The following is a 54,090-nucleotide window of genomic DNA, read 5'->3' as shown; positions in this document are numbered from 1 at the left end:
CCCTTTCTGCAGCCACGAAGATGCCAAGGGTAATGGCTGAAGCACAGAAGCAAAAACAAGCTTCACTTCCAGTCAAGCTGATACAGGGTTTTGAGCCTAAACGAGGTGCTCCACTCTCTTTGGGTTATTTAGCCTCATCTTTTAATCTGTTTCTTCCTTTGTTTTTAATGTCATCTTTCTGTTATTTAATTACAGGAAGTTTAAAAAGAATAGTAGGAGGTTTTCTTTGAAGCTGTCGGAACAAAACTGTAGGCATTTCAAAAAACAGTTTCCCTTCAAAAAAGGGAAATGTTCTGACATCTAAAAAAAAAAAAATCATCCCGTGATCTCTTGATCAAAACTCCGTTTTGAAAAACCCTTTTACTGTTGGTGGGAAAACGTTCCCCAGCCCACGCTCAGAAGAAAGCTCAGCGCAGGCCGGCCGGAGCAGCGGGGTCCTCGGGGCAGCAGGAGGATGCTCGGGGTGCGGGGCTCGACCCCAACACCCGCAGCTGGCTGGCACCCTCCGTGCTCATCCTCCCCAGCCGCTGCCCCTCGCCAAGCGGAGGGATTTCTCTCCGTCCTCCCCTCGCTGGCTGGAACAGCCTGGGAGATGCTCGACATGCCGGTCCCACTGTCCCACCCGCGTTCGCTGGGGCAGGGCTGGGTGCTCTCATACAACAAAGCAGCTTACGAAAGAGGAAAGCAGAGCCACCGTAAAAGCCGGGGCAGCTGTTTGCCTTCAGGGCTTTGGTTTCGCATTTACGTGGGCCAAAGTAAACCCTCGCCCCGCAGTCCCAGACCTCCCGTATTTCTGTTGTGCAAGCAGAAGGCGGGTGAGAGCGGGGTGGCCTGCTGTCAGAGCAAACCCCGCGAAGGCCAACACAGATTGAGGGGCTGCCGCGCAGGAGGAGCTGGCACCACTCAGAGCCGTGCTCGGCCAGGCATCACCGGCCCGGGGCCAGGCTCCGGCCGCGGGGCTCTGCCAGGTGCCCGCGCAGCGTCCCTTCCTGCCAGCAGCCACTGCAAAGGATGGGCCACACGTCCCAGCCACCGCGGGGGGAACCAGCGGGGTGAGAGGAGCTGCTCGGTGCCCCCGACCCCTCCACGACAGCCCTGGGCCCCGGCTGGGTGCCAAAACCACATTGGTGCCCTTGCAGATGGGGCTCGCAGGGGTCTGAGCCGTCCCAGAGTCCCCCACCCTCCCACACCGTGGCCAGGCAATGCCAGCAGCAGGGACGTCCCCTGTGGCACCATTTTACATTAATATTGGTGTGTCAAACCGGGGCGGGCTGGAGAGGAGGGTGCTGCTGCCGGCTCCGCAGGGCTCGTGGTGGCCAGTGGCCACCCACCCCTGGCTCTGCGGGAGCGGAGGTGGGAACCACCCCGATGGCACCACGCCACCTGGAAGGATTTGCTTTTTGGCATTTTGATTCTAGGATTACTGAGGAAATCTTTATACCTGTCTTTGCAATTATTCACAGCCAGTGAGCCTGAGTCGGGAATTGGCACTTTCTTTCATCCTGCTCCTTCTGTTTCCTTAGGAATTGGAAACCGAACGCGCCCAACGAGGCGTTACGTATTCGGCAGCTTGGGCCAAGGCAATGCCGTCCATCCATGTCCCTCCCCTTGCAGCTCCACTGCTGCCATCGAAGGACACCCGGCCTTCTGCTCTTCACCCTTGTGCTGCTGAGCGCACGCAGCTCGTTGGCATAAGGCTCAATTTCCCGGAGTCCCCCGCGCATCGGTGCTCGTTGCAGCTGGAGCGAGAGGCAGGAGGGACGCGATGGCTGCAGCTCGCTGGTGCCTGATGTCCCCGTCTCGACAGCGTCGTTACCTCTGCATTTAATTGGCAGGGTGGGGGTGGCATCCTGCCCCGCCGAGGTCGGGCTGCTCGGGGCTTTGCTCGCTTGCAGGCGCCGCAGCCAGGTAAGAGGAGCGAGCAGCAGCAGGAGAGGCTGGGCTGGAGACCCTGGGCATTGGCGGCCCCTCGGTCACCCCATCGACTTGGGAAAAGGGCAGCGGGAAACTCCGAGGGGTTTAGAGAAACATTTAGGCTGCTGAATGCTCGGCCACGGTGTGCAGGAGCTGTAGATTAGGCTACAGGAAAATGATCTTTCCCCAATGAAAGTTTTGTTCTTTCATAAAAAAAAAAAAAAAAAAAGAAAAGTGAAAGCTTTTGCTCACGAGTCAAATAATTCTATGGGGAACTTGAGCTGAAATACCTGATTTTTGGACCAGCTGCACAGGAGCTCTTCACTCCTCCAGTTGAGCCTTTCCTCCCCAGAGCCGCTGCTGCCTGGCAGAGCCGTGGTTTCTGCATAGAGCCAATTTAATACAAAAAACCCCACTTTCTGTCAGAATCGGTTCAGGTGTGAAGTTTCGGACCAGCACTAGTGCCGGCCGCAGGGGCCGGGACGTGCCGACCCATGGCTCTTTGGCAGCCCTGGATGGGGTGGGATCAGATCGGTGCTTTGGGGGCAAGGAGACAGCACAGGTCTGGGGGGAGCAGGGGGGATGGGACGAGCCACAGCCGAGGAACGGCGGTGTGGGCTGGGGTCTGCACTGGAAATGCTCGCCCTGAGCTGGCACCACGGCTCCCGGCTGCACGCGCTGCGCTTTCTGGCTACCAGCTGCCGGCACCCACCATTTCTCACTTACCAACCTCTTCAGCCGTTCTGCTTCTCTTCAACTTTTCTTTTGACCACACTTCTTTAGGAATAGGTGACACCCGCAGCCGGGGCTGGGGCAGGCAGCGGCGCGGCGGCGCGCTGCTGGCAGCAGACACGTTACCGGCTGGAACAGCAAACTGCAAAGTCGAGCGTAAATGTCCAGTGAGAAGCAGGTGCCGTCCTCTGGCCGAGGCACCGAGACGTGAGCAGGAGCCCTGGCGCCGGGGGCACTGGGGAAGATGCTGTCTGTGCCCCTGGGACGGGGCTCTGGGGCCGTGGGCAGGAGCAGAGGGACCCTAATGGGCAGAGGCAGAGGAGGGTGTTGGTGCATCCCAGCAGAGCCAACGTGGGTGCTGGGAAGCAGCTGGCGGCACACGGTGCCCTGCCAGCGGCTCTGGAGGCTGCAGGGCTCAGGGATCTGGCACCGGCCCCAGCAGCTCTCCCGGTGCCGCCGTTCTGCGCAGGGGCTGTGGCACAGCCCCCCCAGGACGCATTTCGATGCGGGGAGCAGCCAGCAAGGCCCCACGGCTGGGAGCGAGCTCCTCCTGCGCCCGGGAGCTCGCCGGCCATCGCCGCCCGCTCACCCCCGGGGTCCTGGCCCCAGCCTGGGGGGGGCTGCCCCACCGGGCCACCAGGGACGTGTTTGTGCGTGTCCAACAGTTCCCAGCTCGCTGGCAACAAGCAGGGAGCAGGAACAGAGAATAAAAGAACCAGCAGCTCAGGGACAAGGGCAGAATAAATCTGCATAAATACAAATGAGGGGAATACTTATTTCTCACATTGACTACATTTCTGTAGCTACTGTAAATTGTGAGAGAGGCGCGGGTCCGTCAGGGCTGGGCAGGGCTTAGGCTCGGCTCCGGGGCTGCGCTCATCGTGGTTCCCCACCTTTCCAGCAGACTTGGCTGCTAAATATTCTTTGCATGTGAGTTGCTCCTGTAGCTGATAGGAGAGATAAATAACAAAACCCTTGCAAATGCAAAAATCCTTCGGCAGTTTGGAAAGTAACCAAGTCACGTGCTGAATGCAGATGAAGAAAAATCCTTTTTATTGTAAGGAGTAACAGAAGGGACGTGAATCCGCCTCACCCAGAATGCAACACATCCAAATCCACTTGGAGATTACAAGACAGGATAGTATTTAGTCTGATCAGTTCAAAGCATAACTGTTAGGGAACAAATCAGCTAAGTACACGTCTGGATTAGACTGTAGGCCTTTTTTGCCTTCTTTTTAACACTATGAAATCACTGGAAACAGCAAAATTTCTTTTTGAAACGGTAAACTAATCAAGAAGCAGAAGGAGAGCAAAGACAAAGCATTTACATTTCATCAGCGTTTGTCCCTTTTCTTTCTTCCCTTCATGGGAATTTGGTGCGGTTGGTGCAAACTCACAAAATTCCCTTGGGGCGGCTGCACAGGGACCAAACAGGGACCTTGGGGCTGTCTTGGTCCAGCACCAGGGAAGTCTCCTCTGTGCCGCGCAGTGACCTGGCCCAAAGCACAGCCCCCGAAAGGCGGGAGCGCGCGGGGAAGGGCTGGGGGCCGGGGCAGGACCGTCATCAGGGATCGCTGTAACGAGTGGCGGGTGGCCGTGCCAGCCGGGAGGGCCTGTGGGCATGACCTGGGGCTCCTGCCTCTGGCTCCGCTGCCAGCAGTGCCATCGGCACGGCTAACCGTCGGCCCGGCTAACCATCGGCACAGATAACCATTGGCATGGTTAACCATTGGCACTGCTAACCATCAGCATGGCTAACTATCAGCACGGCTAACCATCGGCACAGATAACCATCGGCACAGAAAACCATCGGCACGGCTAACCATCGGCACGGCTAACCATCGGCATGGCTAACCATCGGCACAGATAACCATTGGCACTGCTAACCATCGGCGCAGAAAACCATCAGCATGGCTAACCATCGGCATGGCTAACCCTGGGCTGGACAGAGACACCAAAGTCTGATAAGGCTGCAATGCAATGTGGAAGAAATAGTGTATTTTCATTGTTGGGTTTCTCCATTTTCACGTCTATTCTCCATGTATCGAGTCATCTTCCTCCCTTCCCTCTTCCTCCTCGGGGCGGAGTGGTGGGAATCGCCCGCGGAGGCACCTGGGGGGACACCGGAGCTGAGGTTTCGGGCAGTGTGGGAGCCTGGAGTGGCAGCCCCGTGCTCCCCCGTCACCTCCCGTTGCCAGGCGGCAGGGTCAGCCCTGGTCGGCTCGTCTCACCAAGCCCAGGCACTGGCACCAGCACTGGCACCGGCACTGGCACCAGCACCGGCACCAGCGCCAGCGCCGGCACTGGCATGTCCTGCAGCAGAGCTCTGAGCCAGGTCCCCAGCCAGCAAATCGTCCTTACCCCATGGCACGGCCGGCCCCGTGGCTACGGAATGCTCCCAGGATTGACTCCTGTGGCTGGGGGAGAGGGACCCAGGTCAGCGCGCTCCGGCCCCCAGCCCCCCGAGCCCCGGCAGCCCCCACCCGCGGGGCTGGGCTCCGCAGTGCCCGATGCGCTGGCAGCCTGAGAGCCCCCAGCTTTATGGGCAGAGATGATTTAGTGCTCTGAGGAATACACTTTTGGGGAAGCTGGGACAGCTTCCAACTCTTCCTTCCCTCCTCTATATATTAGCTTTGCATGCATATGAAGCTGAAAGCTCTTCCAATCACCTCTGCAAATATTAATTAATCCTCACAGCATTCTGAGGACCATTATTCACTCCTATTAAGTAAATATTATTAAATCCTTTTATGAGAGGTGAAATGACTTTTCCAGGGCTGTGCAGGGCATCAGTAGGAGCGCACAGACTTTGTCTTGCAACCACACGCCTGGAGCCACCGAGCATGGCAAAGCAGCCGCTGCTCAGGGGTAAACCTGCCTGTGCCTGAGCCGGGGATGCGTCTGAGGACCAGGGACCCCGACCGCCCCACAGCACTGCTGTGCCGTGTGGGGTGGAAGCGCTTCGTGGGACCACGCCAAGGTGCATCAGCACCCTTGGCTTTGGCTGCAGCCTGTGGCCATGGGCACCCGCTCCCCGCTCTTGGCCACCACCCCGTGCCAGGGCTGCATCCCCTCGTGCATCCCACTGATGTGGCTGCTGCCCCTTTCTGGCTCACGGACACCAGTGGGGATCCCCCTCATGGCATCGGGGCCAGACTTACTCTGCAGGAGCCAGTCGATGAAGGCACTTGGGAATGGGGAATTCTGCAAAAAACAAGGAGGTGTTAAAGTGCGCGACGGCAGAGGCCACGGCGGGCGGGAGGGCAGGCAGCACGGGGGGGACCAGGGACGGGACACAGCTGTACCTGCAAATCCAGCTCCATGGACTGCTCGGACATCACCGGCAAATTGGAGAGGACAGAGTGGATTTTCCCCAGGAGCCCAAAGGAGACGACACCTGGGGAGAGGGAGAGGCCATCAGGGCTGGGCAGAGCCGGCTGCCCGTTCGGGAGCCTCCCGGGGTGCTCTGCCTGCCCGGAGCCGCGCTGGCATGGGGAGCACCTGGCAGAGGCTGGGAGAGCAAAGTCCCTGCCCGGCGACGTCCCCAGCACCAGAGGAGGAAAAACCCCTCAGCCTTCCCGCGGGTCTCAAACCTCCCGCGGTTCAAAGGCTCCCATGAAAGCCACTGCCCTGGTGCTACCTGCTGCACGTCTCCTCACGCGGGAAGTGTTTTGGGTAAACGGGGACAACAGCACATGCAATGAAGCAGCAATTGCCTCTGTGCGGGACTCAGTGAGCAGAGACGGCGAGGGAAAACCCCCGGCTCTGCGGGGCTGCAAACCGGGGGGTCCCAGCAGAGCTGCCTCTCTTGGCCGCAGCTCAGGTCTGGCCCCAGTTAGAGAAACAACCACGAGGACGGCAGGATCGTGGTGCTTTTGTGGTGTCAGGCAGCGGTGGGGTGAGCCAGGACTGTGCCACCCACAGCAGCTTTGCCGGCGGAGCGGAGCTGCTCCTGCTCCGGCAGACCAGCTCCTTCTGCCGCGGCTCCAGCTCTCCTGAGACACCCGCTGCCTGCGGAGATGGCTAGACACGCAAAACTCAAGTGTCACGCTAAAAATTAATATAGAAGAGAAAATTTAACAACTTACGGTTGAGGAATTGTAGCTTAATATTGATGATGCTGACCCAAATATTCACTAATGGGCAGAGCTGCAACGGTAACAAGTGGCACAGCCTCGGTGAGAATATCGGGGGTGTAGCAACACGCTCCCCTAACATCGTTTGAGTTTCACAGACTTTAAATCAAGACGGAGCAATCGGCTCCTACAGCACAGTTTCCTCCATGGAAAAAGAGCAGTATAAATTGTTCGGCCTGCTTCTCAGGATGGCACAGATTCTATTTAACAGAATAAAAGATTTTCTAACAAGCACCTTTTTTCTAAGTGAGGCTGTCACTTCTGCTTACTGCACCGTCTCGGTACCAGAAGGTGTCTCAGAAAGCAATTGGTTACAAATTATCCTGTAACATTGCATGATGGAATTTGAATTATGTCTAACAAATAAATCCTGGCTGCAAGAAAGATCAAGGAAGTTTGCAGAATTCACGTATGGGATGTGGGCGTGGGCGTGTGTCTGTGCCTGCACACACACACACACATATATATATATATATGTGCGCATATGTAAATCTGCTAGGCAATTATGGCAAGAGCAGTAATTCCTGTTCAAGTGCAGCTTCTTACAGCGAAGGACTTTCAGGCACTCACCAGCGCCGGTACAAGAGACTGAAGAGACTGGTTCAGCACCCTGCTCACCAGATTGGTGAGGAAGCTGGAAAGGGAAAAAGGCAGACAAAAATTACCGGGGACGTTGTCAAAACCCGGTGCTCGGCATTGAGGCGAATCTGAACTCTGCTGGTCTGCAACGCTGTGAGCACCGCAGAGGAGCACCCGTTGTCTTCTCTTCTCTCTGATCTTAAAAGATGCTGCAAGCCCAGAGCTCCCCCAGGCTTTAGCAGGAATTACAGATGCTCAGGACTTTGTTATCTGCTTCTCAAAGTCTGATTGGTAATGTGTAAATCTGTGCCCAGATTTGAGACTGAAATTTTGCCTCACCGCAAACATGCACAGAGCTGACCCATGGCCAGGCCTGCCCATTATTTTAGCTGTTTCCCTGTGCCCATACCAATAGCCCATCCCCTTGCAGGTTTCTCAAAAAAATTGGCTTTTCTATGAGGAAAACCCATGGGCTCCTCGTGGCTGGACAACAGTGAAGGCTCCCACACTCACCCCTTCCGCAGGTTGATGCTGAAGCCACCGAGCAGGTTGCTGCAATCCTTAATAACTAACTTGAGGTCACCGGGGGTCTCCTGGGTCAGTGCGATATGTGACGTGATGTTCGTTTCTACCGAGGATCCACTCAGAAACTGGAAAATCCTGAAAAATAAGGAAGTGGCTTGGAGGATTATGGAGGAGACCAAAGCAGCCCAGAAGAGCAGCATCTGTGGCTGAATTGCGAGCTTGGGCTCAGCTGGGACAATGTTTTGGTCTCAGGACTTCCATCAGGCTCCTGGCCCTGTTAGCAGATCATTGAAGCCCCAGTGTGCAAACAGGCGCGGAGGGGTTTCCAGGACACTTCTGACTTCAGGCGGAGGAAGGACAAGTTGACATGAAGGAGCACAGAGCCTTCTTGGCACTTTGCTTCCAACACCTTGTCCACAGGAGGATCTCTGCCTCTGCCGGCTGCCAAAGACTGAGACTGTGCCTTTGGAGTGAGGACAGCTGGAAATGTCCCCAGGGAGAGGCAGCAGCACAGCACAGAGCTTTCCTCACCAGCCCCTTGCTCAGCGTTTCAGGACGTTTTTCCAGCACCTGGGAATGTTCCGTCCTCCCCAGCACCCTCAGGCCCCCATGGCCTCGCTCCACTGTCTTGCCCATCAGCCCTGCTCACCCTGGAAAGCGCAGCACCAGCTTCGAGTACAGGTTCAGCATGAGCTCACCCCCGCGAAAGAGCTTCCATGACACTCGGACGTTCTCGAGGTTCAGTACCTTCAGCCTGGGGGTCGACACCAAAGCAAACCCACCTTGAGATGGCAGAATCAGCAGGACCAGACCCTACGGTCCCCTATCTTCCTGTTCACCATTTGATCTGTTCCCTGTGTGGATATTCCCAGTTAAACATGTAGGTGGGGAAGGCCCAGCCCCCGCTCCAAGAAGATCCAAGTTCAAAGCAGGGTCAGGTTGCTCAAGGCTGTGTCCCACTGAGTCTCAACCATCTCCAAGGGTGGAGATTCCCCCAGCTCTCGGGATGCCTGTCACAGTGTCACATCATTCCCATGTTCCCATCTGTGGCTGGAATTCTCCCTGCGGCAGCTCCTCACATGAGCTGCGAGTCCAGGACTGGTGGTTTGTATAACAGGGAGGATCTGGTCCCCTGGAGCACCCCTTTAGGGGAACCTCTCCTCTGAACGTTATTTGTTACCCTGCAGCAAGCACCACCGCTGTGCTGCTGCTCTGACTTACCAGGCAAAGCGTGTTGACTTGTGAGGGACTCCATCACCCAGCAGTCCTCCTTCACCCAGCAGTCCTCCATCACCCAGCAGTCCTCCTTCACCCAGCAGTCCTCCTTCACCCAGAAGACCATCAAGACCAAGTAGACTTCCATTGCCCAGGAGACCTCCATTTCCAAGCAGCCCTGTGCCAAGCAGACCTTTCGCTCCAAGAAGGCTTTTATTGCCAAGGAGGCCATTGCTGAGGAGACCATTGCCGAGGAGACCATTGCCAAGGCCTTCCCCACCAAGGATGCCTGTGCCGAGCAGACCACTGCTTCCAGGTTGCCCTCCTGCAACAATCAGATGTCCATTACTGTTCTGGTTTTCATTGCCAAGAAGCCCTCCTCTCCCAAGCGCACCCATGCCAAGCCGACCTTCCTCACCTAAAAGGCCTGTGCCAAGGACCCCAGATCTGCTGGATTCATTTTCTGCAGCAAGGGGACCTCTGCTTTCTTCTCCACTCGGACTTCCTCTGCCAAGGAGGCCAGTACCAAGTAGCCCACCTTCACCAAGAAGGCCTGTGCCAAGCAATCCATCTTTTCTGCTGATGAGACCCTCACTGCCGAGAAGACCAGTACCAAGCAGACCTGCACCAAGGAAGCCCCAGTTACTAATCAGACTTTCACTGTTGGAAAGATTTCATTGACAAGAAAGGTTGGTTCAGCTACATTAGGCTGACCTTCGTGAGGTTTCACGGGGACCCCTGAGCATCCTTGCTCAAAGTTGGGTACCCCGTGGAGCCGAGCCTGCCAGAAGGCAGGTCCCTGATGAGCAGAGGGACGCTCCACAAGCCCGACATGGCACAGGACACACCAGGACCGAGGCAGGCACAGCTGCCTGTGCCACAACATTCCCTGAGAAACACGGAAAACCTCCGAGCTCACCGTCTTTGGGTTGCGCTGGGCTCAGCCCAAGGATACTGCCCAGGTTGAGGAGGCCCTGGGAGGGGGGCAGGAAGCTCCCAAGGAGGACGAGACACCAGAAATGCAGCATCTCTGGTCCCAGCACCTGTGGAGAGACCCACATCAGCCCAAGCACCAGCCCCACCGTGCGGGAATCAGCAGCCTGGACACCGGTCCGGCTCTCCATCCTTCATGTGTGCTGCCCCGCGGTACCCCTGGACACGCAGCCCCCAGGCACTGTCCCCCAGCCCCAAGGGACCAGCTGGGACCCACAGCACCCTTTTCCCACCCAGAAAGGTCAAACTGCTTCTGGTTATCAGGGATCAACTGGAGCACGGCCACGTGTTCCTCCCGAGTCATTGGTGTCTCCATGCCCGGCTGGGCTACCCCGCTGCAGAGCTGGGTGCCTGACATTGCAGGGAAGCTTGGAGGGAGAAAATGCCGCTTTAAAGAGAGCAAGAGTGATGGCGATGAGGCAGGAGGACCTTGTACCGAGCGAGACAGATGGCTTCCAACCACTCCGAAATGGCCCTGAAAGAAGAACACTCAAAGGGGCACAGCCGGATAAAAAATGGTGTGTGTCAAAGTCGTGTCCTTCTCCCCGTTATGAAGAACACCTTGCGTTATTAAAGCTCAAAGCGCAGCCAAAATCAGACTCACTTTTCTGTGGGCAGATTGTTTGTTTTTCTCATCTTGCTCCATTCAGGCTATGAAGAGAGTCCACTTTCCCTGTATTTGATCTGCCTCTGGTCAAAAGAAAGTGGCTTCAAGGACGTCGTGTTTCCGTGTGAGCTGGACTTCTTGGGGTTGCAGCCGACATTGTGGAGTGTTTGTTTATGCACAAAAAGGTGTTTGCAAAGAAATGAAAAAAGGCACCCGCGGAAGCACTGCCGTGGTCCCAGTTTAAGGGAGCCCGCGCCTGCACAGCCCGCGTCCTGGGCCGGGCACCCCGGCTTGTCTCTTCTGAGAAAAACAGTGTACGGGCTGCAGATTTGAGGTTCAGCACTGAGATACAACGTTATTTAGGTCAGGCTGAACAACTTTATCTGTTCCAGATACTTTAAAAAAAATCCCTCTATGACAGTTCTTGGCACAATTAAATTAGACTTTAATTCACTAGACTGTCTTTTACATTTTCCCTTTGATCAGCATGTAATGATGCACAGCTCCTGTAGCTGTGATTATTGAACAGGAGAGAAAGATAGAGGCTTGAGCAGCTCCCATTGAAAATCGTGTCAAATAAAATCAGTGGGATTTGTTGGAGGGTCTCTGCAAGACGTGCGCAGCATTGCAAAAGGGTGCCAAAATGGTTTTCAGGTCTTTTAGAAGAGCTCTTAGGGAGGATACGTGACAAAGTAGACAACTGTCTCTGCAGTCATTCACGGTATCTATCGGGTTGATACCTCCTTGGTCACACATGTTTAAGTGAGCTGAACATCTTGTAGATGCAAAACGCATGGCTTTGCTTATTTTATACCAGCTGAGATGAGATATTGTAAGCTGAAAATCGTTCTGAATTCTGGTCACCAAGATCATAAAAAATATCCTACTCATTTCTGCTAGCTTAGTCATTATAACAAACCTAACAACAACAAAAATAAATGTGGAATTTGACAAGCAAGAGCTCTACTAGCTTTAAAAATTAATTTTCATAAATTATTAAATGCTGCTACAGAAATCAAAGGAAAACATCATTAAAATTCTTGCTTTTAAAGCCGAGTTACACTTTGCTGTAGGTCGTCTAATGGGACCGGGAGCTCTGTGGCCACGGTGCCTTAACGCCACTTACCTGGAGCCCTTTGATGTCGCGGCGCAGCTGCCCACGGCCTCGCAGTGGCGGCCGGCGGGAGCAGCTCTTATATACCCGCGCTGCAGGAACAGGGGAAGTCCAGGGAAGGATGAAGCAGGAATAGTTCCTCTTCGCCGGCTGTGAAGTGTGAACCCTGCACCAGCATGACCCCGAACGCTCACGTAGCAGCGTCGGACCGCGGCCAGCAGCACCCACCAAGCCCGGTGGCTCGGCTCCTTGCCCTCGGGCTGGGTGCGGTGCCCTGCCTGGCCGGGGCACGCTGCCACCCCGCTCCCCGGGGCTTGTCCCCTCCAGCCCGGGTGACAGCACACGCCTGGGAGGAGGGACCAGCAGGGCAGCCCCCCGCAGCCCCTGGGTGCTGGGGCAGGGGCTCACAGCCCCGGGCAGGGGATGCTCTGGATCAGGTCCCATCCAGCCCGGCACCATGCAGCTCCTTGCACATGGCCCAGCGTGGCTGGCCATGGCTGTGGTAGGGACATGGGCTGTGGCATGGGTGGCTGCTGCTGCTCACATCTACTCGGTGTCTCTCTCGCCTTGCTCTCCCAGAGCGGCCCAGAGCGGAGCAGGAGGGTGCTGGCACCCGACAGCCCCTGGCTGCAAATCCTCCCTGCGCACCCGGCCCCGCTGGAAGCCCCAGACCCCACCATGATGGCAGTCACCAGAACCGTGTGTGCCGCAGGCGCCCGGCGGCTCCGGTGCAGATGGTGCTGTGCTTTGCAGGCAACAGCGGGTACCAGCTCGCAGCTCCGGCAGCAGCAGCGTCCAGCCCAGGGCAGCCCTTGCTGCCAAGGCAGAGAGGTGGAAGTCTGTGATCCCTCCCTCGCCTCCCTCTCGCCTCTGCATCTCCGAATTTCCATGGGCCACACAGACCCCAGGCCATCCCCTGAGCATCGCGGTTCCTATGAGACAGCCTCGGAGCAGCCACGGCGAAGGGGGATGCCACGGGGGCTGGGGATGCTCCCGGGCCTCTGGCTGAGCAGAGGGTCCCAGGGACAGTTTGGGGCAGCTCCTCTCCAGGGGATGCTCCGTCATATTCAGCAGGGCACAAGGGTCTGAGGACAGTGAGAGGAGAGCAATTACCTCCCAACGAGGTAATGATGTACAGAAACAGCACAAGGCTGATTAAAGAAAAATTATCACAAACTGAAGAGTGTGTGGGTTTATGGCATACCAGCTGCACCGTGAAAACTGCCTGTCACCCTGAGGGACACAGGAGCTGGCTTGTGCCTCCCAGAAAGATCTTGGCAGTTTAAAGGAGGCTTGAGAGACAACAAATAAAAGAAAATGAGCAAATAAATACAGAGGAGAAGGGGAAAGGAGCATGAAAGATGACAGAAGAACCTGAATCTGAGGTTCCAGGGGGTTTTCAGGGCAGATCTGGACTGGACAGGGGCAGGACAGTCTCAAAGGCAGCAACATTACAGGCGTCCCAGCTATTCCCTTTCACCCCAGGAGCAATCGATGGCTTTAGAGCCTTAAATTAGCAAAAGCTTCATTGCTTCAACAGGCACCTGAACCGCAGGGAAGAGCCCGTGCATAAATAAACTGTGTGGTTCATGCCGAGTTCACAGGCATTGATGGGTGAGTTATCCCGGCCATGCGGCACGACCGCTCATGGGCCAGGGGAGCTCGTCGGGCTTCCCAGGTGCGCCCAGGACAAAGCTCTGGTAAAGCCCGGGGCAGGTAATGGTGTGAGGGGTCCTCAGGATAAACAAGAGACTCCACAGCTTTGGGTCCAGGCCCTGAAGAGAGGCTGACATCTCTGGGTTTGCCAGCAGACCGCTCTCTGCCCACCCTGAGCTGGGTGCCGGGTGGGCACAGCCAGGGCTGGGCAAGCGGGCAGGGGGCTGCAGCCCTCCCACCCACCGCAGCCAGGGTGCCCAGCACAGCAGGGTCTGTCCTGAGTCCCCGGGGTTCGCCAGAGCCAGCCACCCCCACAGGCTCGAGCACCCGCTGCGGCTGCAGAGAGGGCTGGACTTTATTAAACCCAAGCATGAGAATGCAAAATACACCCACGTCCTTCCCAGCATCCACAAAAGAGTCCAAAACACAACGTTTGGAGGCAAAAACCACCTGCGTTCCTTCTGTTCCAAGCCATGTAGGCAGGATGCAACACTTGCAAGGAAAAGACCAAGCTGCTGCTTTGCTGTGTTAGGTACAAAGAGAAATGCGGTGGAGCATTGTTCGGGCAGGCTGGGCTCCAGTCCCTCAGGAGGCAGATGGGGAAAACCAGGGCTGTCCCCTCCCAGCCCGCGTCCCCAGCTCACACCGACAGCACGATGAGGTCCTGGTGAAGCAAAGGGGTCACCTTCCCTCTCTGAGCATCCTCTGCACAAGTGACGGGCGCTGCCTTTGCTCCAGAGCGGAGCTGAGGTGCTGGCAGGGGAACCTCAGGGCACGGCCCGGGCACTTACTTCAATGATGTCAACGTCCGCGCTGGTGAAGTCGACGTTCAGCAGCCTGGGGAGGGGAACCCCCGCTCCCAGCACGCCTGTGGGTCACAAGCCAGCCCAGCTCAGTGCCGCGGGATGGGGGGTCGCTGCCGAGCTTCTGCCCGGGGCTTGGTCCCCAGCTCCATCCTCCCGGCATGCAAAGCCCTCCCTCCGCGAGTGCAAGACTCTCCAGAAAGGCTTTGTGTCATACTACACCTGCATAAATTCAGCGTCTAGGGTACGGCCTAGCACAAACGAATATGTGAACAAGGTATAAGAGCTTCCTTACTGTTCAGTGCAGGCAAGAAGGCAACATCAAAAATCTGGCCAACGAGCATCTCCAGGGACGAGACCTGCAACGGGGAGAGGGGTGGCTTGGTGCCACTGCTGGTCCAGGTCCCGTGGTCAGCCCAGCTCGCCCTGTCCTCAGGCACGTGGGGATGCTCCGCTCACACCAGCTAAACCCAGCCTGAAGCCTTGGTGCTCCAGCTCCACACCCACTTAATGCAAGCTCCCAGTTTCACAGAAGTTGGACTTTAAGCATTCTATGGTCAATTTTCAGTCCCAAAATAATGCCATTCCACAGGCCCCTTCCCCCTGGCATTAAAGCTGCCTGCAGTAACCACCCCTGGAAACCAAACGTGCTCTGTCTGCAGGTGTCCTGCGATAGGAGAGCCCAGGATTCCTCCCAGCTTTTGCCGTTGTCCCCAGTGAGGCACAGGGACGAGCCTCCCCAGGCACATCCCAAGGGGACGTCGTGGGCATGTGCGAGACGTCCTGTGGTTCCCTGAGGACCCAAAACCTCTCCCTCTCAGTGAGGATTTTTTCTGAAAATTGCTCATGGATCATCCATAAAAAAAATCCATCTCCAGAGGTGAAAGAAAGGTGCTATTAAAAATACGACACAACCGTTAGACCATAATTGGCCCTTATTTCTCCCGAGGCAATATCTATCAGCACTCTGCTTTCTGCAATGGATTTTGAGTGTTGCTGAGGCTGCTTGTTTTCTTACATCAAAACCACCGATGGATGACGACACCAAGGAGAGATCAGCCCTGCAGGAGAAAGCAGAGGTGAGTAAAATTGGAGCAGTTCCTCTGACAACCCAGTCCTGTCAATGCCCTCATCGTTGCGCAGCCCAGGAGGTCCCACATCCATGGCCACCCTGGCCACCTCACAGATGAAGACCAGTGTCCTACTTCTCCAGGCTGACGCCGATCTTCAGTTTGTTGTCCTTGACCGAAAACTGGGCCAGCAAGGAGGTGTCCTGCGGTGAAACAGAGAGGTCAGGGCACGGGTGGCTCTTCCAGCCCTTGCCCAAGCCCAAGCCTGCAGCCCAGCCGTGTCATGCCGGGTGCAGGTCCCATCTACCGGCACCCCTGCACCCACTGTGCAGGGAGGGGGAACCGCAGGAGGGATGTCTGCATGGGTTGCTCCTTCATACATACAATATTCAGAAGGCAGAGAGACCTCTGGACATCATCTGGGTGGATCACCACCACCTCTGCGGTAGCCGTGAGCTGGATCACACCTTTATTTTTCTTTAAGGTCACCACAGGTGCTTCAGGGACTGCAATTTTCAGCAGCAATTCACATGACTCGGGGTACACCTCGAAAACCTGTCAACATCCAAAGGTGGAAAGTTTCTGTGGGCAGGAGCACAGAGAGTGCTGAGACTGGACCAGGCAGAGCAAATGAGTAACCAGGAGCCAGAGGGCAGGCTGCCTGCTCCGGCAGCATTTGCAGAGTGCTGCTCCCGGGGGCAGATCTGGCCCTGAATTGCTCCAGTCCAACAAGTTTGCATCTCAGCTGGCTGAAGTGAAGCCAAGCTAGCTGTGTGCTCAGCCCATGGATGCCCTGGGTCTCGCTGAGAGCATCTCATCCCGGTCGGAGGCCCACAGACAGCCCCGCATCCAGGCGGAGGGGGCAGCTGCAAGGCTCATCCGTGACCCGAGAGGGATGCAGAGGACAGGGTGACAAACCGGGCTCTGGCCTGCCGTGGCTTCCAGTTTTGGACCTAAGTCAGCTCGTTCAAGTCCATGGGACATCGGAGATGATGCCTCTGAGGAGGAAGAGACAGGGAGACCTCCCCTGCCCGGGACACTGCTGCTCTGACCGGGTTACTTGCAGTGCAAGGGGGAACCAGGACTCACCGCAGGAACCAGGGCTCCCAGGGTCGATGTTGTTAGCGGCGGGAGCTCAGGAAACTGTGACAGAGAAGAGAGAAACGCTGCATGCCTGTGTGGTGGTTTTCAGCAGACTCTGCCTCCACCAGCAGCGTGCCTGAGGGGGTCAGGCTCATGGCCTCTCACTCACTTTTTTCATCTAAGATGGCAGAGACCCTGATAAATGGCACAGAGGTGCTAAGGCATTGCGCGGTGGGACCAGTTTGCGTGGCTGCCAACCCTGAGTCCTTCCAAACCCAGAGCTAGGCAGTGGTCCCCGCTCACCATGCCGGTGGAGATGTCCAGGTCCAGGGCACCCTCCTTCTGCAGGGCCGACAGCACCGAGCTGAGGAAGTTCACAGAGAGGCCCAGCTGGGAGGAGCTGGTGTCCGCCATCGGTGGCAGGGGAGGCACGGGGACCCGTGGTGGTGTGGGGACAGCTTCTGGCTTTCCCAGCGGATAGTCCACCAGACCTCCTGCCACTCGCCTGACAGCAGTCTGGAGTTACAGGGGAAGGAAGCACAGGCCAAAATGTTTGCAATATTTGCCTTTACGGTTCACTTCATGTTCCTTCAGCATGAAATTGCTGCACGCACGACCATGCCAAGTCAGGCCCTGTGACACGTCCTTCTCCAGAGGTTCATGAAATGTAAACCCTGCTGCGTTCTCCCGTGACAGCGGCAGCAGCAAGAGCAGGGCACCGAGCCGGGACCTCCCCAAGCTTTTCACAGCCACCTCGGAGCCCGCTGCTCGGGCGCAGGTGGCCCCAGGGACAGCCCGAGGAGCCCTTCTCAAACCCAAGTGAAATAGCACACCCCCTGTACGTGGATGGAAGGAGAAGATGCAGGACTTACGTTCAAGTCTACCTCGAGGAACTGGCTGGTTACCAGGGGAAGGCTGGACACGGTGTACTGGATACCACCCAGCAAACCCAGGGGCACCAGTGCTGGGGGGAGAGGAAGGGACTCAGCGATTCCCCGCTGGGCTCGGGTGCCAGGACCCCTCCCCTGCCCAGCAGCTCTTTTTTTCCAGAAGAGCCCTGGCTCGCAGGTGGGCTCAGGAGAGCCGCTTGGCTCCGGCCCCCAGTGCGCTGTGCTCAGCGGTAACGCCGCAGGAGACGTCGTTTCCCTAACGAGCAGTGCGTACTACTGCTGCAGTGGAGGGGACAGCTCACAGCTCACCCCACCGATGCCACCCTTATGCACCCAGGGGTCCTTCTGTCCGTGATTAGAGACAGAGAAAGGGGAGACGTGGGGAGGGGACAGCATCCCTGCGGGCACGCTGGGGCACTGCTCCCTGGCTGCTGCCCGGGGGTGGCAGGGAGCTGCCCGGGGGCACCGCTCCCTGCGCAGGGCAAAGCTGGGGTCCGTGGGGCGAAGCGGGGGGGTGCTTTTCCTGCCTGGGGTGCAGCAGGGGGGATAGTGTCACAGTCCTCGCACGGCCAGAGCGGAGGTGACACGAGGGGGAAGGCAGAGAAAGGCGTGGGACCCACCAAGTACTCACAGTTCACAAGACCCAGCTTGTCATTGACGAGTCCCAGGGCGATGTCAACCACCGGGCAGAGCTGCAAGAGTCGGGGAGGGATGGTGAGTAACCTGCGTTCAGAGCCGTACAAGGACATGCAGCCCAGCTCGGCTCTGCCGCACTTTCCCTGGGAAGGGGAGCACCAGGTGCATGGGATGGCAGTCCCCGCTGCTGACTCCATGGTGCTGCTGAGGCTGCACCAGCTCTGGATCTGGCCCTGGGCCCTTTGTCAGAGAAGTGGGGTTAGGACTGGGTCCCGGGAGCCCATGTGGGGTGGCTGGAGAGACCCTGGGGCTTTCAGGAGGGAGGAGAGATGCAATTAGCCCATGACACAGTCCAGAGCATCGTCAGAAACTCCCAGGCACTTGGGCAGACCTGCGCTGGGCTTGCTGACCTGGCATTTGGAAGGAGGGAGCAGCTTCTCCCAAGCAGATGGAGACATGGCACCGTCCCCTGCTAATCCCAAAGCACCGGGCAGGCGGGTGGATGCAGCAGCCCTGGGACAGCGGCCATGCTCCCGCTCTGGGACAGGAGCGATGCCGCAGGGAGCTGCACTGCAGCCTTTCGGACTCATTGCTCCTTTCCAGGGTGGAGGTTTTTTCCAACTTACCACATTAGGAAGAAGTCTGTTCAGGACACTTGCCAATAAATTATCCACAACTGGGAGCAGGCTGTGGAAAAATAAAGGAGCAGCATGAAAAAAACTATTGCAAAGTAAATGGGTCTTGTTAAACAATTCCCTGTGAACAGTGCGGAGCGCAGACCTCCCGGAGCAAGGCAAATGCAGCAGCAAAGTGCATCATGTATGCTTGGATTTTGCATGAGATAAGTGTAATTTGCATCCCAAAATAGCCAGTGGGAAATTATTGCTGCCTTTTATCTACTAGTGTATAGTCTCCTTAAATGAGCAGAAGCAACCTCAGCCCGCGTGGTTTCTATGATTTACATACTATGTGCTTATGTCTTAGAAGCCCCCATGCGATGTCAGTTAAAACGGCCCATGAATGCGGCACTTGGGACAGAAATGTTCCCCCCCCCAGGACCGCCACGGGGTTGTGCAGCCCTCTGGGACAACACGTCCATTTGTCGCAACTGGGCAAGGGGCACACGGGGACCACCACCACCAGCAGCCCTTTCCTCAGCCCCGTGATATGGCTGGTGAGCGACTGTCACCTGCAGGGACGGCGGCTGCCGGTGTCGCAGTTGCCTGTGGGACTCGGACGCGCAATAGGAAATGCCCTCGAGCATTCGCCGTTCTGTGGGCATGGGCTGGGGGCCGGCAAAGCCCGGTGGCGAGGTAGCTCACGCTGGCAGAGGACACCTCCATCACTCACCCTCTCAGGAGTCTGACTTTAATGCCACCAAGGAGGGTATCACATCTTTCTGTCACCAGTTTGGGGCAGCCCATGCCATCCATGGTTAGCCTGACCCTTGATGTGATGTTCACTTCCACTGCGATGTCGAGCAAACCCAGGAGGCTGTGCAAGGGGAAGGGAGCGACCTTCAGCGGAGCAGCCTCTTCCCGGCAGACAGGAGCAGTGTCCCCCCACCGGGGACACCCCTCGTGGTGGTGCTTCCACCGGGCCCGGGGGCACGGCTGGCACTGCCACCAGCAGCACCAGCACCAGCCTGACCTACCTCTTGGCATTGAGGGCCACCCGGGTGTAGAGGTTGAGGTGGACGCCGATGCCAGGCAGGAGACGCAGGGACACCCTGGGGACCGTCAGCTCCACGATCCTCAGCCTGTGGGTACAGTGAGGGGAGCACCAGGAATGATGGCTCTGAGCCCACCACCCCGCCATCTGGCCATTTAGACCAGAAATGGCAAAAGACACCAAGTTTTCTCAGTTATTTTCCTGTTCTAGCTATTTTCCAGTTTTATCAGAAGCTTTCTTCTAGTTGCCTTATTATTGATTGTGCTTGTGCTTCTGCTTGGTGCTGGGCTAAACTAAGAGTTAAAATGGGACGGCTGCAAACAAGCGAGCATCGGTTTGGCAGCGGTGGCACTGGCTCTGCAGGGCCAATGTATAGTTCAGTGCACCCTCTACAGGCAAGCGCCTTTCAACTACTGTCTCCTTTAACTTTCCTTGTGTAGATCAAGAGGCTCTTTTGCAGCCAGCAATGCAAACCTGGTGGGACTTCCAGGCAACGTTCATCTCAAAGCATCAGCTCCAAACCAGATCTGAGCCTCTACTGAAGCACCACCATTGCTGCCCCCAAACAGCTCTGAGGTTGCCCCCCTGCAAGGAGCCCAGACGGTGCTGTCCTTACCCGGTGAGCCCCTGGACCGTGCTGAGCAAGCCGCCTTCCCCGAGGACGCCGAGCAGGCCGCCGCCTCCCAGCAGCCCTCCGTTGCCCAGAAGTCCTCCTCTGCCAAGAAGGCCACTGAGGCCACCGAGGATCCCTGCCGTGCCGAGGAGACCTCCGTCACCGAGCAGACCTCCTTGTCCCAGTGCTCCTCCAGCAACCCCCGTGGGGATGCCACCCCCGGGGACATCACCACCAGCTGCTGGCCAGCCTCTGGGAGGGTTTCTGGAGCCCCCCTCATAAGCACCTCCACCACCTCCTCCACCCAGCAAGCCACCACCAGCATCACCCCCTCCACCAAGCAGACCACCAGTCAGCCCCCCCAGCAGCCCTCCACCACCGCCACCCAGCAAACCACCAGGAATACCACCAAGCAGACCACCACCACTGCCACCACCACCAAGGAGACCTCCTCCGAGGCCACCCAACAGGTCTTCACTTCCATCTGTGCCGGGATGTCCACTCCCGAGCGGCACCTCTCCGAGGACACCTTGGAGGGCATTGCCTTGCCTGAACGAGCCTGTAAGAGCTGGAAACATCGCCCACCATCAGCCTGCGAGACAGAGCTGCGTCCCCGGCCCCCACTGCAGCCTTTGAGCAGTGACTGGCAGGCAGCTGCCGGCCCCCTGCCCACACTGTTACTCATTGTGCTCCTCAAGCACGGGTTGCCAAGGGGTTTGTGCTCTCCATGACCATCGCTGCCTATTCCAGTCCCTAACTGTCCGCTGTCAGTTTTTCCCATGTATGATGCAACAGCAAAAGGGCTCCAGGACAGGAGGCACCACGTTGAGAGCTGCGTAAAGAACCTCGGGGGAATTTGCCTGCAGCCGCACCAGTAAGACGGCAAATGGTGTGGCACAGTCACGGGGTGGGCACTGATAAAGCCTAAATGTGAGATAACTGAGGTGCGGCTCACGCCTCCTGAGAGGTGCAGGTCCCAGGCGGAGCAATCCCGACACGGGCAATGTCTCTGCTTTTAGAGCCTGGCCGATTGAAATTTTAATTACAAAAAAATTACTCCAGGTTCAGTTTGGAGGAGGAGGTTTGCACGCAAGCCTCATGCTCTTCCCCTTCCATGTGCAATTCCCGTCCCTTTCCCGGCTGATCGGGCGTGCTGGTACCACGGCGGCAACCCCCAAGGACCACCGTTGGTTCCCATTTCCCAGAGTCCCGCTAAGAGGAGGCAGAGGGACTCACCATCGCTTAAAACACCGTTACTGAGCCGCAGGACGGCATCTTTTGGCTCACTTCGTGACGTGGTCAGCAGGGCACATAAGAGGGCGATGCCCAGCGCCGGCGCCATGGTGTCTTCTGCTCGGCTGGGAGCGCTGTGGGTGCCAGCAGGACCTGGGGAAGGACAAGGGGAAAAGAGCGGGAATAGGCTGGGCGACCCCCTGGAGATGAAGGGGAGTCAGATATTTCAAGCTGGGTGAAAATTTTTCAGTGAATAGAAGACGTGGGCTTTAGGAGGACCCAAACCGTTCACGAGTTAGAGCCACGTTCCGCAGACAGGTCTGGACACACACAAAAGGGGCGCAGAGGGAGGGCGTCCATGTGCACATCTGCAGGGACGGTTTCGAGCACAACCCCAGCACCTGTTTGCTTCTTCCCGTTGATGGGCACCCCGGGCGACCTGCGCCTTGCCGCCCCTGGTCACCGTGACATCATTGCAAACTTGCAGTATGAAATCGTTACTCATAACCTATAGACTACACTGAGCTCCCCTCGCTAATAACCGCCCTGCGAGGAGGCACGCAAATCCATGCGGCAATTATACAAGCAACTCACATTTGGAATAAAGCCTTTCTTTTTAAAATGGCGTGTTTTAACCTTATAACAATAGAGATGATAATAACAACCTTAAGAGCGTATTGCAACACAAAAAATCCCTAGCTTTTGTGTCAAATGAATGTGGCTTTCTTTAGAGAAGGGTTTTCATTTTACTATAGCAACCTTCTTTTCTGATTTTTTCAGGCTAGTCACTAAATACAAACTAGAATTACTTACTTGCATTTCTACCATTATTGGTATTTTTCCCATGTTTTTTTCCTTGCTCACCAGAGAATACTGTGAGGCCCGCAGGTGAAATGGTGGCTCTGTCCTCCCAAGCTTACGACACCCTGTACCACCATTTTGACCATATTTACCTGGTCTTATCCCGAATTTCAAAGCCTGGCTTTGGTCTTCAGTGCTCAGCTCTTGGTCAAGGGGAGACCTTACAGCTGTCCATAGGCACTTCTGCTTTAACGTGTAGGAACAGCAGGTCCTTATATAGCGAAGCTGATGCGGAAAAAAGTGGAAAGATGCCTGAATTGCAAAAGCTGGACAGGTGGATTGAGTGTATAAAGCAGAATTTGTGGTTTTAATATATTCCAGCATAAATAAAGATTTGTAAAACAGGGAACAACATTGAGCAACAGGTTACTGGATGCCCAGTTATCAGCCAGGGCTGTTACCCAAGAGCCCAGAGCTAACGCCAAGGCGAAGGAGCCCGAGCCTCTGCGGGCTGCAGCATGTGAAGCTGCCGCTGATCCCAAAAGAGCCGTGCTGGAAAATCAGCTTATTCCAGACAAATCCCTGCTAACACTTGCACTCAGGCAGTCACACACAAATTACTGTGTCAGGGGAATTTTTCAAGTTTCCAGGGGAGGCTCCAGAAAAGCACCAGATTTTTATCTCCTTTAACGTTCAGCCCAAGAAGCAATTCCTGAGGACCATCCCACCCAAGAAGAGGTTCCTGAGGACCATCCCACCCGTCCCCGCAGCCGCCAGCCGCTTCCCCGCAGTGGGTATTTCCACAGCCTCAGAAAAGCCCCTGTGCGGTGGGACATGCGATCCACACCTCAGCTCCAGACCATAAGGGCGCTTTTGTCCTGGTGTCCTCAACACTTAATACCTTTGCGAGATAAAAAGCGCTGCTAACAACCCAGTGCATCTTACACAAGGGGATAATACGCTCCTAAACAAAGCAGCAGGGAGGTGTAAGCTCAGTTTATCTGTGCCTGGCTCCGTACAGAGCCTTGCACCGCAGGCACTGCTGGGCTCCATGCGGGACGTGCTGCAAACGAGCCCCCGGCAAGGAGCTGCTCCCCCCGCAGCGGCTGCCATGAAGTCTTTAAATGAGCAGGAAATACCAGCAAGCCCTTTGCTAAATCTGCGCCGTTGTTGCATTGCGAGCACCTCCTCTGCGCCCATCAGCCTGGCGCGAGCAGCCCCAGCGCTGCTGCAGCCGGGCAGGGGATGGGCTGCAGCAGGGCACCCATGTGCACCAAACCCCAGCGCCCGTGTGAGGCTGAGCTTTGAAAACGCTTTCTGTAAGGCATCGGCTTGTTCCCTGTAGGTACAGCCTCCTCTTCGAGCTGCGCTGCCTGTCCGCGGGCCGCATGGCGTAGGGGCATGGCCAGAAACCCATGAACATGGCGTATCAAATAAACATTTAGAGAGGGAAATACTGAGGCAGTGAAAGATTTTATTGAAAGAGCAATATGAGAGCAACTTTTATGCCTAAAGAAGAGCTCTGCTTCCTGACTATGAATGTTAAAACTGGCCACAGAAAACCCTCCCTACCATCCAACAGCTGAGCAGCTTCCCCTGCGCCCGTGCCAGGCTATGCCAGGACCGGCCGACCAGAGACGGTCGCCAGTGCCCTTTGGGCCACGGCGATACCACAGGGCAGTGCTCAAGGGAACATGAAGATGGAGAGAGCAGAGATGAGCAGGGCTCTGGGGCTCACGGCACGTTGCCTGCCTCAGATGGAGAGCAGGGTCGAGGATCCTCCTGAGCAGGACCCTTTTAGAGAGGTCTGGTCAGGAGAGTTGTCCGCCTGGAAGAAGCAGCACAAAAACTATTCAGTTTTCTCATTCGGACCTTTGCCAGCTTTTCCCATATCCCAGGTGAGGTTTTCCTGCGGGTCCATGCAGGCAGAGGGACCTCCTGGAAACCGGGAGCAGCCCATGGGAGATGGGCTGGCCGGGGTGGCGTGGGGCTCATCCCCTGGCTCCCCGGGAAAGCAGGGCTGCGGGAAGTGTGATCCTTACGTCGGTGATGTCAACCCTGGCGTTGCTGAGGCTGCTGTTGAGAATGTTGGGCAGAGGGACCGACACACGCAAGGCCTCTGCAAAAGCAAGTGAAGGCATCTCATCACGGGGGGAAACCCCGAATGCAGGCAGTGAGGGAAGGGGGAGAGCCCCAAATCCAGCTGAGTTTGAGAGCAGAGGGGACCCAGGCCCCGGCCGTACCGTTAATCGCAGGTACGTATGCAGCCGCAAGGACTTGCTTGAGCCACCCTGCAAGCGGGGAGACCTGCTGGGAAAGACGACGCGTGTTGGTATCAGAAGAAAGCAGCGGTTATTGGGATGAAAACAGCGATGTCAGGGTTAACAATTAGGTTCTGTCGCTGCAGGATGCTCAGAGCTACGAAAGACAAAGGCTGAAGTTTCCTTCAATGAAACTCTTGCAGGACTGAGGGCGGGGGGATACACAGGGACATGCTCTTCGGGTAATTTCTTCTTGATTATTCCTCCCCCTTTCCCAGCACCCCCAGTGCACTGCCAACAAGTGAACATACACATCCAAGTGTCACTGCTATAGGGCATAGGGGATCGGCAGGGCAGACAGCAAGTGGCCTCTGCCAAGAGAAGAAGAAACATGAAGACTGAAGAAGAATTGGCATTTTGGCGCTCCCTCCCTACGCAGAGCCTCTGGCCATCACATCGCTCGCTGCAGCGCCTCGATCCAAAGCAGCATGCACTTACGCTGAGAGGGTCGAGTCTCAGGGGTGCCTGGGTCAGGTTGATGCTACAAAAGATGAAAACAAGGCAGGGTTGGGGTGCATGGGTGCAGCCCTCCTCCAGCTTTCCACATGCTATCAGACCCTTTCTTGGTCTGGAATTTGTCTCATCCACATAAATATACAAGGATTTTGGAAACAGGGTAACTTTTTTAAAGCCTCTCTCATCCCCTCAGATGTGCACTTGGTCTGAGGTCGGGGCTGGAGGAGGCAGGAAAGCTCCGGCAGCCCCTTACGTCCCTACCACGTCTACATCGCGGTCCCCGATTGCCGCCACCAGCCCCATCTTGTCGGGTTCCTGGGAGCGTCCCCAGGCAGAGCCCCCTCCCTCCCCACAGCGACCGCGAAGCTCAGCTCTACCTGTCGAGAGCCAGGGAGGTTTGCAGTTTGCCATCAGAGACCAACGGGACGATGTTCAGAACGATGTCCTGAAATTGGAACAACGGAAGGAATGAAGTTAGTTCCCCACGTAACTCCCAAGACTGAAAAGGAAACTCAGAGTATTTGTAGATAACCCATTCCAAGAAAAAACACCTGTCTCTGCCTAGAAATTGCATTTTTTTGATGGATGGCATCATGTATATCTCTCCCCAGGGTTCACCTTTCCTGTCCTTATTTTGTATTATTCTTTAAACATTTCACTTGCGCTTGGTTACGAGCATTTTAAAAGGACTGGGCCCCAGCGCTTTCAAGCTGTACTGGCTTCAAAAGTACAAGGACTACACGGCCACGGCAGGACAAGGCGAGCGATGCCGGAGAACAGCCAGGCTCACCCCTCGCCCTGTCTAGGAGGTCTCGTCCCCCGGGAGCACACTCACCGTGTCGAGGGAGAAGAGGGGCCTCTGGGAGGACTGCAGGGCGGGACTGAAGATGTCAATGGAGGCTTTGAGGGTGGCGGTGGCTCTTCTGTCCCTGACGGCCACCACTGGCTTGTCGGCCACCCGCACGCGCAGCTCCAGCGGCAGAGAGCCGGGGAGGATCCTGGCGAGCTGCACGGGGCAGGGGGAGGTCAGGGCCAGGGGGTCTTTGCATGGCCGGGGAGGGCGGAGGGGTTGGAGATCAATGCACACAAAGGAGGTGGCTGACCTGGGGGATGAGCGGGAGAAGGGCAGAGGTGGACAGCGAGATGCTACTGGGCACCTGCGGGGACAGCACCAGCGGCGTTGGCGGCCGGAAGGGTTTGTGCAAAGCCCACACTGGGCTCGGCTGTACCCCACAAACACAAGCACGCGGTGGCGAGCACCCTTGGGTCACCCAAGAGCAACCAGGACCCCGACCTGGCCCTGGAGAGGGGTGTCGCGACCCACCATCGAGTTGGTGATGCTGAGGCTGAAGGCTCCCTGCCGCTGGACTGACTCCAGCAGGACGTCGAGGGTGCGCTGGGAGAGGCTGAGCTGTGGCGGGCGGCCGGTGGCCAGCAGCAGGGTGGCGGCGAGCGGCGGTCCCTGAGCGGAGGCCACCACGCCGCCCTCCGCGTCCCCGACGGGGAGCTGTAGGGGACAGAGCAGGGGAGGGACGTTGGCAGGGCTCGGAGGGCCGCAGTTGCACCGGGCACCCTGCCCACCTGCGGACCTTGTGGAGAGGCTCACGCGGGGTGAATAAACACACGGCCGCTGCAGGCTGTTCTAGCACAGACGGTGCTTGCACTTGCTATAGATTTCCCCTTAAAACACTGCCACACCTCCTGGTCAGTAAGACCCATTGCCAATACTTTTGGCCTGATTATGCTCCCTATTAATTATGTATCAAACTTTTACAAACCGCTGGAACCTGCTTGGGAATGGTGACCACTGACCCTGTATCAAATTAAGCTTTTCTAATTAACAACTATGAGAGGGCTATAATTGTGCTTAATTAAGCAGTGTCAAGCCAATCTGGCTCATGCTACCCTCAAGGATTAGTGAGTAAAAAATAAGGTAGCCACCCAGCGGTGGCATTAGCACGGACATGGCCGGACCACGCTCGTCAGCCCCTTCCAGCGAATGCTTTCCTGAAGACAGCTGGAGCAAGAGGAGCCTTCGACAAATGGCCACCGCGTTCAGATGAATTACCCAAACTCGCTAAGTCAGAGGGTTTGGGGCCGGGGAAGCGGTGGCACTTACGTTCAGGTCCAGCTGGATAGCATCGCCACTGATGATGGAAAAGGGGGGCAGATCTCCCAGGGCCCCGAGCGGGAGCATGGCTGTGGGACGCAGGGAGGAAAACTTTGAAGCTGCAATGAGAGGGGGGTGCTCCTAAAGCCCGTGGTCCCAAGAGATGTCGGAACCAACAGCGGCTCCTGCTCACAGCGTTCCCAGCTGGACAAGCCACTAGAAAGCACTATTTTGCAGCAAAATGTTGTTTCTAAAAGCAACAGTTCCTGAAGTGGCTTTCTGCGGGAAAAATCGTCTGCTGCTGCTCTGGGGCAAGGGAAATTGAATGTTGTGCTTCAGCTGAGAGGTGTGTTTTTAGGAAGACGTTAAAATATTTGTATTTACCCAATGTAAAAAAAACAACCAACCCTAAGTGCAGGGGGTCACCCGGGGGCAGAGGAAAAGCAGGGTGCCAGCACTTACGGGTCCCGGAGCCGAGCAGAGCGCTCACTGCGTTGAACCTGCTGTTGACAATGTCGCAGCCCTGGGGAGGCAGAGGAAGGTCAGAGCCCTGGGCCCGCAGCACCGGCGGAGGTACATGGCGTTAACACGACTCGTAAAAACTGGCTCAGCACGGGCAGGAGCCGCTGCCGGGCAGGCTTTGGTGGATGCCCTGGTACTGCGGCGCTCAGCATCAGGCAGGCGAGTGGCCCCTCTAAGCCAGGGCGGGTTTCACCTCCCGCGCAAGACCTGCTCACTGCGACCGCTAAACCAGCGTGTGGCCCAGAAACCTGTTTGCCAGCAGAGCCTGGCACAGGCGATGGTGCTGGCGAGGTGCCAGTGCCCGCTGGTGGGGAGGACGGGCTGGCCGACACGGCTGAGCCCGCAGCTGAGCAAACAGCCGTGTCCGTGGGGGCAGCCTGGCCTGCTGCCTGCGCTGCCTGCCCTGCCTGCCCTGCCTGCTCGCCCAGCACCGTGCTGGTGGCTCGTGTGAAGATCGCTCTGCAGACTTACCAACGCACGCAGGCCATCACTAAGGAAGTTTTTTAAAGGCTGATCCAGAAGTGGCACTTTGGGTCTGGGGAACAGGAAGAGAGAAAATAAAAAGTGCTGTAGATTAATGGCTGGAAAATAAAAGTACTTTGCACAAGAGAAATATGAGGCCTCACTTGCACTGTCCAGGGCCATATTCAGTGCCAAAATATTACCAAAACCACGCCCTCTGAATCCGGCCCAGTGCTAGGTTCCCAGAACAACCCAGAAATATTCTTTCTTGAGCCCAAATTTTAAAAGAAAGCTTGGCTGTTCCCCTCTGAGGCCAGCACCCGAGTAGCTCAACCTCTGAGGCGCCGGGCAGAACCGCACTGCCTTCGACGGCCAGCAGCACTGAGGTTTCCCACTGCCGCAGGGGCCACGTGCTGGCCACGAGCACCCCGCTCGCACGGATGCCAGCCTCACACTGCTGCTACCTCGCACGGATGCCTACCTCAGACGGATCTTTATGTCAACAGTCTTGCAGTCCTTATCGTTCTGGAGAGCCGCCCACTTGTCCTGGACCAACAAGGCCACATCTGCTTCCACCTGCACACAGAGCCCCCTGCCCGGCGCGCTGCGTGGGGGAAACACAGCACACGGCTCAGGAAATTTGCTGGCCGTCTACTTTCCAAAGAGATGGGGACGCCCCTACCTCGAGCCGTGCCCCTGACGGACACTCCGTACCTCGTGCTCTCAACCAGCAGCTGGGTGTTGAAGCCCACCTGGTGCCCAAAGCCTGGCAGGGAGCGCAGACTTATTTTGGGGAGGGTGTTGTTCAAAATTTTTGGCCTGGATGGTTGAAACAAGGAGAAGGCAGTAAGTAGAACATTTGTGCAGCTGATGCCCTGTCCCCTCAGCCCCCAGCGCTGTGGGCGATTGCAGAGCTGCAGTTTCAGAGTCCTCTCCACCCTGGGTGAGCAAGGACCCCTACCAGCCAGAAGCAGCTTGCGGGACATACAAGGCACGCTTGCATGGCAGGCACATACAGCACCTCCCAACAGTTGAACCCTCATTTATGAACCTGCCCCAGGAAGGGAAAAGAAAGGGCCCCGTGTGTTCAGACAGCAGGCTCCAGACCAGAGCCTCCTTTCCTCAGCGTGGCCCAGACACCCCAAGGGCTGCTCAGGGACACCCGTCTCCCACTCTCACTCACCCTGTGAGATCTTCTCCATTTCCACGAAGACTGCCAACGAGACCATCTTTGCCAAGGAGACCACCTTTGCCAATGAGAATATCAAGGACAGCATCAAGAAGACCATCAACAAGACCATCTTTGCCAAGGAGACCACCGAGGACACCATCTCTGTCAAGGAGGCTGCCAATGACACTATCTCTGCCAAGAAGACCACCAAGGACACCATCTCCGCCAAGGAGACCACCAACAGCACTATCTCCATCAAGGAGACCGCCAACGAGACCATCTCCATCAAGGAGACTGCCAACGAGACCATCTCCGTCAAGGAGACCGCCAACGAGACCATCTCCGCCAAGGAGACCGCCAACGAGACCATCTCCGCCAAGGAGACTGCCAAGAGCACCATCTCCGCCAAGGAGACCGCCAAGAGCACCGTCTCTGCCAAGGAGACCGCCAAGAGCACCGTCTCTGCCAAGGAGACCGCCAAGAGCACCATCTTGGCCCAGCAGACCACCAAGAGCACCATCTCTGCCAAGGAGACCACCAAGAGCATCATCTCTGCCAAGGAGACTATCTTTTCCAAGGACACCACTGAGCAGATCACTGCCAAGGAGACCAGCTTGAAGCTTCTGGAGGTCACGTTTGGCTAGTGAATGTGTAATATCTGAAAAAAAAAGGATGAGAGGTCACTGTGAGCTATGTGGACTCAGCACACAAGCATGCAGTGTCAGCCTGGCTGTTCCTTCCCCTCCACTGTCCCTCTATTCCCCTCTCTACAATAGGGGTGGTGGCACCAGACACTGTAAAGTATCTGAAGTGCCATCTCCCAAGGGCTTTATAAATGCAAACTATCAGCATTGCCACTGCTGCTCAATGGATCTGGACCAGCTTCTGATTTTCTGAGCATGGTCAAGAGACAGACAGAGCAGAACAGGTCTCAAAAAAACCATAAATCTTGTCTCTTCCATACACTTACCATCTGCATCTGCTTTGGCAACCGAGGACATGATTCCAAGTCCTTGTGAAGGGCTCAGCAGGCTGCAGAGGAGGAAAACAGCCCAGAACACAGACATCTTTGGTCCCGATAACTGTGGAAAGTGATTGTGATCAGTGGAACAGCGAGCACAAGCCAGTGGAGGGAGGAAAGAGGAGGATGGAGGAAAGAAAAAGGAGGAATGCCTGTCAGAGAAGACAAAATCAGAGTGGAAGCTGCTGGCACCTCTCCAACCTCCTCGCCACAGTGGTGGGCACAGTAAAACTCCTGGTGGCACTTTCCTGCAGGAGGAACCAGGACTTCAACAGCAGTTGCTCCAAAGCCTGACCGTCACAGCAGCCAAGTGAAAAGCAAGTGGTTGTTCTGGCTTTAATCCCTCAGCGCCAGTGAGCGATGGTGGTGACCACTCTGGACGATCTGGGGCGCACCTCTTCTGGGCGGGAGTTTGTCCGAGAAACAAATCCTGCATCCCGCATGATGGGAAAACGGGATGTTTCTGACAACATGGTTGTCTCCAGTCACCGAAAGGAAAGCAGTGGCCTCTCCACGGGACAAATGCACCGACATATCTAGTAAGGAGAGCTTCTCCTTGTTCGAATGTCATGATCTCCACACAAACATGAAACATCTGAGGCTTCCCTCTGCATAAAACCACCTTTTGCTAGAATTGTCAGAAGGAGAAAATATTTTTTAAAGTTTCAGTGTCATTGAAATATTTCTGTGGGACCTACAATTTGAAGTAGCTTTTTTTTAAAAAGAACTATAATGAACTTCATTGCCCCAAATCTATTTAAATGTAAATAGCATATCAAGAAGGGATCAAAACAAGTGTGAGAGGTCTAATTCACCTGAGGTAAAAATCTACCTCAGATAGCAGAGCTATACGAAAAATAATTTAAGTTATAATTGTTTATGAAAACCATGAAATATCCTTTCTCCTTCAAGGACTGCAAATACAACGGACATGCATGTCTGTTCTTCACAAACTCATAGTGAAAGCCACTGCTCATTTTACTTGTTGGACCATAATTCAGGCAGGCAAGAATAACAACTTTTGTTAAAAAACCAATAGTCAAAGGAACATTAAGGATTCTCCTTTGGGAAGCATTCAGGTTTGCAGAAGCAGAAGCTAAGAGCACGCTTTTTGAGGAATAGGTTTGCTCTTACCTGACCAAGCTCTGGAGTGCAAGGCTCTCTCTAGCCGATGTCCCTGTCTTCTGAAGACGGCCTGCAGCAAGCATCCTCATATATAGAGCTTTACAGCAGGAAAGCGGCAGGCGATGTCATCGAGGACATCCAGAATAATTGGTGGGGAGCAAAACAAACACTGTATGGTTTCTGGTGACTTCCACTGCAAATATTTCCCTAGAGATGTGAGGAGTTAGGTAAATCATTGAGCAACAACCCGTAGGCGCAGAGGCAAACTCGGCCAGCTCTGGGTGCCAGTCCGCACACCGCTGCCTGCTTTCATACATCAGCATCAGCCTTCGGGCTTGCTCTCGTGTCAAGATGCAAACATGGCTGAAAAGTCATGCCCTGATAAAATACTTATTTTTTCAGATAAAATTGAGATTTTGACAGAAAAAATGTGTCAAAATACCAGCCCGCCCCGCTGTTAAGTACTTCTACAGTTCTCGGTGCTGCAGTACTGAGCACTTTACCCTCACAGCAAGCCCATGCAGTGGGGACGTGCCACATGTTATAGGTGATACATGAAGGACCAGGCAGCACCTTCCCCAATGTAAAGCCAGACCGTGGTGACAGTAACAGAGCCGGGTATTCACCGGCCAGGCCAACAGGACAAGCCCAGCATTCCCATCCCGACGTGCCTACTGACTGTGCCCTTACCCAGCACTCATCGAAGCCAGCAGCGCCTGTCCAGTGACCTGAATGGCTCATAATCCATTTGAGGAAACGGAGGTATTGAATTGGGAAGGAATAGTGACACCGTGATAAGGTGTATTGACCGGGTGTCGCAGCTTTACGGATACCCTGAGCTGACAGACTCTTTGGAGAGACGCTACCTGATTCCGAAATGCTGCACTGGTCTCACTGGTGTGGCACTATTTCCAGGTTCCTCACCTCTGCCTCAGAGCACTCCAGGAGGACGGGAGGTGGGATGTGCTGTCATGGGGAGACACCGTTGAGAGGGTGGTGCCATCGAGCACGAAGCCAAGGAGCTCCCAGGCTAGAGCTTATTGGCGCTGGATCATTTTGAAGTCCTGGAGGGACTGTTGATCCCAGTGTGGGCATATCAAGAGAGGTGGCCTCCCTGCCACACCATCCCATGCAACAAATGTGCTGCAGCTGCCCAGGGTCTTCTGCCTCCGCAGTGTGGTTCTGTCCAGGCCCCTGCCCTCTCAGATTTTTGGCCAGGTTTTTCATGCTGAAAAATTGTGTCACATCTGGTCCATCACGGCTCATTTACTGCCAGATGATTTACTGCTACAGGCAGGAGGAAAGGAGAAAAATTTCTGCTGAGCCGACGTCATGTGCCCCCACAGCCATGATGGTTTTTTCCCTTCCACGCCGTCCCGGTCCCGATCACCGGCACCGCATGAATACATGGAGCCGCTGCCTTGAGCTGCACCAGAGCAGCAGCTCTTTGGGGCAAGAAAGAGCAAACTCTCCTCTGCGGGCGGCAGACCAGATAGAGCCCCTGTGAGCGGACCGTGTCCCGGTGTGCACAGCGAAGGCTGTCCGTGGTGGGGGAGCACCATCGGCCAAGGGCATGGTGGTGAACTATTCACTCCCCTGATGCGCTCCTTAATGGCAGGGGCGGATGGGCTGCTCCTCAGCTCAGAAGAATAATAGTCCAGAAAAATGCTTGCTCAGAGTTAATACTTTCTGCAAACTTGGAAATAAGTATTTCCAGCAGATTAGCCAGCTTTTGTCACATTAATTCCAGCTTTAAAAAATATCCTAGCTAAGGGCCAAGGAAGGGACGGCAAAGGTGCCAAAGTATTTAAGTTGTCACTCTCCTTGCAACCTGCTCAGCCAGGCACCTCAGGAGCACAAAGCCTTGCTGTCACAGCTAGATGATGACATTTGATAAGGTAGGAGAGAGTGTTAACAAGATGGTATTATGTTATCATCCCTCCTGAATCACTTTATACTTTAGGCAATCACCATACGAAACCCAAATTACCATAACGACAGACCTGATAATGGTCAGCACACAGTAAAGGGGCACTTTGGCATGGCAGAGAATAGCTTCTGAGCAGTGACCTTTCAGGCATGACAGTAACTTGGCCTCTCACCAGACGCTGCTGAATGCAGAGGTCTCCGACAATTAAATATTTTGGATAAACCGAAGCAGATTCCCATAAAGAGAACGACATCGTGAGGTCCAGGTCTCGCTAAAGCAACTTTCAAAGCCCCAAGAACACAAAGCCAAATCACTGTGTGAGGATGGAAAGGCCAAGTAAACCGGAACGGACTTGGTCGAAGGGAGAAGAATAGGACTGGTGTGAACAGACACTGCTTTGCTTTCAGATCACCTGGAAACCGAGACTGAAGGGCAGGCGGTAAGAGGGACGTATCCCCGGGAAGCGTTAGAGATCTTGACGTGAGCGAGAGAGCAGCAGGCTCTGGCCAGGGCAGGCAAAGTGAAATGCATTAGCCCTGGCTGAAGAACCAGACGGTTCTGCTCTGCTCTGCCCTCGAGGGCATCGTCCAGAGGTGGCCCTTCTGCCCGGGGAAATTGCCTCTGCGGGACCCCTGAGCCAGAGCAGTCTTGGTTTGCTCTTTCGTTCCTCTGGGACCATTAACTGTGAGAGACTGGAGCGGCCCCCGCTGCCGGGGGGATCAGGGCTGCCGGGGTGCATGTACAGCTCCGGGGGACGATGCCGGGGGCTGCACGTGTCCCAGGGCCGCACCCCCGCACAGTGCCCCAGGGCACCAACTACCAGCTACGCGACAGTGCAGCTTGGCAGCCTGGTTAAGCGTTTGATGAAAAATTAAGTAGGAGCCCCCTGACGTTTCCAGCCTTGATTTCTCCTAGGAGGGCTGCGTACAGATATTTTGATTCCTTTTTGTTCTTTGCAAGGGAATTCAGGCTCAAACTGTCTGATTGTTTGTTAGCTAATGCAAGAACAATAAGGGAAATCTCTTAAAAAAATGTGCTTGGCATTGACAACGTTTGCAGCAAAATGAAGAGAGAAGGCACCATAAACACCAGTGCTCACGGGGAGCTGGTTTTATGGCTGCTTCCCTCATCGCTTAGGGCTCCTGACGAGGACAATTCCTCACCCGCGCTGCAGAACAAACGCCTGCTGGGTCTGGCAGCACACACAAGGAAACAAATGGGTTCTCGGAGCCTGCCTCACAGCGAGATTTTCTTGGGGACAATTTCTTAACACCACAATGATCTTTTCAAAGATATCCTTAATTCTGCACCAGCTACCTGTCACCAGGAAAAAATGTTCAAATCATGTTGGCTTGATGAAATCAGGATCAGAGCTGTTTATTGACTTGCTAATGACAGGTAATTATCCAGCAATCAGTGAGCTGTATGCTTGGGATCGATAGCTGCAACGCAGCCGATAAACCACGATGCTAGGCTCTTCTGAAATATTAAAAAACAGACGGAGATGTCTAAATGCCCGTCTCTAACTCATTCCGAGCGGTCCTAATCCCCCCCGACTGCAGACAGCCTCCCCTCCTCTCACAGCACATGCACCCCAGGAGCAGGGGCGTCCCCTTCTTGCACCCCCTCCTGCAGGAGACCTGGGTGCTGCGCCCCGCCGGCAGCCCACGCTGCTGCCTGCAGCAGACGAATGCACATGCTATTTCTGTTGCAAATGTGATTTATTTAGGGACCAGTCCTTTCAAGAAACACGACCTCTGCCCAGACATGCCCAGCTGGCTCCACTAGAGCCGTGGCAGGCCAGAGACTCATCGTGGGGTGATGGGGTCTTTTTATTTCAGCTTGTGGAGTCGAACTATTGAAAAGTCAAGGAAAGAGGAAGAAACGCCCCAGGAACCCTTGCTGCTCCCTCTCCCGCCTGGTCCTGCTGCGTCTTCGCAGCAGCGGCGGGTTGGAGCCGTACCTCCCCGTGCCTCAGGTCTCCGTGACGGGCACGTCCAGCACTAGAGCATTCTGCAGATTTAAAAATGCGAAGCACACGGGTAGGATTTAGCCGTTGCTTCCATGCTCAGATGTGAGGGACTAACAGCACGAACTCCAGGGATGACCTGGGGTACAGAAAACCCACCACGCGAGCAAGCCCCTCGGTGCCTACCTCGAACCCGCTGAGGTTGGCCCGCCGGTAGGTGATGCCCAGCAGGTCGGGCAGGGGGACCCCTCCGCGCAGCACCCCTGCAACGGGGGCAGCCGCTGTCAGAGGCGCTGGGGCCGTGGCAGGCGCTGCCCGCGTCTCCGGCGCTTCCCTGCCTGCCCGCTCTCACGCTGCCTGCCCGCGCCTGCCGAAGGTCTGGCAAGGGGTTTGGGGAACACTCAGAAGGAAAAATGGCAGGGCTGAAATTCCTTTGATTTGCAGGACAGGAACAACATTCAAAGCAGTTTCAGAGGAGCAGCCTGCATCATTTGCAGGGGATCTGTTCTGTGCGGGCAGATCTCTCCTGCCTGCGGAGGAGTGGGCACACCGGAGCCCCGACCGGGAGGCATTGCCCTCCTCCGGCTCCCACCGCAAACCCCGCGGCAAGTGATTTTCCTGGCAGTCACTCACAGCCTTGAGGGCAGGAAAAGTGTGCCAGCTCATCCAGGCAATGCCATAGCCAAAAAAAAAAAACCAACAGTCTACAGGAAAAGAAATGAGAACTTTTTTCCCTGTGCAGATAGCCATGCTTACTGTTGATCGAAGGCACATAAGCCACATGAACAATAGCTGCCAAAACTCTTTTCAGCAGAAGCTCCTGAAACCCAGAGAAGCGGTGTAAACTGCCCATCACTCCGCGTGCCAGCAGCCGCGTCCGCCACGCTCACCCCATCGATTCGTCCAGTGCCTTCTCCAATCACAGGGAAATTGCAAATGGCCCCGGGAGCAGAATGGGAACCTTTGAGAAATTCTAAATTTCCATGAAAACTGCCCCAGATGAGACCGTTCCCAGCCCCAGCAGCGCTCTGCCCTCTGCCCGGCAGTCGGTGCCGGGCACACAGGCACCCTCTTCGCAGCCCAAAGCCCTGCCGCAGCCAGCCCAAATGTTATCCGCATGAGCCCCCGGGCGCTCCCCCTCCCAGCATCTCTACCCCAGCACCAGGATTAGAGGGGGACGAGGAGACCGAACAGCCAGCACGCACGGCCTCAGGGCAGCCCTGCCCGCTCTCCCACCCGCCAGCGCCGCACCGGGGAGGGTTGCTCACGGCCAAAACTCTCCCAGGAATGAACACAGTGCGTTACAAGCAGGGACCCCTTCCAGAGCATTCACGCCTGCGGGCAAATGCTTTTGGCAGTTGATTTGTCATTTGTTATTCCTTGAAATGTTATTCCTTGAAATAACATTTCGATCTTCAGCATTCACTTTGGTTTTCTTTTGTGGTTTGTTTTTTTTTTTAACAAATCTGGTATTGATAATGAAAGCAGTGGGATGGGGCTCCAGGGAGAGAATTCCTGGTACAGCATTACACAAGCCGCCAGCATGGAGATTCGCAGCCCCAGCCCCACGCACGGCGCAGACTGCCCAACTCACGTCAAACGTCCCAAGGGAGGAGGAAGCCAAGGCCACGCAAGCCAGACTGCAGGGAGAGGAAAGGCACGGCATCATTCGCCCCCGCAGCCCCTGGCGAGCTGCCCTGGCACCCTCAGCAAACTCCTCACCCAGATCTGGGCCCCACTAAACCTCCCCCTTGCACCAGAGGTGCCGTGGCTCCGCCAGCCTCCCACCGGGAAGGGGCCGCTTCCCACCGAGAGCATGTTCTCCATCCTGAACCAACTTCAGCCCTTCAAACCTAAAGAGCAAAAAACCCAAACATGTTTTAGGTCAGCTGGATTATGTCATGTTGACCCTCATCTCTTTTTAAATAGCTGTTAGTATAAACTATAAAAACGTCACGCAGAGACAGCAAAGGTTCCTTCTGAAAATGCACGGGTGAGATGCAGCGTGTGGCCTTCCCAGCAGCCCAGGCACTGTCACTGTGCTGGTGCTGGCCCTGGGGACCAGCAGCCGCGTTACCTTTGCAGAGCGAGGGAGAGATGCAGCTTTTCTTCTGCAATGGCAAACTGGGCCTCCAGGTTGCTGTGCTGGAAGGGAAAGGGGAAGGGCGTCCCCCCCAGGACCCGCTCCCCCCCGGCCGCTCCGGCCCCGCAGGACCCCCGGCCAGGCATCCTCCCGACAGACGTCCCTGCCCGCTGTCCCGCATCTCTCGCTCCGCTGTTGGTGTGGGTCTGCTGGCTCAGGACAGGGACAACCACGTTCAGCCCTCGCCAACTGCAAAAGGCTTCAACTCACAACATCCAGGACGAAGAGGGATTCAGGAGCAGAGTCTGAAGGGATAACCCGAAACTCGGCGGTGCTGAAGAGCTGCACACAGCTTTTGTCCAGGGTTATGGTCACCACTGGTGCTTTTGCTTCTCGCATTTCAATCACCATCGGCTGTGATGGAGGCAGCACCCTGGAAATCTGTGGAGAGTCAAAGCAAAGGGGTGACATTCCCTTTCCTTCCCAGTTCACTGCTCTGGGGATTATCCTGGTGGGTGCTGAGCACTGATGACATTCACCAATGTCAGTGGGAGCCAGTCAAGCTGGTCCATACCGCTCAATAGTATAATAATCTTATTAATGAAAGTGTTACTGATAAAATAAAGAAAGCACCAGTTTGACCTTGGGGAAAAGGTACTCAGCACGCCTTTGTGAACGGAGAGCAGCTTTATCTGCTGCCATAAGTAGCCTGAGAGGAGCCACAGACCAGCAGGATCAAGCAAAGTCCACCCACCGCAGGGCTGAGGGCTCCAAGCATCGTGGTCACCAGCAGGGGAAGCCCAAGAACCTGTTGAGAAAGTGCCAGGGGGCAGGGACGCAATGAACTCACTTGGGTGGTGGGAGATTAACATGGGGAAGGGAAGGGCCATAGACAACACATGGCTCTGCCTTGAACATGAGTGTAGATTTCTTTAGTGGTCTCTTGAGAGAAATCTCAAGCCCAAACCACCCACCATGTTATTGCTGATGTCCAGGTTGAAGGACGCCAGCAGAATACAGAGCTCGGCACTCAAGAAGTTTGCAGACAGGATGAGCTGGGCAGCAGCATCCCTCTTTAGTGGCAGAGAAGCCACTGGTTGGTCCATGGGAAGGTCAACCTCCTTTCCCTCCTTTTGGTGGAGAATGGTCTAAAAGGACCAGTAAGAGAGCACAGGTCCATTTCCAGGTTTTGCATTTGGACCAGGTACAAGGTACTGGATGCTTTGCTCTGTAGTCTCAGCAATGAAACAGAGCAATAAACTCCATAGAAAACGATGAGCCGAGGAGGTGGTTAGGTGACATAACGCAACCACCACATGTCTGCCCCCTTCCCGAAGCCTCTGCTGCCCAAGGCTGAGAAGGACAACGCCTCTGAGCCAATGGATGTCAGAAGCCACTCCAAGACCCGGCGCCAGGCAGCAGCACTCACCTTCAAATCCAGCTCTATGAAAGTTTCAGTCGTCACTGGGGGGTTCAGCAAAGCGTACCGGAGGGTCCCAGCAGTCCCAAGAGGGATCTTGGCTGCGTGGAAGCAAAGGGGGATGCTTCACCAAAAGGTGCACGCTCCATGCCACGGTGAGAGTGCTCACCAGCACCAAACCCCTGGTTCACCAGTGCCACGTGCCATTTACGGCTTCAGTGGGCTCCTGCCTCCCTGCAAGCCTCTGTGGTGCCAGGCTCTCCCGAATCTGCACCGAGGAGGGGGTGGATATTCGTGTGGCCCCCATCGGGGTTTGTCCCGGCCTGAGCCGAGTCAGGGCTCAGCGGATTGTGTGCCCTCGGTGACAGATCTGCGCTTTCCCCTTGCCAGGGGGAGGGAAGGAGGTGGGTGAGATGGGTGGATGGATGGATGGATGGATGGATGGATGGATGGATGGCTGCCAGCTTACAAGTCATGGTGGTGAATTTTGCATTCACAAGGTTGAGCACCGCATCCACGGCTGGACACAGCTGTACGGTGAGAAGAAAGATGTGAGAAAACCTTGCATGGAGGCTTCTGGTGGGAGCAGAGCTTTGTGGCTGCCAGACCAGTGCAGCTCCCACCCTGAAGCACCAGGACCCTCCGCTATTAATTATCCAGACAAGGGCTTGCCTCAGTTTTCTCTGTTCCTGGCTGAATTAGGTTATTCTGGAGTAAGCCTGCCTTAAGCTAAGCGAAGAACAGGGCCAGACCCCCCACAGATATCTGACTAAGCCAGACTGACTTGATGACACGTGTTAAGAGGCTGCAAGTCTGCCCTTTGACAAGCCTTTAGGAACAAGCGTGCTCAGCATCAAGATCAGCTCTGTCTGAGCATCGCGTCCGTAACCGCTGGGCTGGGACCGGGCTTTAGGCAGCGACGGTGCCTTTGCTGCGGGTGGTGACTGCATAAAACCAGTAATTGCTGCAAATGCTCCCGTCTACCAGCCTCCAAGCTCCTTTGTGTGGCCAAACTGTGAACCCTGTTATGGTGCAGGGAGGAGGAGGAGGAGGAGATCCTGTCTGGGAAACAAGGATGGGAGGAGGATCGGACTTACCAGCCCTGGCAGCACTTTCTGAAGGGTGCTGTCCAGAAACTTGCTCATGACTTTGAGCAGGATGCTGGGCACAGACAACACGTCAGCCGGCACAGCCGTTATGCACATAGCAATAATTATTTACCAAAGATCAAAAGGCAAGAAAGTCAAGTGTTAAAGAAGCCTATCTGGTATGGATTAAGCCAAAATATGCCTAATGTCTAATAAAAGATGTTTTCTCTCTTTACAAACCTTTTCTCAAGAATGCCATCTTCTGGCTTTAAACAAAGCTAAAGGTTTCCATGCCTAAAAGCAGCTCTGATATCCCAGGAGTACAGCATTTAAATGAGGACTGATGCCAAAGACGAACATTGCATGGAATAACAGAGAGAGAGCTGGCCTGAATTTCTCCATAAAACATTTTGGTTTTCTTAGTGGAGAAAATGAACAGTGAAAAGTATGTGTGTTCTGTAGAAGCCCACACCCGGAGACCGGAAGGTTTAACACTGCTGGTACCTGCCTCTGAGGAATTACTGATATCGGCAGACCACGGCCGTCGTCCTTTGGGCCTCACCTGCTGGGGAGGTTGGTTTTGACGCTGACGAGAGCGATATGGCGGGTCCTGCAGCTGAGCCTGGGGATGCCCGTGGCGTCCTGCCACAGCCGGCTGCTGGCCGTCAGGTTTGCGGCCAGAGCGATTGCTGTGTTTCCTCCTATAAAGCTGCTCAGAGCAAAGCTCGGTCACTGCAGGCCAAGCCCCAGCCGCCAGCGAGCCCACCCCAGCCCCGCCAGCGGCTCTCCCCGCCGGTGCCAGCTCCCGCTCACCTTTTCCCAGCGATGGTCATTTGCACCAAGACGACCATGAAGATCCCCGAGCCCGGCGGGAGTGCCAGCGATATCACCGGGGGACGCAGGTCTTTCATTTTGAGCCTGTGGAAAAAAACACAGAGGAAAAGAGCTGGGAAAGAGGAGCCCGCAGAGGAGCCAGGTCGGGCTGCTTCCACCAAAGTCACCTGTCACTGATATTGCCATCACCATCTTTATTCTTCCACTTCTTGTTTAAACTTTCAATTTAAAACCACTTTTAAATTTAAAAACATGTTTCTTCCTAACAAAAAGATTGCACCACTTAATTCTGAAAGAATTTGGAAAAAAAATGTTTTGGTATTCAAAACATCACCATGCTTTCACCCAGCACGAATCTGCGGGACGGAGGGCCAGCTCTGATCCCCCAGAAACTCTGGGGTTCCCTCAGGACATTATTGACAAAAGCCGGGCACCCCCGGCTTTGAGAGCAAACCCCCCGGTGCCGCAGAGCCGCCGCAGCAGTCCCCAGCCGGCGCCGAAGCAGGAGCCGACACGCTTTGTTGCCTTTAAGTTATAGTTTCTCCATGTATTTGTAGACACAACCATGCAGAAAATCACCGGCTTTAATATCACACTTGTTAGCGGGGAGTGATTCGTTTCTGCCTGCAGGCTGACACTTCCCAACCTTCTGCTTTTATTTTCTCATTCCCAGGTTCAGGCTCGTGGTGTAACGCTGCTGATCATCACTCACCCCGAGACGCCTTTGATGGGTTTGGTGGTTGGCTTTTTTTTTGCGGCTTCCTCTGCCATTTTCTGCAGAACATCGCTCTCATTCAGAGCAGTGGAGATCGCTGGAAGGTTTGCACAAGATGAGGAGTTTAGCACAAAACCCCCAGGGAGGAGCCTGTGCCGGAGGGTGAGGGGCCTCAGCACCCTCCAGCATAGCCTATAAAACATCATTATTTAACATACTCCCATTCCAACACACACAGGCACCATCAGGACGCTTCCCGTGCTGTAAATTCGGATTACCAGCAATCTTTGCCGTCCCTGGGGAATGGCTGGAGCTCGGCGGGCACTTGCTGCGCAGGCATTGCGATTTTAGACACGAGACACAGGGCGCATTTTCAGGTTCCCACCTTAACGTACCGCACACCAGCGGGACACCCCCTGCACCCACGTCGGGGCATCACAGCTGGGAGGTGACGCTCGCGGCGTCCCACACGGGACGTGCAGACTGCGAGGCAGCAGCTCCTGCTGCGGATTCAGGGCAGCGCCTGGAGCCCGCCTGGCCGGCAGCACGCCGTGGCTGGGCATGGGCTCGGGGAGGCAGGCTGTGCAGCAGCGAAAGGCGGCTTCCCTGCCACCACGCAGCCAGTGCACCACTGCCCGCTTGTCTGCACGGACAGACCGACTCATGTCCACACACGGACAGACAGACTCATGTCCACGCACGGACGCTAACGTGACTGAGTGCTTACCGTGGTCAATCATTCCAAGATCGATCCTGATGACAGCTCCCGGGCCATCGGCTCCTCCCGACCACGCCAGCCAGCCACCAAGGAATAAAATGCACCAAATGCTTGACATCTTCCAGTCCGGTACGGCTGCTCAGAGCGCCAGAGGCGGCAGAGGCTTGCGGGAGTGCGTGGGCTTCAATGGACAGAGAGAGACAACGAGCTGGAGACGGTTCCCAAACTGCCTGTCAGGGGCTAAACGCTACCCTCACGCTAGAGGAAAGCGAGCAGGGCTCCATGCAAGTCCAGCAGAGCTACATTAGCCAAAACACAGCCTGAATACGAGAATCACTCCCCAAAATTCCAATGTCTGAACACCCTGGAGCAGCCCCATGAGGACGCATCTGTGTCACGCACCACCCGCCCCGTGGTCGGTACCCCAGCGGGGCGCTAAGCCTTCCCCTTCCACAAGCACCAGAGCTGCTCATGATGCCTAAAACCCGCTGCAAGAAAGGGCTGGAGCTGCCTGATGGGGCACGTGGCCCGCTGGGTCTCGAGGCCACCCTGAGCCCCAGCCCCAGGAGCGGCAGGAGAGCTCACGGCTGTTGGCCATGGCAGCGGCACAAGGCGTGACGAGCCTCTCCGCAAGCTATGGCCACGGCTCCACCAGGCTGCTCCGGCTTGCCCTCCCACTTCTCGCTTCCACCGGAGGGGCATGACGTGAGCTGCTGCACCTCGCCGTGACAGGGACTCCTGCAGGGAAGGGCCCTGCCGTCACCTCGCCCGCTTCTTTTCCAGCGGAGAGTCCCCAGAGGTTATCCAAGCTTTGCACCGATCTGCTGGAGAGAGGCAAGAAACAGCCTATATATAAATCCTGACCGAGAAAGAGGAAAAACCAAAAGAATGAAAGGGCTGGATAATCACCGTGATGTAACCTAATCCCCGAGTGTTTCTGATATCTGCCAATACAAATAATTTCACTAATAAATTTGGAAGTCCAGGTAAGTCCTCGAGCCTCAGGCGCCGGGCGTGTGCTCCCAGCAGGCTGAAGCCACTGCTCTTGCTCAACGCCCAGGACGAGCCGATGGAGACTTGCACAACAAGTCCGAAAGAGAAAAACCTGATCATTTAATTACACGGTACAGACAGAAGCGGGGGTGAGGAGAAACCTAAGACATGTAATGGTGAATTCTGCTTTTGGAGATACCTGTGTAACTGCAGCTCTTGGGATGCGTGGCTCTTGCTCCCCAAAGGTTCATGGAGCTTGTGCAAACGCCAGGGGAGGACATGGGATCAGCTGATAGAGAACCCACTGGAAATTGTGAGAATCTCAGTCATGTTCTTACTGGTTTCAGCAGGGTTAGAGCGAGGCTGAGAAGAACTGCCACGAGACCAGGCTTCTCAGCCCTGTCCCTGTCCCACCACGGGAGAGCCCTGCGTCCCACCAGCCCGCAGACAGGCTGCAGACAGGCTGGCCACGCTGCTGCCGTCGCTGTGGCTGCCCATGCGCCAGCCCTGCCTGAGCTGGGGCTAGTGGCCACCACAGTGTCCTCACCCATCCCCTCCCAGGTGCCCCACCCAGCAGGACCCGGCTCTGGGAGTTCACCCCAGAGGGATCCTGCAGTACCAAGTAATTTACTTCTTCCCTTCATTTCTGTATAAAACGTGTCATGAGGTTTAATCTGCCATCACCTCCCCCCCAGTGATGTACTCGGTGGCTCTCTGCTAAGCCCAGACAGGGAGATTTACATCTTATCTAACAGGAGTGTAAGATTTATAGATAACTCCCGATAAGGGATGCGCCATGCCAGAAAGACGCTTTTGTGCTAGTAACTTGATCAGTCATTATACTATAAGTTGACATCTAATTAAGCCTCCACAGGGATCATCAGGTCCAGAACAGCTCTTCAGGAGGAGAAAATCCACATCGAAGCACCACGGTGCCATCTCGTCCCGGCAGCTTATCCCCAGACCCTTGCACTGCTGTAAATGATAATAATGCTTCACAGATAAATCTCCAGCACTGCTTCGGGAAGAGCTGACGATATTACCTACACTGGAACAAGGCCTAGCAGGGGCAATTTTCCAATGGTTGCTCTAAAACGCAGCAAAGACTTATTTCTCAGAATTCTTTCTAGTTTGTGTCCGTGTCCCTACCAATGTCAGATGCCACAAAAAGCCTCCCGCCGCCCCAGGGGACTCGTCTGCATGTTACAGCCTTCTCAATGGATTTACTTTTCTGAACGTATTTCTTGCCTCTAAATGGGCTGCATACATCAGCGCAGGCGTGTAAATCCTGCTTTCCCTCAGTAGGCTGCTAGACGTATATCTTCATATTTTCTCTTGACACTGCCATTTGGATGCCTTCAATGGAAATGCACAGCGGGGCTGAAACTCTGCTTTTCTTGACATTTCTCTGTCGTGCTGAGAAGGAAAGCAGCACTGCGCCGGTGAGAGCCAAGGCTTTGGACGTGTCAAGATGCACCTGGAGCCAGCGCCCAATAACTCACTTTGCCAGCGCACAAAGGACAATGGTTGCCTCCCCAGGCCGCAGGTGTTTCAACAAGCGCTGAACACCTCCTCCCATTGCCAAGGGACTCGGACCGAAATGGGCAGCTCAACCCTCTCTGAAAGCCTGGCCATGCCTCAAAGCTGAGATCGCAAATATCGGGGGGGGAAAGACAGAACACGGAGCACGAAGGAGAGCTGGGTGAGACCGCCGAGGACGTGCTTACATGGCGTTTGCAGGTGGTCCATGCTCCGTCCTCCAGGCCAAAAGGACGCCAGGAGAACACGATGGACCCCAAGCACAGGCAGGAGAGGAACCCCGACTCCCTTCCACGAACGCTTTCCTGCTTGTAGAGACATCAAAGAGGGCGTAATTCACCCACCTTTTTTCCTACCAGTTTAACAAATATTGCCAGTGGCTTTTGATTGGGAAGGGGTTAAAGAGAGGAAGGAATTGTTGCACCTGGGACATCCTGGAGATACCTTAAAAAAAATTGATCTTCTGTCTGGTCTAAAACTCACTGAACCCAACAGAAACACTCCTGTTGCCTTCAACAGACTTACCCAGGCCCGGTGGAAACGAAGGGCATCCTTGATGAACTGCCAAGAGCTCCTTCAGCGCGACACGTGCAGGCCTCATCCCTTCTGGTCCCAGCTGCCCAGCCGGGAGAGCGACACAAACCACAGCAGCCTCTTGCTGGCGTGGACGTGGCGGCGGCTGTCCCTGGGGTGTCCGGAGGAAAGCATGGCTGCAGAGCAAAGGAACCGATGTTCGCTTTCTAACAACGTGTGATTTCTTGGCACTCTCCCCGCAGAGGCCTTTCTGCTCCTCAGCAACAGCGCGGTGAAGGCAAGCTGCCCCAGCACCCGCTGTTCGGTGTTTCACCTCGCCAGGTCAACGGCCAATGTAATCAAGCATACGGGGAAACAATAAAAACGGTATATAAAACAAAGTGTCCACCCGACGTCCTGGTTTCCAACCCTCTTTGCCAAATTCTGCCCCATCAGCCTTGGTTATGAGGATATATAAAGTCAGCACAATTCCTTGGTGTGGCCACAGCAAGACACGGACTGAGTTGGAAGAATGAGAAGATTGGCCAGGAAAGGTAAAGATGCATTTGCAAACTGAATAGCTCGATACGCGCATTGCTTGTACTTACCCCGCTGTCTCTGTAAGGGTCAGTTCTCATCAGAAGTGCACTATCTGCAAAGGCTGATATAAATATGTATGTTTTCTGCAGGTTAAACTTTCTGAATTACTTCTTTTCTTAATATTGTAAGAGCATTACAAACATTATAAACAATTCCCAAATGTTTTTCAGAGAGGTAGATGACACTTCCACCTTTTTATTTGATTTTAGCCTCCTCCATAACTTCCATTTGTTCCTCAATTAATTTTAGCTCCTGTTTATTTGCTAGTTTTATTGTTGTAGGCCATTACACCCTCTTCAGCAAACACGATATTGCTGCAAGCACCACTGCAGCTTACGGGCTTGCAGGGGGTTTTCACGGCCGAGCCGTCTGTTAGTGCTTTTAACTCCCCAGGCACCACACGAGCGCTATGCCTTGTGACTGCCCAAAACCTGCAAGCTTGGTACCACAAACCTGACCTGGGAACGGATCCGTGGCTCCCGAGCATGGCTCCGTGCCTCGGCGGCTCCGTGCCTCGGCGGCCAGGCCAGGGCCATGCCGCGCTGACTGGGCTGCTGTGGGTGCCCTCCTCTTCCAGGCGCCAGCATGGCGAAGCTCCGCACCCTGAGCCTCCTCCTGAGCCTCCTGGTCCCCGCGCACGCCACCAGGTCGCCCGACTGCGGGGGCATCCTCACCCCGTCAGGACTGAGCTACCGTAAGTCCAGACCCGTATCTCCCGCACCGTCAGCAGGGAGGGGAGGCAGCCGCGTCTCTCAGTCGGGTGATGAAATACCCACCGCTGTCACCGGAACCTTATCTCATTAATCAGCTCACTTTCATCATCCCCTTGCTGTAGCTAGTAACGGGGGGTTAGCAAAGGATGGAAGTGTGCGCCTGGACGGATTTCAGGCTGTCCATCTCTGTGCACCAGGCCACAAGCTCCAGAGGGTCTCATAAAAGCTCTGCCTTGCTTCACAGTTGCTGAAGTTTCCAAGCCCCACACAGAGGCAGTGCTCAGGCAGGACCTAACGGCCCCGGCAGCCCCAGACCTGTTTCTCAGCTCCCCAGAGCCCAGCAGGTGAGTCCGCGCCTCTGCCGTGCCCAGGCTTTGCCGCCGCACCCCTGGTTCGCGCTGGTGTAGAGCTGCAGTGTTTGAATATTGTCACAAAACTCATTTTGCCAGTGAGGGCAAAAATCCTCCTGGAGATCAACACGGCTGTTTGCCGGAGCGGTTTAGAAATGAGCTCCTGGCTCCTCCTTTGGGGTCTAAGGGCAGCAGCCCTGGTGCCACCTCAGGACATGGAGTCATCCGTGCACTGTGCAGATCTCATGGGCTTTTGGGGTTTGCCCCCCCTGCGAGAGCACCAGGGATTGCACATCAGCCTGTGCCGGTCTCCTGACACCTTCATTTCTGCTCCAGCAGGAACCAGATTAACTCCGTCAAAGTCACCGAGCTGTCTCTGTCGCTCGTCCCCGACTCCGGGCTGCGGCTGAGCATCGATGTGGACCTTGGCATCACACCCGCCCCGTGAGTGCTGTGGCTGCGGAGCTGGAAGTAGCCCAAGCCCCCGGCCGGAGTGAGGGGGCCGCATCCGGCACCTGGGGGCTGCCTGCGGGAGCAGGGGCGCCGGGGCGAGCGGGACCAGAGCAGCGCCCACGCTCCAGCCTCCGCCTCTCCTCCCCTGGCACAGCTCCACCACCAAGGCGATGAGACTGTCCATCCTGGCGGACCTCCACGTGGAAATGAACCCCGAAGGGAACCTGGAGCTGGTGACCTCTACCTGCAAAACCACCGTGGAGGAGATGCAGAGCACCGAGGAGGTGGAAAGGTCGACCCCATGGTTTTCCATGTTACGGGATCTGGGTACCGGGGGGAAAGAAGAAACTGAGGCACAAGCATTTCTAGGCAGGAAGGTGACGTGACTGAGATCTGCTTGCTGCTCTGAAAGCTTACAAAGGTTAACATAAAAACTTTATCTTCATGGGAGGAACTTTGTTCTGCTTGCAGGGCTGGCTTCCCCCCTTTTCAGAGAGTTTCCCTCTCTCATAAGGGAGCGGATCTTTTGAAGTAGTGTAGCAGGAGCATTTTTAATGCGAGTCCAATGGCAATTCTTCAGCGTTTTAGGGTTTTGAATTGTAATTGTAGCTTAATAGATGACAGAAAATAATGGTAATGCTGTCTCTGGATGCCTTTTGGGTCAGATAAAAGGTGCTCACCTACCCTTGGCTGAGCTGGTTCCTGCCTAACTTCTTCCGTTCTGTTGTTTTCATCCAGCAAGTCCTCTAGTTCAGATGCAGACAAGGAGATTAACATCGGTAAGGTAAGATAAAGTTTGTGAAGGCATGCGACAGGAGAAGACAAAGTTGTATGGCTCTGTAAGAATTAGAGCACTTTAAGTCAAGCTGGTGCTTTGCCAGGTCTCCCCTGCAGCCCCCGGTCACCGAACGCTGCCGTCCCCCGTCTCCTGGCTGCCGCCCGGCCGGCCGCTGGGGATGCCCGCACCAGAGGCGTGCAGGGGATGCCTGATGCCCCAGTTCATCTACCACCTCTCTTTTGTTCTTTATTCCATAGATTTGCCTGGAAGTCTCCAAACTGCTGCTTTCGCCAAATGAACAGCTGATATCTCTGACAGGTGGGCGTTTGGCTTTCAGTCTCGTTACAGACTAAGGGCTTTGGGGCTCATTTTGGAGCAGGTCACGAGATGGGCCGGGCTCCCACCCTGCAGCAGCAGCTCCACCACCGCCATCTCCCCGGGGACCCGCTCCCTCCACCCAGCTCTCTTTCCCTGTCTCTTTACTTGGGAAACCCAGACGGTTCCCAGACCCAACCTGCCGTCACTGCTCCCCTCCTCCTTCTGAGCGTCCCTCTGCTCGGTTTGCAGCTCAGTTCCCCATCACACCAAGCTGCCAGGTCCAGTACCTGCCCCTGGCTGCACCCGTGGTCTCCGAGCAGGGAATCACCATATCCTTGCAAGTAAGTCCTCGCTTTCCAGCACTCACAGCCCAGCTCCAGGCTTTGGGAGAGCCGCATGCTCCCAGTGCTACGTGCCCCGAGACACCTCAAACTCCTCCTCTCCTTACCTGTGCCCCTGCAGACAACTTTCCAGGTGGCAGGGGTGGCAATCCCCCTGCCAGTCAGCCCCGTGCCATTCAGCATGCCTGAGCCAGTGAGCTCCAGCCCTTCACACCTCACCCTGGCCTTCTCTGAGCACTTCTACACCAGCCTCTTCTTCGCCCTGGAACTGGCCGGAGCCTTCAACATGACCATCCTGGTGAGTAGAGCAAGCAAGGAGTAGAAAATATGCATTTGGAGGGACAGCCCTGTCCCACAAACAGCTTGGAGGAGCCATGCGCCCTGCAAAGAAAAGAGCATATGTCTCTGTGTGCCCATGGGAGTCGCAGCCCCTCACCCCTGGGCTCCCAAAAATATTGCTGGTCTAATGATGCATGGAAAATTTGCCATGAAGAGTAACCAGAATGCTGCTCCCGGCATGTGCTGGCGTGCAGGAAGGCTCCTGCACGTATCCGCACGCAGCACAGCACTCACCGCAGGGTCCGCACGGCTGTGCCGGACACGAGCCCCAGAGCAGCAGCCCCGAGCAGCCATCGGTTGGATCACAAGCTGTGCTTTGTCTTTCAGAGCCCGCTGACCACTGCCACCATGGCACAGAAGATTACCCAGGTTCGTTGCCGTTGCTGTCGCTCCGAGAGGCACGGCCCCAGCTGGGGCAGTGCCCCCCAGCCACCTGCCCCCCACCCTGGGGTGCAGGGGATGGCTGCCGTGCCCAGAAATAACCCCCCTCCCTCGGCAGATGGGCTCCCTCTTCCAGGAGGACCTACCGGTGGTGCTGCAAGCCGTGTTCAGGAGCTCACCCCAGGTGGTGCTGGAGGAAGGCAAGGCAGCCCTGAAGCTCTTCCTCACCATCCACGTCGGGGCAGGCTCGCCAGCTTTCCAGAGCTTCCTGAGTGTGAACGCGGTGAGTGTGCCCTGCGAGCGTGCCGAGTGCGTTTTGCGAGCATGGGGAGCACGGGGAGCATGCTGAGTGTGCTCTGTGAGTGTGCTGAGTGTGCTCTGCGAGCGTGGGGAGCACGGGGAGCGTGCTGAGTGTGCTCTGTGAGTGTGCTGAGTGTGCCCTGCGAGCGTGCCCGAGCTGCGCATGGGCACTGCCCTTTGCTCCAAGACCCGGCCTGATTGCAGCCGTTGCAAGGGGCTGATTTAGCCTTTACCTGCCACAGCACTCGCGGTCCCGAGCAGCGTTTGCCTCCATTGCGTAGAGCAGGGCGCGAGGAGCATGTCGCAGGTGGCAGCACGCGGATGGGTTCATCGCGCCCCACTGTTCAAAGCTGAAGCAGGACCACCTGCTCACTCTGATCCTGCCCTCTCTTTTCCCCTTGCAGGACATGTCTGCAGGACTCCTCCTTAGGGTCGCTGACACAAGGATGATGATCTCTGCAGCAGCGATAGAGTAATGAACCCAGCTATGCTCTGAGTCCTCGGAGGGGACCTGTCCCAGGCATAGCAGGGAAAGGACAGGCAAAGTGGTCTGGGGAATTTCTTAGCTTTTATGGTTTGGGCACTGCAGAGGTAGCTCTGTCCTGAAGGAAATGATGAGACTCCAGTAACGTGGTTAGAGAGAAAAGTGGAAATTGCACCCTTCCACCCCCCGCATTCAGTGCAGGTGTACACGGGCAATCGGCACACGCCACCACCGTCCACCTCTGCCTGTTCCTGCCACGCCACCGGCACCGCTGCCGGGGGAAGCACCGCTTGGCTGCCCCGTCTGCAAGCACAGCCTGCGGCTGGGGGGCCGGCGTGCCCGGCCACGGCAGTGCCTGCAGCTGCCCACGGCTCCAGCCCCCAGCCCCGCAGCGTCCAGCGCCCCAGCCCGCTCGGCCCAGCACAGCCTGCCCGCTTCAGCCAGGCCCCACAAAACCTGTTCAGTCTGGGTCCCGGGGGCCAAAACATCTCCAAGCCCTTGCTGCTGTGCCTGGGGGGAAGTCAGGCTCCCGCCGCCGGCTCAGATGTACCCAGCACCAAGTTCACTGCCGGCTTGGCCCTGAACTCAGCCGTGGTGTTTGGGGGAACATGAAAGTCTCGGCTTATTACGGCTTATTACAAGCAGCTCCTGTGCCGCTCTTTGTTTTCCAGGGATATTGAGCTCAGCCTGGCTGCCTCCGACGTGGGTCCTGTGCCGGTAGGTGCCCCCAGCCGCGCACCCCCCAAGTGACCGAGCACAGCCGCATCCCCTCCTTACACCGTGCTGCTGTGACTCGCTGAACACAACAGCCCGCGCCTCAGCACCGTCCTCGAACAGCCTGGGCGCTCTCAGCGGCACCAGCCAGGTTGCACTGCCCTAAGCCATCCTAGGCAGGCATTATCAGCAGGGAAATATTTACTTTGGGTGCTCGCTGCACCCCGCAGAAGGCAGAGGCAGGTCCGTGCGGGATTAGGAGGTGCCAGGAGCATCAGGACCCCTCTCTTGCTGGTCCCTGCCCCCTCCCCTTCTGCTTTAGAGTCGCCACGGGCGAGCTGACGGTGGGGTTCCCTTGGCAGGCTGCCTTACTGGAGGAGCTGTTTTTGCCCCCAATCCGTGAGGAGGTACCGGCTCAGATGAATGGTGAGGAGCCAGCAGTTTTGCTGTGGTGCTGCCGTGCAGGACGCACGACGAGGACAAAGGTGGCATTCGGCTGGCACTTTTCCCTCTTTTTTTTCTTCCTAGTGGTCCTGAGCGGAGGCGTATTCCTGCCCCACGTCGCCAGCTTTACCTACACTGACGTCAACATCGTGATTCACAAGGTAACAAATGACATTCAAACTGCCCCCGGCTGTGTTTGGTTTGAAGGGAACCCGGGAGCAATGCTTACCTCCTGGCTCCAGAATACATGGGAGCCTGCTCCTCTAGCCCCGTTAACCCGCAGAACCAAGTTTCATCGCTTTAAACACCCCGGTTCCTCTCTCGCCCCACCGGCACGAGCAATCGCCGTGCTGGAGGGGCCGCTGGCCTGCGGGGAGCCCCGCGCAGCTGAGCCGCGCCGCGCCGGCCCCTCGCTCAGCCGCCGCTCCTCCCCTTGCCCAGGACTACGTCTTGGTCCCCTGCAACCTCGAGCTACAGGAGAGGGTCGTGGGCTGAAGTCTGGTGTCCGGAGTAAAACAGTGGCAGAATTGTTCTGTTGACTCTGAAATCGTGCTTTGTGTTCGGTCACTGCTTGAAATGTCGAAAATCTTCTTTCTTGCCTCACTAAAACAATGCTTCCTCAGATTTAGGGTAATAACGTCACTGCACTAGCAGCTGTCTCCTCCAGTCCCGCTCTTGGTATTTTTGTTGCACCAAGAGGCTCGATTGTAACAATGTTGCATACTTTAATTAAATATTTATCTTTCGTACTGCATTTTCTGGTATGACTATTGACTTTTTTCCCCCTCAACGATTTGTAACTAAAGACAGATGAATTTTGTCTTGCTGAGAACTGGTACCAGTAGAGATATCCAGACCTTACATTTAATTAAGGGAGCTCGAAAACGTCACTCATTTATAAGGATGCAAAGCAGCCCCGTGCCTTTCAGCTGCGGAACGACACAGCCCCTCACAACAAGAGCTCTTTCATCTGCTTTTCCTCCGTTCCTGGTGTTACTATGGGAACATGGCGCCTGGTTTCCCTGGGTCAGAAAGAAGGGGAAAAAAACAAAAAATCAGGCTGCACAATGGTTTCTAATTTTAGACTTGAAGGCAGTTATATTTTCAAAACTGTACTTCTGACTAAGCTCATCACAGAGAAAACGCCGAGGGAAACGTGACCGCGCGGTAGAGGGGGCGCGCGCCCGCTCCAGCGCCCCAGCGGCTGCGTTTACCGATACCGGGATGCTCTCTCCTGCTGACCGAAGGCGCCTCCGCCCTCGAGAGCTGTGCAGCAAAGCACGGGGGGGAAAATCCCACAACAGACTCGAGGGTCGGAAACGGAGGGGTGGGCTGGAAACAGAGGGGTGGGCTGGAAACGGAGCTCCTAAAGCCGCCCGAGTTGCTCCATCGCTGGGTGCTGCCGGCAGCTGCCTCCGGACGGGGTGGGTGCCTCGCTGTACCGATGCCCGAGAAGAGCGCCCTTAGCACCCTCATTGCTGGCTTTGCAGCTCTCACGTAAGCTCCCTGAGGGTGATGTTGCACTTAACACCCCAGCCATGAAACCACATTAATTACATATACATCTGCTTTCACTTGCAACAGCTACACATATCGTTTCTAGCCTCTGGAGCTGCTGAAAAGCACTTCAAAGCCTCATATTTCAGAGACTCAGAAATAGGAAAGCAAACAAAACGAGCCAAGTTGATTTATTACAAGGAGTAAAAAACCCTGAAGGTTTCTATGCCTAGCTTGGGGACCTGACTAATGATTTTAATGCCCAAAGTTGGCAATAGCGGGAACTGCTCCTAATAAAAGTTCCTGGTAGAGCTGCAACCATTATTCTTTAACTAATATATCTTAAACCAGTTTCCCAAAAGGAATAAGCTACAGTAGTAAAAAGATGTATTTATTTGCCAGTGGATGTTCTGGCTTTAGGCTTTCCCGCAAGGCTCCGCATCTGCAGCGTGGGGCCGGGGTGACGGGAGCCCTACCTGGGAGCGGCCGCCGGCGCCGGGGCAGCGCAGGCTCACGCTGGAGACGGGGTCTGCTGCTCCCTCCTGGCGCCTAATTCACTGAGCCCCCGCAGAGCGGCACCCGCAGGGGACGGCCAGCGCTCTCCCCAGCAGTCACTCTGGGTTCACCTGGAAAAACAAATGCGGAAAAAAGCGTTTGTATTAGCGTCTTTGGCATAAACAAAACCCATCACTTTCCTGGGCAGTAGCCCCGGGTCCCGCAGGACACACGCCCTCCTTGCCGGAGGCAGACGCAGCAGGCCGTGACAGCCGGAGGGTTCAAATGCTGGAGAAGCAGACGAGCCCCTTTGCCAGCCACTGCGAGCAGCAGAGGGATGGAGCTCTACCAGGGACATTCCCGGAGCAAGAGCGGGAGAGCCCGAAGTCCGGCGCACAGCCCTGGCAGAGCAGCCAGCCCATCTCGCCCCGCTCCTGCGGCTCACCCATACAGAGATTTTCCAGCATGTCAGGGTGCTGGCGTGCTGGAAAATGACCGTTTATAGTGGTTTGTCCACTGTGGACAGGATTGTCCCAGTTCTTATGAATTCCAGCTTGCAGTTTCCTGCTCTGGATTTACTCCTGAACCCACCAGGAATTCAGAGCACTAGATTTATGAGTTG

At 55.7% G+C, this 54,090-nt stretch overlaps 5 protein-coding genes and 1 long non-coding RNA gene across 7 annotated transcripts; 1 reads left to right on the top strand and 5 right to left on the bottom strand.

Annotated features, from left to right (window-relative positions):
- Positions 1-1,447: 1,447 nt before the first annotated feature.
- Positions 1,448-2,941, bottom strand: LOC148056581 (uncharacterized). The gene is made up of 3 exons (XR_015703033.1): positions 2,641-2,941; positions 2,205-2,296; positions 1,448-2,117 (listed from the first exon to the last, which is right to left on the bottom strand). It is a non-coding gene; the product is annotated as an uncharacterized LOC148056581 (long non-coding RNA).
- Positions 2,942-4,617: 1,676 nt separating this feature from the next.
- Positions 4,618-11,952, bottom strand: LOC148056580 (uncharacterized). Of its 2 annotated transcripts, XM_087750163.1 has the most exons (13): positions 11,828-11,952; positions 10,021-10,144; positions 9,520-9,723; positions 9,212-9,426; positions 9,108-9,175; positions 8,536-8,640; positions 7,875-8,021; positions 7,353-7,416; positions 6,735-6,795; positions 5,952-6,043; positions 5,808-5,850; positions 5,008-5,063; positions 4,618-4,758 (listed from the first exon to the last, which is right to left on the bottom strand). In XM_087750163.1, the coding sequence occupies exons 2-12, from the start codon at positions 10,127-10,129 to the stop codon at positions 5,032-5,034; spliced, it is 1,140 nt and encodes a 379-aa protein (XP_087606289.1). In that variant the 5' UTR covers positions 10,130-10,144; positions 11,828-11,952; the 3' UTR covers positions 4,618-4,758; positions 5,008-5,031. The 2 variants fall into 2 exon arrangements, with proteins under 2 accessions (XP_087606289.1, XP_087606288.1); XM_087750162.1 differs by having other exon boundaries at positions 9,108-9,426.
- A 2,159-nt stretch (positions 11,953-14,111) lies between these two features.
- Positions 14,112-22,506, bottom strand: LOC104018354 (BPI fold-containing family B member 4). The gene is made up of 17 exons (XM_087750331.1): positions 22,497-22,506; positions 21,474-21,623; positions 20,674-20,805; positions 20,241-20,427; positions 19,608-19,712; positions 19,304-19,447; positions 18,580-18,640; positions 17,949-18,009; positions 17,300-17,391; positions 16,731-16,943; positions 16,434-16,487; positions 15,729-15,899; positions 15,480-15,547; positions 15,293-15,335; positions 14,570-14,633; positions 14,263-14,339; positions 14,112-14,135 (listed from the first exon to the last, which is right to left on the bottom strand). Exons 1-17 carry the CDS (start codon positions 22,504-22,506, stop codon positions 14,112-14,114), a joined length of 1,656 nt encoding a protein of 551 aa, XP_087606457.1.
- A 1,475-nt stretch (positions 22,507-23,981) lies between these two features.
- On the bottom strand, positions 23,982-29,863 carry LOC148056579 (BPI fold-containing family B member 3-like). Its single transcript, XM_087750330.1, has 15 exons — positions 29,556-29,863; positions 29,326-29,505; positions 28,857-28,961; positions 28,624-28,746; positions 28,152-28,215; positions 27,621-27,681; positions 27,168-27,277; positions 26,373-26,555; positions 26,152-26,205; positions 25,884-26,054; positions 25,426-25,493; positions 25,031-25,073; positions 24,515-24,581; positions 24,314-24,390; positions 23,982-24,099 (listed from the first exon to the last, which is right to left on the bottom strand). Exons 1-15 carry the CDS (start codon positions 29,861-29,863, stop codon positions 24,025-24,027), a joined length of 1,689 nt encoding a protein of 562 aa, XP_087606456.1. The 3' UTR covers positions 23,982-24,024.
- Positions 29,864-37,702: 7,839 nt separating this feature from the next.
- Positions 37,703-43,179, bottom strand: BPIFB6 (BPI fold containing family B member 6). Its single transcript, XM_009471482.2, has 12 exons — positions 43,126-43,179; positions 42,936-43,037; positions 42,226-42,397; positions 41,496-41,595; positions 40,763-40,867; positions 40,512-40,658; positions 39,959-40,022; positions 39,331-39,391; positions 38,871-38,962; positions 38,416-38,589; positions 38,196-38,249; positions 37,703-37,882 (listed from the first exon to the last, which is right to left on the bottom strand). Exons 3-12 carry the CDS (start codon positions 42,332-42,334, stop codon positions 37,703-37,705), a joined length of 1,086 nt encoding a protein of 361 aa, XP_009469757.2. The 5' UTR covers positions 42,335-42,397; positions 42,936-43,037; positions 43,126-43,179.
- Positions 43,180-46,443: 3,264 nt separating this feature from the next.
- On the top strand, positions 46,444-51,971 carry BPIFB2 (BPI fold containing family B member 2). Its single transcript, XM_009471483.2, has 15 exons — positions 46,444-46,555; positions 46,819-46,918; positions 47,264-47,368; positions 47,532-47,669; positions 48,116-48,161; positions 48,413-48,473; positions 48,723-48,814; positions 48,936-49,112; positions 49,481-49,522; positions 49,653-49,817; positions 50,239-50,306; positions 50,990-51,035; positions 51,395-51,458; positions 51,561-51,637; positions 51,918-51,971. Exons 1-15 carry the CDS (start codon positions 46,447-46,449, stop codon positions 51,969-51,971), a joined length of 1,344 nt encoding a protein of 447 aa, XP_009469758.1. The 5' UTR covers positions 46,444-46,446.
- The last annotated feature ends 2,119 nt before the right edge of the window (positions 51,972-54,090 follow it).

This window comes from Nipponia nippon, unplaced genomic scaffold (assembly GCF_047370975.1).
Source record: "Nipponia nippon isolate SJK-2023a ecotype South Korea unplaced genomic scaffold, ASM4737097v1 scaffold_13, whole genome shotgun sequence".
Classification (NCBI taxonomy): Eukaryota; Metazoa; Chordata; class Aves; order Pelecaniformes; family Threskiornithidae; genus Nipponia; species Nipponia nippon.
This window is presented reverse-complemented; position numbering and strand designations above follow the sequence as displayed.

Coding starts and splice junctions, on each gene's coding strand:
- LOC148056580 (XM_087750162.1), bottom strand. CDS start 10,129: ATGCTGCATTTCTGGTGTCTCGTCCTCCTTGGGAGCTTCCTGCCCCCC. Junction 8,641..9,107: donor AAGTCAACACGCTTTGCCTG/GTAAGTCAGAGC, acceptor GTCGACCCCCAG/GCTGAAGGTACTGAACCTCG. Junction 6,796..7,352: donor AGTCTCTTGTACCGGCGCTG/GTGAGTGCCTGA, acceptor TTACCGTTGCAG/CTCTGCCCATTAGTGAATAT.
- LOC104018354 (XM_087750331.1), bottom strand. Junction 20,806..21,473: donor TAACGGTGTTTTAAGCGATG/GTGAGTCCCTCT, acceptor CGATGTTTCCAG/CTCTTACAGGCTCGTTCAGG. Junction 20,428..20,673: donor CGGAGGAGGTCTCCTTGGTG/GTGGTGGCAGTG, acceptor GGGTTGCTGGAG/GAGCACTGGGACAAGGAGGT.
- LOC148056579 (XM_087750330.1), bottom strand. CDS start 29,863: ATGATGCTCTTGGTGGTCTCCTTGGCAGAGATGGTGCTCTTGGTGGTC. Junction 27,682..28,151: donor GTGATGGCCTGCGTGCGTTG/GTAAGTCTGCAG, acceptor CTGCCTCCCCAG/GGCTGCGACATTGTCAACAG. Junction 27,278..27,620: donor TCTGCTCGGCTCCGGGACCC/GTAAGTGCTGGC, acceptor CTCTCATTGCAG/CTTCAAAGTTTTCCTCCCTG.
- BPIFB6 (XM_009471482.2), bottom strand. CDS start 42,334: ATGTCAAGCATTTGGTGCATTTTATTCCTTGGTGGCTGGCTGGCGTGG. Junction 38,963..39,330: donor AAAATTCACCACCATGACTT/GTAAGCTGGCAG, acceptor GCTTCCACGCAG/CCAAGATCCCTCTTGGGACT. Junction 38,250..38,415: donor TGGACATCAGCAATAACATG/GTGGGTGGTTTG, acceptor CTTTCTCAACAG/GTTCTTGGGCTTCCCCTGCT.
- BPIFB2 (XM_009471483.2), top strand. CDS start 46,447: ATGGCGAAGCTCCGCACCCTGAGCCTCCTCCTGAGCCTCCTGGTCCCC. Junction 48,162..48,412: donor AGGAGATTAACATCGGTAAG/GTAAGATAAAGT, acceptor TTTATTCCATAG/ATTTGCCTGGAAGTCTCCAA. Junction 50,307..50,989: donor ATCTCTGCAGCAGCGATAGA/GTAATGAACCCA, acceptor TTTGTTTTCCAG/GGATATTGAGCTCAGCCTGG.